Source organism: Festucalex cinctus, chromosome 13 (genome assembly GCF_051991245.1).
Source record: "Festucalex cinctus isolate MCC-2025b chromosome 13, RoL_Fcin_1.0, whole genome shotgun sequence".
NCBI classification, from domain to species: Eukaryota; Metazoa; Chordata; class Actinopteri; order Syngnathiformes; family Syngnathidae; genus Festucalex; species Festucalex cinctus.
The window spans coordinates 13,794,547-13,866,635 of NC_135423.1; the positions used below are offsets into that span (position 1 = coordinate 13,794,547).

General features: G+C 39.6%; 1 protein-coding gene and 1 long non-coding RNA gene across 6 annotated transcripts; both read right to left on the reverse strand.

The window, feature by feature from the left end:
• Positions 1–3,520: 3,520 nt before the first annotated feature.
• Positions 3,521–40,075, reverse strand: fli1 (Fli-1 proto-oncogene, ETS transcription factor). Of its 5 annotated transcripts, none has more exons than XM_077541784.1 (10): positions 39,889–40,075; positions 38,650–38,722; positions 24,664–24,875; positions 23,449–23,603; positions 22,343–22,546; positions 15,435–15,503; positions 7,206–7,265; positions 7,007–7,066; positions 5,051–5,098; positions 3,521–4,979 (listed from the first exon to the last, which is right to left on the reverse strand). In XM_077541784.1, the coding sequence occupies exons 2-10, from the start codon at positions 38,686–38,688 to the stop codon at positions 4,450–4,452; spliced, it is 1,377 nt and encodes a 458-aa protein (XP_077397910.1). In that variant the 5' UTR covers positions 38,689–38,722; positions 39,889–40,075; the 3' UTR covers positions 3,521–4,449. The 5 variants fall into 5 exon arrangements, with proteins under 5 accessions (XP_077397910.1, XP_077397911.1, XP_077397909.1 ...); XM_077541785.1 differs by lacking the exon at positions 39,889–40,075 and adding an exon at positions 39,703–39,851 and having other exon boundaries at positions 23,449–23,600; XM_077541783.1 differs by lacking the exon at positions 39,889–40,075 and adding an exon at positions 39,703–39,851.
• Positions 30,452–31,516, reverse strand: LOC144033852 (uncharacterized). The gene is made up of 2 exons (XR_013288106.1): positions 30,968–31,516; positions 30,452–30,769 (listed from the first exon to the last, which is right to left on the reverse strand). It is a non-coding gene; the product is annotated as an uncharacterized LOC144033852 (long non-coding RNA).
• Positions 40,076–72,089: the final 32,014 nt, after the last annotated feature.

Consider the following 72,089-nt stretch of genomic DNA (forward strand, 5'->3'; position numbering starts at 1 on the left):
GCAACTTCACGACTCTGGCAGGGACTCTGAAGTATCCAGTGAAGGGTATGGATTTTTTATTAGGTTTCAGGTGAATTAAAGAGAACAAACTCACACATGCACACACACACCCCCACACACAAAATATGTTGAATCGGTAAGACTGCCGAATGAACAATACTGAGCTCTCAAAAAAAAAAAAAACAACAACAAAAAACACGGGGATTGCTGGATGTATTTCAATTACAGAGGGATCACACTACTCGGCCTCCCCAGTAACGACTATTCTTGGATGCGGGAGAGGTCCGTCAGGAAGTTGAATCTCAGATTCAGTAGGAGCAGTGTGGTTTCCTGTCCCCGGCGTTCTTGCTAACGCTGCTGCCCCACAACCTGACACCAGATTGGATGGATGGATGGATGGATGGATGGATGGATGGATGGATGGATGGATGGATGGATGGATGGATGGATGGATGGATGGATGGATGGATGGATGGATATGTGTGAAGCAGCTATGTTCAACATTCAGATATTTTCACGTTCATCAAGTTAATTGAGAAATGGCTTCATGTGCAACTAAACTAATGGTTAGTGCCATTTGAGCCCCCTTGATAAATAGCATTAATGCTTTCCAGGGTGATTGTAAAATTGGGAAATTTTGAGCGCGAGATGAGGGTACACACGTAGTTACGATAGTGACGTCATGTCGTGTTGCATAAGCTCACAATTCAAAACACGCACACACGCATCCTCCCGACATTTATTTGGCATCTCTTCTCACAACAAAGTTGCGTAACAGTCATGGTGAATGGTAGTGTTTATTTACTGTTGTGTGTTTGTACCCGTACAGTGCAGTCAAATGGCTTTTACCAACATGAGGGTTCTTGTTCTAACATAATACAAAATGAATTAAAAATAAGGACAATCATATTTAGTTATTTATTTATTTTAAGTGCCAAAAGGAGACAGGTGACGAGGTTGATTGACCAATTTCAAATTTGTTCGATGAAATCTTGGATCAGATAGCTTTCAAAGTTAATGAGGTTCTTGATTTAGTTTGGAAAATGATCATCTAACTATCAAATTACCCTTCAACCTTTGTTACCTCAGCCAATTACAGCATATTATGCAAACTGAATAGTATTCTTTTTTTTTCTTCTTTTTTTTAAATAAAATGAATAACCAAATTGTCAACAAAGAAATCAACAAATCATTTGCAGTGGTCTTACTGTACATCAATACTTTTATATACTGGTATTTATATAATATAAACATATACAGTTTTATTTCAGGCTTGTTCTCATTTGGGTCAAGGGTGAATTGGAACTGACTTTGGCCAAGAAGTAGGGTACTCTATAAACTGGTCGCCTATCAATTGCGGGGCATACATAGACAAACATCCATTTTCATACTTTTTTGTAATGTGGGAGAAAGGCTAAAGCCAATGAAAAACTATAGAAAACCCACACAATCTTAGGAAGAACATGCAAATTTCACCAAGGCGACCCTTCGATGAAACCCAATTTCAATGGATGTTGGGTAAAATGGAAATAAAAAGAGAATACAACGGTTTGCCAACCCTTTTCAATCTATGTCTAACTGAATACACGACAACGACAAGTGATGAATGTTATTGTTACTGTTGTGACCTGATGAGTGTGTATCCAAGAAGTACAACTTCCATAATGTAGTCTCATAATTAGTGTGTGCATGAATTAAAATACCTTCAGATAAGACGTTCATTGTTGATCAAGATAACGGCTATCATACGTTGTTTTAGGTTTTTTTGTAAAACGTGCCTCACAATGAAATGCCAAGTACTAATTAAATATTCACCTTGGTTCATGTTACAACAAAAAAAAAAAGTTTCACAAAGTTGAGGCCAATTATTCTCAAAATGAAAAGTGGTTGAGTTGCCATGGAAACACACTGGAGCCATTGATTGGTAACAGGAGAGAACGTGAGAGGTAAAAACATTTATTTCTCACATTTTCCTATACAAAAGCCCTTTTTGAAAAGGTATGACTTCATTCATTGCAGGAATGACAGCAATAATAATAACAATAATAATAATAATAATAATATAATAACAATATAATAATAATAATAATAATAATAATAATAATAATGCCATGGTTAATTGTGAAATTATACACACGCATATATATATATATATATATATATATATATATATATATATATATATATATATATATATATATATATATATATATATATATATATATATATATAATACATAACTTATAAGAAGTAGTAGAGATCCCTTTTGATTGATTTTGTAAAATAAAATGAATGTTCAGGGTGCATTACAAATTGCAAGTTCCCCTTTTGAATTCAGCTGGAAGCTGGTGGATATTAATGCTATCTGCATTCATTTACATACACTGTCTTCATTTCCACAAATTTTAAGACTATTTGGCTTCAAAAGTGATTAAAGAACCATCCTAATCACATGTTGCATACAGAGTCAAAAAGGTCCCTGTTATTGGATTAAAGCAGTTGTGTTTTGGGAGAAGGCTAAAAATAGCTTGTGCACACAAAGGCACTTGGGATGTTACACAGTCTCATACAAAATAATAACAATAATAAGAAAAAAAAAAGCTAAAAATGTATTGCCCAAATGTACAAATATAAAAACGCTTAACTGCTGAAAAAACTACTGAGCAGAAATGGACTTCAAAGTTTTGCTTTTTTTTTTTTTTTTTTTGACCGAGGTCAACTCGTATTAATTCTCTTGTCTCTTTTTAATACTGTGTCACATATGAAAATAACTCTGCATAATTTATACAGTAAGTTGCTTTAATGCCTAGTTGACTGATGCATATAAAATAATAAAAAATAGGTCTGACAAACGCACAGCGTTTGCGAATCTGAGGAATTCCTTGTTTCATCTCGTCATATTTTAAATTGGTTTTGTTCTCCGATAAACTTAGTCCAAAGTCATTTACTTTCAAGTGTCCCCTCCCCTTACTGGTCATGGAATGCATTTGCTAATAACAGCTTGTGCACCTGCAGATGAAAATGTTCTGATATGATGCGATTACATGAGGAGGAAGTCTGTGTGCATGTTTATCTGGCCTTTAGATCAGTGAGAAACTAACATTCAAGCATACATGCTGCTCTCAAACTAGGATCCAGCCCTGGTAATATGCAACTTGACACTGTTGACTCACACAACAAATTGAGAAAGACACTTCTCAGTGTGACCTACATGATCCTGACTTGCCCCAAAAGGAGGTGAGACGCAGTGGCAGTCATGAAACAAATCAAAAATTGTCAGATTTGTCATCAGGGAATATTTGGAATCAAATTGTGACTGGGCAGAACAGCAGTTAAAGAATGATGCTAACACTGTTAAGGTTTAATGCTCATTTCATCACATTCGTAAACTGGATGCACTCATTTTATTGCAACACACTTATTCTATATTTACAATCTTGTTAGACTTTATAACCATGATTAAACAAAGAGAAAGGCTTAAAATGATTGACTTTTGTTACCAAATGAAAACACCTGACAATTTTCGATTCTGCATCCTCTTTTAAGACACAAACTGGACAACATTCACATTAATACTGACATGGTCGAGAGACAAAACATGGCTTCGAGGCAGTAAACTTTTAATAGCCGAGTGTGTCGGCCTGGGTTGACTTGTTGCAAAATTGCTTCAATTACGCCTTGACTCGGCTTCCTCGGCACAACAGATCTGTACACATGGCCTGTCATCAACTCCACACGCAATGCAGAAAGCATTTAAAGCACAACTGGCAGTTCAGCAGACATACAGCGCTTCCTTCTCCGCTATTGAACTCCTCTCTCGCCTTCCAGTTTGGAGGATAAATTAAATTGTGAATGGCATATTCCAGTTGCCAACTTTCATTCAGTGCCGAAAGGTCCGTGTCTTGTATGTGTGTGTGTGGGGTTCCTTCTTTTCCAGCAAATTCCAGAAGACTCTCTACACACACATAAAATGATACAGATGGACGAGCAGAGGCAGTGGGAAAAAAAAAAGATGAAGGCTTCGATGTGGTGGGAATAACAAACCCCGACAAGGTTGTAGATGGTGGAAAGAGCAGATGCTTTCAAGCATAATGGCTGTAATGTACTCAGGAGGATGTAGATTGAGACCCGTAAATAAAGGGCCATGTCTGGGCTGAGGAGGCAGACAAGATTGCTCTTCTGTCCTCAGACTTTGGCTTGGCAAAACGTTTTGGAGAAGAACTGGGTGCAGCTTTCAGGAAGATGTGGAAGATAAAGGCACTTGTCCAAAACATCAAGTCTTTTAAAGGTTAAGTAGTATTCCATTTTAGACCATAGCATCCAGTTGTTTAGAAATTCTTAACAAATATAAAATAATCTCTTTGGATTTCCTCATGCCTCTTCATTGGGATATAGCGTCATTGGGAGTGCAGGTCAGCAAAGGTAGAGATTTAGTTTAGATAGAGGTGTTTAATAGTAACTGCCCAGATGGGAAGGCACATGGGTGTTCGGGTGGCGTGGGACGTTGGGGTTGGGGTAGATGCCGGCAGTGGGCGAGCTCCAGTATGGAGCAGTTGGTCCGAAAAAGTTGGAGGAGGTAACCGGCATGGACGGAGGGTGAGGGGATACGAAGTTGACCTTCTGCTGGTGGCTGTGATAAGAAGGCACGTAGGCTAGGTCCGAGGGGTACTTGTACATGGACGACTCGGTGGGATGCGGCTGCAGCGCCTGGGCGATGCCGTGGAAGTCGAACTTGTAGGCGTAGCGCTTGCCGTGCACTTTGGTCATGATGTTTTTGTCGTAGTAGTAGCGCAGCGCTCGGCTCAGTTTGTCGTAGTTCATGTTGGGTTTGCTCTTGCGCTCGCCCCAGCGTCGCGCCACCTCGTCCGGGTCCGTCATCTTGAACTCGCCGTTGGTGCCCTCCCAGGTGATGCAGCCGGCGTTGGCGCTGTCCGACAGGAGCTCCAAAAGGAACTGCCAAAGTTGGATCTGGCCTGAACCTGATGGACAGAAGAACTTGAGCGAGAGATGCAGCAAAACATTTGACAGTTTTGTTAATTAACATACTTACCAGGATTGGCTAGGCGACTACTGGTGGGACCAAGTATTTGATAAGGATCTGTGAACAAAAGCAGTCATGTGATGATCATGAAAAGGATTCTGACCTGCACTAATTGGCATAGAACGGTGGTAAGTCGTGTAGTGAAAGACTTGACATGAAAGGAAAATAGACTATCAACAGATATTGGACTAAAAAGAAGAGTGGTAATATCCTTCCAAGGCGGATTCCACTGTGAGAATAGATTTGTCTCCCAACAATTCCATCTTGCCAAGCCTCTGTGAGGGGAGAGTTTATTAGTGCTCTAAAAAGGACAGGGTCAAAAATAACCCGAATTGGGTCAAAAATGGACTGACAAACAAACAAATTAAATTAATTCATTCACTCCAAGCCACTTTTCACTGCAGCAACCCCGTTCGCTCCCGGCTGTCTTACTGGATTTTGACTGATTTTGCAAGGCTCACAGAATATTGTGTTCTCTTGCTATAAAATCATGGAACCTACCAAATGAAAGATTAAAGTCTCGAGAGTACACTTGTATCAGTTTCCGTTTTTCAGCAATTAACATTAGAATATAGCTACGTTTCATCATTATTTACAAATCTGGTCAAAACACTGAGGAAAGGGGTTTGCTGCAACATGGCCCTGGTTGATCTCATACTTTGCTGCCACCTGCTGGCTGTTATTGTAATAACTGCAATTGCTTTAAGCAACGTATTCAGGTCTGAGGCTCCATCAAAACCTTCTGTACGCTCTAGCATAAAAAATAAAAGTATAAATACTTTTTTGGGACAATGGCAATAATTCAAATACAAGGTTTCAGTGTAAAAATGAGGAGTTGAACGGCTTCAGTGTTTTTTTGTAGTTGACGCTAAGGTGATGATAGTCGAATCAACTTTGAGTAATTGATGACTTAAATGCACTGTTTTTTTTCCCAGTCGTCAACGTCTCTGCACACCTCCAAACACAAGTTTGCTCGCTCACTCATTTCTCAGCACTTCCTTGCCTGCACAGGCCCCACCCCTGACTCATTTATCCAGACGCTTGCTTATGCAGTCACATTCAAGGCCTTGCAGACAGTCGGAAATCGCAACTGCAAGGTTGGTACTCACGGCAGAATCACAACAGTATATAATAATAGTACACAATAAAGAAGGAGGGGATACTTTGTCGCAAATGTGCAATTGTTCTACAAATACATGAACTGAAACTGACGCTTAAGACAAACTGTGAAAGACAATTACAGTGAACCCCACATAGATGCGGTTTGGCATTTTGTAATTTGGGTATTTGTGGATTTTTTTTTTTTACAACACATCCTTATGCTCAGGCCAAACTTGCCATCTGGTGACACCCAGAAAGGAAGCAATTCGACATAAGTTGTCCTTTGCCAGCATCTTGTGGATTCGCACATTATGGAGCGCTCACGTCAAAGTCTACTGGAATGCTAAAACACGCTCATCAGAGATGCTCCGAAGAAGGTCGGTGATACTCCGCAAGGAATTCAATTACATCACTGATGCTGTTGTAGTAAATACAGTACATGTGGTCTGCGAGTGACTGGCAACCAATCCAGGGTGTTGTGCACCTTTCACCCTTTTTTTCCAACCTTTTTATGTGACACAATAGGTGAAACTGTTTTGGTTAGCAACAAGAGTTCAAATGATCTCATCAATTATCTATTTTCATGTATATGAGTGAAAGCTAGTGGATAGTTACAGATACAACACAACCCATTCCTTTATTATTTATTTATTTATTTATTTTTGACACGGCAGGTCATCCCTGTTGAATATGAAGTCATAGTGAGCATTTCTTCCGGTACGGTATGTGATGTTTTTTTCTTGCACTTCTTCTACTGTATTTAGTTTTAGCCCACTTTAAACTCATTCTACCAATTTACAAGGTTTGATGCAGTGATGGCAAAAAAAAAAAAAAAAGAAGAAGAAGAAGGTAAACAGCTGATACCTGGTTGAGCTCTGGGCTGCTCAGCAGTCTTGGTCACATTCTGAGCAACCACGGGTGAGCCTACAGATGGAGAAAGAAAAATTGACTCACGGTAACCAGGTAACACTTTGACTTCATGTCTTGGAGATGGCGCCAGCAGCTATTAGCTAGACTGGCTAACCGACATGAAGCTGATTAGTGAAGTGCTTTTAGTCCTCACCTTTGGCACTGTGCATGTTGTTTGACCATCCCGTCCGCCGTACAGCATCATAGGAAGGATCTAATAAGAAAAAAAATGCAGACCAATGTCTAAAACATATCAATAATGAAAAGGTACTTTTCTATGCAATTTGCTTCCTTGCCTCCCTGTCTGTCTGCTGTCTGTGGTTTTTTTTCTGTATTTTTCAGCTTTTTGTTTGCACCTACGCCTTTGCAAAGGTGGCAGAGATGACATGCCAAAGAAGAAAATTTTAATGAACCATAGAACAGAAAAAAAGAACTTGGCCCTGAAAGCATTATTCATCAAAACAAATGTTTGCTTAAGGCTGCTTTTTTTTTTTTTTTTTTTTTTTAAATGAAGGTTGTTGGTGCACCCACAAAGTCTAGAAAGTTATTAGAATGATCAAGTCGAGTGCAGTTGTTAAACCTTTTACACAAGCGCCAACTTCTCTCGAAGTACCATCATCTTGACCAACATTAAAATACAGTAGCCCCAGGCAGCAGTTTCATTCCAAGAAGTGTTTTTTTTTTAATATTATCGTAAGTCACTGCTACATTATGGCGTTTGAACTACGCTTCTACTTAAAAGTTACATACAACTAAACTGCGCTAGATTAGAAACATAAGCCACTGTTACATTATTCACAGTTTGAACATTTATTTGAATGATTTTTAGTCATACCTGACCTGTACCACACATTGAGAATCAATGCTCTAGTCATATTGTAATCCCATTGTCAACATTCACAATGTATTATCCCCCCTTGTATGTGGTGACACTTTATCATCGCCGTGTACCAGATTATTTATCCAGCACCAACAGCACATTAATCAATTGTTGAGAACGCGGCTGAAGTGGCTCGACAGGATATCTGTCCAAAGCAGTTTTGTTGTGTTTGGCACACAGGGACGATTGTGGCACACTGTTGGACAACGATTACAGTTCACCAGGCACCTTGCGACACCCCTCGCCACAAATGAAAGGCGAATTAACGGCCAAAGTTCACAGTTCCACGTGCGGCGCGCTCACTTCCTGCCGTCATGAAATTTTGACAAATGGCCAACCCTGGCTCACTTTTGCGTGGATTCGCCTGTGTATCTGGAGGGCCTCCAGTAACTATCAGTCACTCTGACACAAACAGGTAAAACAGAGGATGTGACGATCCCCTGGCTGAGTCTCAAAGACACCCTGCTATACTCATAGTGCACCTGGCCAGCACCTTTGATGGCTTGTATTATTCTCACAGCTCAGGCAGTTGCCAGAACACACAGAATTCTAAGGTGTTTGGCAGCCATACTATTTTTTCCTTATTTTATTTCCAATTCAAATCAGTAGTTTCTCCCAGAAGGCAGAAGAGGTGTAAGAGTGATGACAGAGGTCACGACTGGGCTCCACACACTGTTTTCAAGGTTAAGAGGCAATCCCTTTTCCCATTAGTGGAAGCGGAATCTTTAAAACAAAACTCTGAAGATGACATGGCAAGTTTGGAACTTTTTATGTACATTAACATGGATATATATGCTGTTAATAGAGGCTGTTGTGGAATAAAATAGCTATTATACAAATGGAATGTATATATATATATATATATATATATATATATATATATATATATATATATATATATATATATATATATCCCATTTCGATCATTAAAAATTATATAACATGCACCAGAGAACGTCAGGAGCCTCATTTTCAGCAGCATCGCGCTCTTCTCAGGCACTGATCTATTGTGCCATATTGCCCTCTTGTGGACAAAAATATGTTGACAGCTCAACAAACAAACCACGCATCCTCTCCCATTGAAAATAATCAACTACTGTGCGGTAATAAAGAAATTGCAACTCTAACTTCTCTTTGAAATCAGCTCAACTCTGAAAAAAAGTTTCTTTCACAAGTTCAAAAACTTCTTTTAAATGGATGTTTAATGTCATATTGTTTCAAAGACTCATCTAAATGGGAAAATGTATGCTGCAGACTAATCTTTTCATCTCATCAATTATTTTCCACCTATTAAACATTTAAAACCCTAAAATATCGCCCCAAAGGGCCCATTCCAGGGGATGATGTTCAAAGTGGAGTAAAATGGCAATTGAGAATGCAGTTATAAGCATGAAGGCGATGGATATTAACTTGCAAAAAGTCATTAGAGTGATGAAAAGAGAGGGGGAAAAAGAGCGAAAGGGGACAAAGAACAAGCGCGCTGCCGTGGCTGAGGGGGCTGTCAGGTTCAATCTGGTGCAGGCTGAGGAGCAGCGAGTCCTGGGAGACTTGCGTTTCCTGCCTACCTCGCCTGCAGACAACCTCTCTTTGTTTTACTGGCCCTTTTTCTCCCCCCCCCAGCTCTTCACTCAAACCACCACCACTGACATCCCCCCAAAGCACCAACGCACGTCGACAGCACCTTGAAAGGAACACAGCAAGGCCTGCTCCATCTACTGTACATGCAGAGAAGATGGTGGCTAGAATTGAGAGAGGGGAAGAAATAAATCAGCAGTGGGATGCAAATATTGGAAAAGGGGGCAAAATGATTGGAATTTAGACGGAAAGCAATAGTAATGAACTTCTACTCTTTGTTCATAAACAGCCTTTAGAGCTTTACTGATATCAGTTTGAAGTTGTTGGCGTCACCAACACAACAGCACGACTAAAGAATGAAGGCGAGACGCCTCAAAATGTGTGACACCACAATCCACTTTTGTAACTCTTGTTTTTGTGGCGTTCACCACAGCCAGAGAGGTTGCGAGAGGGGAGCGAACGCACAGAAGGAGAAGCAGCAGATTTAAAACATACAAAAACCAGTCAAACGGTCTGGGGGGTAACGCAGAGCGAGCCAGCCACGCAGACGTCGACCCAAAAAGCGCAAGCCCAAATCGCCTCCCCCGCCCGCTCCCACCTCCCTCATTTTTCCAGGCTTTGCTCTGACTGTGACTCCAGCCAGTTTCCACTCTTGTCTGGGGTGTGGTGCACGCTCCTGGGACACGTTTGACTGCGCGACCGGTTAGTCAAAACAAGGCCCGAGTGCTAGACACAGAGAGGGCGAGAAAGGTGGAAAGACGTGATGAGAGATGGATGAGAGCCACTTTATGGAGAGAAGACTGGCACAACAAGCAAAGTCGCATCTTGGATGCTTTTCAAGTCATCTTTATGGCCTGTGAACAGCGAGACAGGCAATGAAAACACTCAACACAGATCACGTTTTTTTTCTGGCAAAGCCAACCATTAGACTTCATAAATACTAATACTAAGAGCCATTTTGACCATCTAACACGGGGAAAAAAACAGGTGAGCCACAAAATCATTTTGACATCTAAAGTGAAGATAACACTGCTGTTGTTGTTGTTGTTGTTGTTTTTATTACTTAGAATGACATTTGGAAAACAAACAACGCAATTTCAAATTAAATATTACTTATTTATTATCCAGACTTAGGGAGAGCAAGAGTTACTATTAGATTCTGACGGTATGATAACTGTGAACAAAAATATCACCGTAAAGGTATTATAAGGTATATATATATATATATATATATATATATATATATATATATATATATATATATATATATATATATATATATATATATATATATATATATATATATATATATATTTGGGTAAATATAAACAGCATTTTTTTTTGGAACACAATCCATTTTATTTTTAAACAATATATAGAAATATGAGAATAATATGAGAAACTTGTACCATGTTAAGTTTAAAAAAAAAAAAGTTAACATTTTGTACCTAATTATTCTTAGTAATTCACAGTGTCCCATCACTGGAGATCTATTTTTAGAAGATACCCCTCTACTTATGTTGACCTTGGGCTAAGTAGTACATGCTGGCACCTACTACACATGTACACTTTATTTATTTATTTATTTATTTATTTATTTATGTATTTATTTTTGTATACACCAACTTCTGCATGCCCGCTGTGACCCTTGTGGAGATGATGGATGGACTATTTTCATCATGTTTTTCAACAAACAAATTTGGATTGTTAAATAAGAGTACAATTCTTTTCATTGTAGAAATAAGTACTACAGTAGAATAAAACTAAAATTTAAAAAAAGAAAGAAAAAAAGAAGAAAAAAAAACTAAAATAAAGTGAACATGAGGGATTCAGTAGAGACATATACTGTCATCTAGTTTTCTAGGAATTGATAGAACAAATAAGTCTTATGTTGTGTATAATGTGTGAGACAAAAAAAAAAATAATGTTCCCGTTAATTTAAAACTTTTAAAGCATTCCATTTTGGAAGCTCAATTTCATTCTTTCTGGGTTATGGATGAAATGTTGAGCAGCTTTCGTGGGCCACTATTTGAGAAAGCTGCTCACCCACAAATAGCAACCACTGTCTTTCCTCATGTGCTGAAAACTGGACCATATGAATATGTTCCAAGTCATAAATCTCAACATTGCATACAGAAGCCAACACAGAATGACCCAAAAAGAAAAACAAAGTTTTACTGTTAGACTGAATCAACTAAAAATCACTATAGTGATTTACATTAAATTAAAATTAATATTATTTATATTAATATACAGTGCAGTGTATATGTGTACAGTATGTGTATAGTAATGCTAGAAAATATAAGACATACAAAAAGAAAACAAAATGTACACCCGATTAAATATTTTATAGTAACTTTCAAATAAGTGACCAGATGTCGAATGCCCCATTTTGGATAGTGACACTCAGTTGAGTAAAGCAATGTGACATGTTACAAGGAGACATGCAGCAAGCCACACGTGCACACGCATGCCAGTCCACAAGCAGACAGTTTTTTAAACACACACGCTGACGCACAGACAGACACTCACACCCTTTCATTGCTGCTACATTCCGTGTTTCATACGCTGCCTTTTATTCATAACATTGCGTTTTACACCGCAGTGTCTGGGCCAGATTAAGGGTTGTCTCCAGCGGGATGCTCGTGCTTACTCAACCCCAAAGAGTCTGCAAAGTATTTGGCTCCTCTCGAATGGCAATATGAACATGAACATCTGGCAGCGCTGATCTGCGAAACTGTCTGATAAAGGCTTATCCTGGAGCAAACTTTTTTTTTTTTTGCCTCACATTTTTACGATATATCGAAACCATACACTATGATTGAATTTGGTAGATAATTCTCACAAAAATATAAACAAAAAGAAAAACTGGGTGTTACGGGTGTGCTAAAAATCCCGCATTTTGCCCCCAAACATGACCTTTGACCTGATTCCAAATTAAATAGAAGGCTGTTCACAGATCGTTAAAAATTAAGGCATTTATCATCCTTCAAAATAAAACATTTTATCTTTAAATATAATGTGTGAACGTCTTTAAAATCCTACAGACAACAAATTTGCAATCGTTATCATCGGTCCTCGAGTACGTCCATTCTGAATTCTCCAATTCAATGTCAACATTAGTGTTGTGAACTATTTTGTGGTGAACTTCTTCTACTTGTACATTAGTCTGAGTATTAAAATGAGACACGTGTACACATGATGAAGATGTCACTGTCAATAAAAAAAAACCCGACTTACAGTTTGTTATTGTTTTTTAATGTGGAATATTTGCCACATTCATACGCTTGCATGACTGCTGAGGCCGTATTATAATCTAATGTATAATTTAAATTGATTTTATTATGTTGTATACAAAATATGGTTTATGAACAAATAAATAGAAAAAGCTTATAGAAAATTGCTGCGAATTTCATGCAATTTTAAGGAAAATGCTATATTGAGATATAGTTTATACGTCTTTGTTTAAAATTATCTGTCATTGTTTTTTTGGGGGGAAATATGTATCAAAATACTCATACTACAGGTATCAGTTTTAAAAAAAAGAAAAAAAAAGAAAAAAAGTGCTCTCGAACATTCATCAATTCTATTCTGTCAACAGTTTCACCCCCAGAACACACTATTATATCATTATAGATAATTAGTCCTTTATTTTCTTTATTAAACTGAAAGTGTTCAAGCTTATCGTCAATCAACAAATCTAAAATTGACCCAAATATAACAGGAGGGGTGTGTGTCCCATTTTTATGATCTTTTATGAAAGATAAGAAATGATCGACATTTGAAACCGTGCCACACACAAGAAAAAGTAATAACAACAAGCTAGAGCAGGTAGTTCTAGTTATTCACTAATTATATTATTCAGGGTCAGTAAGGTTGAGATTGCGGATATCACGTGATTACATCCTCTTTTTCTTAGCTGGGAGGAGTCTGGCTAAAGAATGGATCACATGTACGTTCACAGTCAGGCATCCCATAATAGAAGTCACCTCTTGTGAAAGGGAAATGCTCTTGAAGGGAGTGACCCGCTATCCGTGCCAGTGCAAATACCTGGTGCTGAGAAGCAGGAAGGCCGGGGTCGAGGGGTGACCCGGCAGAATCTTATCTTGCCTTCCCAACGGCGACTCGTACTGTACAGAACCCTCGCGACATCGGCCCGCTAGCGCTCGCCGCCTGGGCCAGATAACGAGTCCGAGGGCATTCTCGGACACTTATCAGACGCAGAGTTTCCTCTTTTCCTGCCTGGATGGGCCTCTCATCCTGCTTGTCGGGTTATCATTGTTATTGCAGTGCGCTCTCGCTCCTCTGGTGGTGACACCATATGGCCGACGTAAAGGATGTGTAGCTTTCTTTTTGCAATGGGAGATTGGGCCATGTTTGCGTTATGTCAGCACAGTAATGTTTGTAGAGTGAAAAGGTATCTGCAGGAAGTCACTCTGGGCGTTGTCCTGAAAGGCTTAGTTGGGCTTTTTGCTATGATTTTGTTGGAAATATCTCAGTCAAAAAATGAATAGCTGGTTGAACTTCAATTTGGATTCTTTTTGAAAACGACTCAAATTTATTTGGCAAATTGCCTGGATGGACGCATGATCGGGGGTAGAAGGTGGTCTCCAAATGCCGATCCTGAGATATTCTTGCCTTCCTTCTAAAATGTACTTTGCGTTAGCCAAGCTCCCGTATCTACTGTACATGACATGTATTTAAAGGGAGCCGCTTCAATTCATCGGGAGTTGGCTGCATTCCCACACGTTGCTGTTAATGTCTGCACAGTTAAGGTTTTATGACAGCAACAATTTTCAAAATCTGAAAAATTTGATGCTATATACTCAAAGTCTACACAACTTTTGTTTTTGTGACATAAAAAAATGAGACTATTTTATTTTAAACAAATTTAAATATGTTCCACCATTAATGTGACCCATGACCTGTACACCTCCAATGAATATTTTTTTCTAAACAAACATTTTTCAACAGTAACAACTTCATGTTTTTTTCTATCATGAATTTGATAGCATCATTATTTTTCATTTACAATTAACACCTTTGAAAAAGGCATTTTTGCCATGTGCTGTCGACAAAATGAAAATGAAATCATGTGCTCAACCAATCATGGCTTAATGTTTACAAGTTGTTTATTTGTACTTCCTTTCTCGAAAAAAAAACAAGTCGCTTGAGTTGTATAGATTATAGGCCACATTAACAGTAGAAAAAAAGTTTTTAAGCAGCTAGGAAACAGACTTTTTTTTTTTATATATTTATCTACTGTGCTTAATGTTTCCTGCCCTGCGATTGGCTGGCAACCAGTCCAGGGTGTCCCCCGCCTACTGCCCAGAGCCAGCTGAGATAGGCGCCAGCAGCCCCCGCGACCCTTGTGAGGAATAAGCGGTCAAGAAAATGGATGGATGGATGGATGGATGCTTAATGTTTCCAACAAGATACAAAACGTCCTTTGACTGCCCTCTTTTCAACCATCACATATGCACACTCATGCCCAATACAATCTGCTCTTAGTAGCCAATCATCCTCCTGGATCGTACACATTGTTGCCTCAGCACCTGCCACTGATGCATATCCACCTCATGCCTCTCGCCTCCTTTCCACAATCACCGCATTCACCGTCTGTCCTCGCCCTGCCTGCTGCGGATGGAACTCATCATCAGCACGCCACTTTTTAGCTCCTTGTTAATATGCTCCTATTCTCTCCAAGATGGCTTGTCTCATTTTGACACACAAAAGCTACACCTGCCGCCTGAGCTTGTTCAAAAGCGAGCGGGGAAAGTGCTTTGGACTCCCACTAGCAATTTGCTGACTTCTACTTCCCCTTTTCCCCCCTACTTTTCCTCTTCCATCTCTTTGTAGCTCACACCCCTATCCCATTTATGAATAGAAACATAGATTGCAAACAGAAACAATAATAAGTGCTCCTACCTTCTTTGGCAGCCAGACGTGGGGATGGGTCTGTGTGTGACGGTGTATTGTAGGATAATGACGAGCTACCTGCAAGGAGATCACAGATGAATGGCGTTAAAAGCTGACAAAGCCAGAAAATTGATTACAGTATAATGATAAATTTATATCGAGATGCCTTGAATGGGAAATCAACATTTTTCTTTCTAGTATAAGCATGACTTTCTGATTAATATTGCGTTTGTGGAACATGAACTAAACAGCAAAAAACACCAGATTTTAATTTTTGCCCGCCTAATTTCAGGGCTTGCCACTTGCTGTCGACTGAAAATGACAATACAGTTGCACGTCTCACCTGTTTTCTGAGTTTGGTCATGTGATGTTCGCAAGCTGAGCCGTGATTTGGTCGTTAGCTGAGACATGAGCAACTGTGATGTCATTTTCAGTGGACAGTAAGTGGCAAAATGGCCGCCCCTGTGATAGCTAAAAATGGGTGGGTTTTTCTGCTTAACTCATAATGCACATATGCAATATTAATCAGAATACCATGTTTAGACCAGTGTGGCTGTATGGAGTATGGAGGCATGAAACTGCCAATGTGGAGTAAACATTTTTGACTGGCAAATATGTATAAATGTATTTGCAGTATGTTTGAACATACTTGCAGCTAAATGCTAAAAACTTCAATTTTTTTCCCATTATTCCATGTAATATTGACCTGGGCAATATGGGGAAAAATGCTGAACCTTGCACTGCAAACATAATAAATCCCAAGAATTAAACATACACAACGGTTATGTTTCGAATGTATTGGTATTATGCAGGCCAAATGCTAAGTAAATACCATTATTTAAAAATAACACATTTTTAAAACTCTGTTCAACTAAACAAGTCAATACCCCGTAGCACTATGGGAAAAAAATGAAACAAAAATGTTTGCTTCATATTGGCAGTACCATGCTTCCATAATATAGAACATAAGATAAAAAAAAATAAAAAAATGTTTGCGTTGCATTCCCCTTTAAAGCAAGGATGGAGAGCCACTACAGGCAGCATTTTTTATTTCATCCGTCATGCAATTCTAAAAATAAATAAAACCTCAGAGGAACTGCTACAGAAACCCACAATAACTCATAACTAGTAATAACGAACATTTATTTGCGTGTTGCAACATGTTACAAAAATTTCATATAAAAAAAAAAAAATCCACAAATTTGCCCTAATCAAGCTTACTGACTGCTACTGTACTGGAGTTCAGCGTAAAAACAACCAGCAGGTGGCAGTAGAAAGTCCATTAGCACTCAGGATGCTCATAATATTTCGACTGAGGTCCCATTTTGGATATAATGAACTACTCAATGACATTTGTATAATGTAGGACTTGAAGCACCAAATAAACTCAATCGTCCAACATAGTCGATGCGCTTAAAATGTAGTAACAAGTCTCAAAGTCAGTCAGCGTTTTAATTGCAAAGTCTAGCCCTGAATAATAAAGGCTAGCTAGTCATTTCACCTTATGTAGCAGAACCCGGCCGGCGCTGCATTCCTGCACTTACACAGGCACCCTGGGCGGCACCAAAATGCTCTCTTAATTTTAGCTGCCCCAGGCATAAATCAGCGAGTGGAAAAACAGACCCAAAAAAAATGCGCAGAGAAAACACAAGAGCTGCTACTACGTGGAGCGTGTTACGATTTAGCACACAGACAGCTGCTGAGTTGGGAGGAAAGTTTTCTCTTTTTTTTTTTCTGAATTGGACAAAATGAATAACGGTGGAGAGAAGTTTGTGTATGATTTGATTCAGATCCTCTGTGCCTGTTAGTGTTGAGGGGGATGGAGTATCCAGCTAGGGCTCTGTTATTTTAGGGGGTAGCGCTAAAGGGGGCGAGGGGTGCTCCACAAATGTACGCTAGCCTCCCAACACCCCACCCCTCCTGGTTCTACCTATTCCACAGCACCCCCAAGGCTCTGGGTCTCGTTTAGAGACCTGGGGCCTCAGAACAGGGGAACCATTGTATGTGGCCGGGTCCCTGCACAGCAATCAAACGCAGCTCCTCATACAAAAATAATTCCTCATGCTGAGTGCAGGCACGCAAGAGGTGAGCGAGCCACCAAAGCAAGTGTGTTTGGAATAAGGCAGAACGCGTAGAAGGGAAAAGATTAACACAAAACGGGGGCGAGTGAGGGGAGAAGGAAAAGGCCTGTTTAACCCTTTTCCTACTGTGCGCCACATATGTGGGCTGACCCAGACAGGCAAACAGGCAGCATTGCTGAGAAAACCTCAAACCATCCCGCAGAGAAAGCCAGGATTGCTGTAACGTTGCAGAGGGAGAGCAAGGAGGGGTGAGAGCGGGCGAGAGAGGCAAATGACAGGGAATTTTGACTATGCTGCATATTTATTTGGAAGGCCTCTTCCTCCCTTCGAAAACAAACACGTCTTGCTAATCTGACAGCAAAGTGGCCTGCGAAAAAAAAAGAAGAAACTCTGTCTTTCTTGTTCCAGATTACATAATGTAACTGATGTTACAAAAATGAAGGTCCAATAGTAAGGCAGGGCCAAACACTAACAGAGTTTGGTTTCAAGCATCTCGATGGACCTCCGTCAACCAAGGTTGTTTATTCTGTGGAACCACAGGATATCATCACCTAAACATGCGGCATAGACTTTGTCAACAAACCAAGCTTCTAAGTAACTCACTTAAGAGTACTGAGCTATTTAAATGGAGACAAAAGGCTACTGTCAAAAGACATACAATGCTATCATGTTTTGATGGTTTGACTTCCCATTTGAGTCCGAAACAACGGAACTCAAATTAAACTTTTGTCATCATTTTAAAATTGCTACAGGTCATTGTAACAATCTCTCATACAATCGTAGCAATAAGTTAGTCATTGGTAATATGAAAATGTGAAAAAAAGAGCTACAAAAGGCCAAATAATCAACATAACAAAACGTACAAGTAGCCTCCAAGCCAAGCCCTCACTAAGAATCATTTGATGCGATTCGCAGACATCTCGCTTTAGCTAATTCCTGACAGCCAAACTTCTGTGCATTTTAAAGCCAAATCTGCACAATCTGCACAATGCTGAATAGGTAAGTTTGCCTCTAGCCAAAGCACAAGCATGGATGTACTGTAAATTGTAAGTTGAGAAATAATCATCTAGAGCTTGAGAACCACATAAACATTTCCCAAAAATAAATTCACCCCATTATCGTCTATTTTTATGTATTTATTTATCCATCCATCCATTCATTTTCTTAACCGCTTGCTCCTCACAGGTGCTGGAGCCTATCCCAGCTGGCTTTGGGCAGTAAGCGGGGTACGCCCTGAACTGGTTGCCAGCCAATCGCAGAGCACACAGAGACGAACAACCATCCACACTCACAAGCACACCTAGGGACATTTCTGAGCGCCCAATTAACCTGCCATGCATATCTTTGGATTGTGGGAGGAGAACGGAGTACCCGGAGAAGACCCACACGGGCACGGGGAGAACATGCAAACTCCACCCAGGAAAGCCGGAGCCTGGACTCGAACCCGAGTCCTCAGTACCGAGAGGTAGACGTGCTAACCACTCACCATGCCGCCTTTATTTATTTATTTATTTATTTATTAGCAAAATATACCAAAACGTTTTTGATCCTCACTGCATTGATCAGACGGTAAGGGTTGCTTGACCAAATAACAAGAAACAATAGTCCCCCATTGAGTCATCTGGGATTGAATTCAGCACTCCCTTGGCCCAGCATGGGATAAACATTATCGAAAAAAAGGATGGACGGACATAGGTTCTGAAAAAAAGGTAGTGAAGCATACTTATAAAACAGTCCACCATCATAATGTCTGTCCAACTGATTATCCAGTTGTCCGATATCAGCATTCCTATATGGTAGAAGCCATCTGCATCTCCACTTATTTGAAAGCGATATAAATTCTTGTAGCGCTGAATGTCTGAAGTCCCACGTTAAAGTGAGCAGCTGCATACTAGCTTTGTTTGGCTGCTAGCAGCATACGGCTAACAGTACAGGGCACAGAGCCAGGCCAGCCAGCCCCTGCACACCAATGATAACCTGCCAATAGAAGGAACTAATGCGCAAGAAGCTCAATAAAAATGTTGCGAGAGTAGAAAGAGAGAGAGGGAAACATTTTCCCTACTCAGCCTTTAAGGCCAGATGTTTATGGTCTGTATAAACTATTGAGGGTTAGAGAATGTCCCCCACTCAGCAACAGTGTGGTGCAGAAGCCCAGACTTATCGCTCGTTTTATTTTTTTCCTCCACTTTCCCATTTTGACTTGTCTACCACTGTAATCTATCCAGATACAAAAGAAACAGTGACAGTGGAGAAACAGAACTGTTGCTGTTTTCTAATGTTGCTCACTCATGACCAGCTTGGGCTGTTTCCATGCACTTTCCCAAAAAATCTTGAAGTGATACTCTCACACTGCCATTTTGTGTTTTGGTACTGCTATAACATCTACAGTCTTTCCTAACCTGGCTTTGTGTGTGCTCGGTTCCCTGCACATGTGGTATCAAACCGACCTACATGGGTGCGATAAAGCAAACAGTCCACGGTCTCTCCCCGACAGACTAATTTGAACAAATTCTCCAATTGCACCCCAAATTGAAAGCACATTGCGTTGCGGACAGCCATCATTTATAAAAATCGGGCTAAGTGACCAAAAATCAAGCCAAAATATTACACTGGCAACTACCCTTGTTACTACAAGCAGCTGGTTGGCCAGACACATGTTCCCATTGTGCTGGCAGAGGCACCGGTGTGGCTACCTGAATGATGTATCTGCACGGGGCACGGCGGCTCTGTTTGGCCGCAGGGTGGGGAAGTGTCTCCCAGTCCTGCGCCCAGTGTACATTCAGACCTTAATGACTGTGTGGAATGTTAATCAGAGGTTCAATAAACAGACTCACGCATGATGCACACAGATGTCTATGAAATGATTGCAGCGCCCATTTAGACGATTTACCGTCTGGAGGTGGGTGGAGGATAATGAATGAAGGTGAAGTCCACCAGATATCCCGTGACCGAAGATCACTAATACTTCCCGGACTTGGCGTCCCCTTCATCATTTTTGTGAGCACTTGAGATGCTCGGCCTGCCTCCAGTACTCATGAGTGGAGCCAGAAGTCTATTATCTGGACAGCTTTACTTTCGACTATGATTGTGCAGAAGGAGAAGAGCGAATGGATTTTGTTACCAAATCATTGTCCCTGCAGGGTCTGCCTCAACCCTCCAAACTCCTACTCTGTCTCTCTCAGACATTTGGTGCTACTAACGCACTTCGTCTTGCCCGTAGGCTTCCAGTGTCAATAATATGCTGTTGGCTTCCCAGACAGCTGCTCTGAAGCAGGTCAGCCCATGCACGGGAAGGGAGCATTCATTGCTTTTGTTTGTCGGGAATGGATCCAAAGCAATTTCAACGGGCAAGCGGCGAGGATTCCACAGCACACAAGGTCTAAATCAAAAGAGGGGGCAGAAACGGGCAAAGTCACGGTACAGCACGTAAGCTGTTGCTAAGTCATGGAGCCGGCGGCCATAATGAAAACTGCTGTGCCTAGTGGCGGTCAGACGGATCCACCCGCTGTAGCATTGCACAATGACGCTGTTATACTCATGACAAGCATCCCTCTCTGCCCTGACAACGTGCACGGGGAAAAACTGTTGACACCCACAAAGTACAGTTCCCATTACATCACGTTGAGGCCCGTCACAACGTTTTGGGAGTAATGTTAAATTTAGGGGAGACATCAATCACTCCACCCAGTGTGGTTTCTTGATATTCTGCAGCAGTGAAAGCAGCTCTCACTGTTGTTTAGCTTAGAATGCAAAGTATTCAATGATAGTTCCAACAGGTTTCTGTGATAATCACTGAGACCAAGCTGCTGCACTTAAAAATCTTAGCCCCACCAGATGTTACTTTTTTTTTTTTTTATTTCAAAGGCATTTGCATACTGCCTCAGCAAATTGCTTTGCGTTCCCACTTCCCAGCTGAAACATATGAAGCGGGATTCCATCGAGAGCCTCTTCAAAGGTAATAAGCTCGAATTTAGTTGCCTGGACACACTGGTCTAGCCTGCTTCCCGAGGCAATGCACCTGGACTCCTTTCCGAAGTCCATGTGGTTTGTACCACAACAAAGCGTAACAAGACATGCAGTTGATGGATATCTTGATAAGGCAGAACTGCTCAGGGTGACCAAAAGAGAAAACACAATGGACATGGTATAAAGGTAAGGAAAACAAAAGTAAAAATGCAAGCTCGTCAACAATCACCTAGCGTTGTAGTCAAGATCACACCAGCCGAGACCAAGATATTATTGAGACTTTAGAGTATGGAGACCGAGACAAGACCATGTGTTTTGGAGATTTAGACCGAGACAAGGCCAATAAGACTTTTGGTGATTGAGACAACAAGACCAAGATTGTATACGTCAAAGAAAAATCACAATTTACATTTACAACAAAAACAAATTCTGCAATCTACGTCCAATGAAACAAATCTGCATTCTGACAGTCGTACTGGCCTGTTATTGACCGCTCAATAAAATCCTGAGTTCCGGGCCCTGTCAGAGACGGAGAGAAAATGTCTAGACCCTTAAGAAGTGGTCTCAAGACCGGTCTCAAAGACCAAGTCTTGAGAACTACAACACTAGAATCATCAGTGATCAATACTGAACAACGCTGAATCTCTTCCTTTGTGTCTGTGGCTTCAGTTTCACGCATATAATTTATAGAATGTCACCCAAACAACTCCCTTCCAGATTTGCTGGAAAGTACCTTCCCTTTTCCAAAGATTTTCTACCACCACGTCCATCAGGGAAAGAACCCTTCTTCTACAGACTCTGGATAAATCAATCATCAAATCAAAAGCCTGTTCGCAATTACTTGACCATTTTTTTGGAAAGCACACTTACTTTCCCTGAGGTAATTGAGATGAGAGAGAAGAACTTCGGCATTGTACATGGTGGTGAGCCGGAGGAAGTCGTCCTTGCTCATCTTGCACAACTCTTTGCCGTCTGTGTTTTGAAACACGGATGTGTCAATCTCCAACAGGCCGTACTCCTTGATGGCCCACTCCAGCCACTGACGCACGTGGTCCTGGGACCACAATGAAGGATCTGCGGGAGGAAGGAACACAAGTAGTCATTTATTGCCTGTACATACTACTTGAACTTGCATCTGGACTAGAAGTGAGGGAGCTGAGCAGCTAACATCTCGTGGCATAAAGGAATAGGAAAAAATGAACAAGTTGAAACCCGAATGATTTATCAGTGGCGGACGTGGCTCAGTTATTAGATATAAATAATTCTTTGTCCTCCTAAAACCACAGGAGGAGTCATCAGAGCAGGATAATGTTTCAGGTAAAATCGACTTTCACGGGGGAGTCTTCATTTTCAAATCCCTTCCTGTCATTGTTCAACATTTCTTACATATAGTTACATCTGGAGAGACTTACTCAACAAAGCGTAATGTCTGTTGGATATACTGCTTCGGCAATCTGGATCCCAGACTGATAGCCGTCAAGGTGCAGCCTCCGTGTACTGTAGGTGGTTAAACTAGTATCTGTCTGCTTTAATTTAAAAGATCACCACGATGTCAGTTTGCTGCGAATGCTTTCGGAAAAATTGAACCCCTCCCCGTCTTTGTGGCTTGAATGAATAATTCTGGCAATGTGACATTTCATCGACGTTACAGTGCTGAAACTGCACTTGTAGCTACACGAATTGTGCCATTTCACATATTTAATGATTAACTTGGTGAAACCATAGCTGTTAAAGAAATATAGCTCTGGCAGACATCAGGAGATATTTCGACTTGCACACACTTGGCCACACTCTCGTGGGAGAGATGAAACGCTGGCACCCAGCTAAATGAAAATAGGCCTGTGTTGGCAAAGCTGTGTCAAAACAGAAGGACTAAAGAAGAAAATATTAAGAAAATAAGTCATTGCTCTCACTCGTATAAGAAATGGATACATTTACGCAGGTTCATACAGTAGTTGTTTGATTCGATGACTTACCAGCTGGTACAATGACTCTCCGTTCATTGGTGGTCATGTTGGGGGGAGGGGCGGTTTTCTCATCCATGTAGTTTCCATAGTTCATCTGAGACGTCTCGTTACCCCCCACCAGTTTATTACATTTGCCCACGCTGCAGTCCACTGGAGACTCCCTGCTGAGCACACACAAGTATATTGCAAAAAAATATTATGACGTCTTGCCAAATGGTTGTTGGCTAAAGCGAAAGGCAGCATGAGTTAAAACAAGGCTGTTCTCAAGGGAGTTTGTCAGGTTTCTAAATAGTAGTTATCTGGTGTTAATGTTCAATACAAATAGCAATTTAAGGATTTATTATGAAAAAATAGAGACGGTTAAATCTCACATTTTCAGTGTCCACCATGTGTTTGAGTCATCAGGATTTTGTTTGCTCCAGTTGCTGGTGGAAAATCTTGAAGCTTGTAAATATTGCACGACACTTTTTTTTTTTTTTTTTTTTTTTTTGCTATTCTGATGGATTAGTACTTTTGTAGGACAGGTTTAGTTAAATGCTGTAATCTTGCATGCTTTTGGGTACTTTGAAAAAACAACAACAGTAAATACAAAATGATGACTAAATTCTCAACATTTGACCATTGCATTTCTGCAATGTTTGTTGGATAAGTTCAATGTATCACTATGAGCATTGCCAATTTTAAAATCTGAATCATTTTTGTTGGGCAAGTATGTTTGAAGCCTTTAGTCCGTGTCACACTATTACTATTGCTGAACATCAGGTACGTTGTGAGAAATTGTCCAATTTCCCTTTTTTCCATTTATATTTACCAAAATTATGTATTTAATGCCCATCTAGTTATGCCGGTCACATATATTGACAGGCTGAGCAATTAAATGCTCATTCACAAGATGGAAAAAGAAGAACAATTAATATATGTATCTATTTGTTGCCATAAGAAAAGCGTAAGAGTAAGCTAATTGATCATCAGTCTTGTTTTCATTTTACTCTACTTTTTGAGATTTTTGGTTTGGTGCTGCACCCTGAGATTAAAGGTAAAATATGTATTTAGTCTCAATAAATGTCAGGAAAACATTTGGCACCACACCCTAAATAGATGCCACCTGGTGGTAACAGTACTTAGCTTTAGCATGACTAAAAACTCCACACAATGCAATACAAAAACAAAAACGTTCAAATCTTTAAAAAAATGATATTGAATGCACGTAGTTGGATTTCTTACCGCGATCCGTTCATATGCTCATATTCTCGCTTGACATTGACCCGCACTGGCTGGTTGATCCACTCCTGCTGTGGGGGTAATGGGTTGATTTTGTGAGTCTGGCCGTAGTCCTGCGCGCCAGATGCAGTCATGTCTGTCTTGGGGAGCGGGGCAGCGGCGGCGTACGGAGGCTCAAATAAGGACTGGTCTTCACTCACCACTGATAGCGCCTCCTGTAAAGAGAAGCAACAATCATGAGGCAGCTCAAGCAGGCCTTAAATCGTAATGCTAATTCGGCAGCATGTTTTTCAAGGGCTAATGATGAGTATTGTATGAAATGATTTAGGATTTGAAGCAATGGGAAAAGTTGGCAAAGCTCTGTCCATAAAAGTGGCTTTCATACTCACACCATGAATAACATGATGCATTTACAGTAAAAAGCTCAAATGTCCGGCCCGCTAGCTCACTTTGGTGTTTTAGTGATGATATTCACATCAGTCATGTCATTTTGACATGGTACCAAATTAAATAGTAGGAATTAGGGATGTTCAATACCACTTATACAGAGACCAATGCCAGTATACAGTACTCAACTCTTGAGTAGTCATCAATACCAATACCATGTATAGAAATCACTAGTTCTTTTAATAAATAAATCCCCTCTCCCCCCAAAAAATATACAGACAATAAAAAAAAGACATTTTTTCCCCCCCAATACAGTATTTTCCCTTAAAATTGCATCAAACTAATGGCAATTTTCTGTTCTTTTAATAACTAATTTCGTAAAATGGCCATGTATCAGTTGTTGTCGCAAATATGATATTTTGAACTATGACCTGGTATCGGCCCGATACCAATACCTAGTTTCAGTACTCACCCATAACTTGTTGGAATTATCTAAAAAATTAAAATACAGAACTCATTTCCAATGAGTGACTTTTAAAGACCATTTTCAGGCCACTTCACGACCTTTCATTCACGTAATAAATAGCAGTGAATGGTGTTGGCTGAATATTTTTCACTTTTTATTTTACAGCTTTGTTGTGACATTTATGTAATATTTTTAGTCATTCCTTACCCCACATGACTGTGGTGGCTCCACTCATTCCTTTTTCCATTAAGTAAAATTGAATTAGTAAGGTTATACAATGTTATTGTTGTGTCTCTGGTATTTTTTCTGACGTTGGAACTGAGGATATAAGGATTACGTGTCATATTTATCCCATTAATTTGTGAAGATCTCATTAAATTAAGGACCCACAAACAGGATACAGGAATGCATTTTACTATTTGATTCACAAGCGGTGTCAAAGGAACCTTCCACCCCCTCACATTTGTGATGGGATTGTCCGTCTTGTTGTTACCTGATGAACCAGGAAGTAGCCTTATAACGAACAGATGGACAAGCACTTTCACTTTTTGTGAAAGTAAGTGGCACGACTGAGTGGCTAGTTGTAAATGCTTTTGGATGTATATGCTCTAAATAGATGTGTATTGCGAATTTGGAATTTGTGGCAAGGGTAGTGCTGGGCTAAATTTGGAACGGTTAAGAATGCTCAACATTCAACTATCATTGTGCAAATGTATACACAAAAACAAGCTATAGTAAGGAAGTCAGTCAGCTTTAGAGGCTGGCTGGCAGATGTTCACCTCCAACATTTCCTGTCAACACATGAGAATGACATCAATCTTCTCAACACTCTCCGGGCCAAGAGTGCAAATAGAGTACCCCAAATGTTGAACTCCTCCTTTAAGAATGGGAGGACGTTGTCAGGTGATGACAGCGATAAGAATTGGTACAAAGAGAACATCGGAATCGACTTTTTAAACTACACAGAAACTTGTGATGTCAAATATTTGCTCTCTTGGGGACCTTTTTTTTTTTTGTCAACACTAATTACATGCAGTTATGGGCATATCAAAGTCTGGCATCCTAAGTAGTTTGGCTAAACAGCCCCCTGTAGCTACTGTTGCTTCCTGTTGACATTAGATGACTTCAATCATGCTCACAGCGCAGTTAGGGTGCAAACAAATGTCGATTTGCTTACATGAATACAGTTCTCTGCAACAATTTGAACGGCAAAAGATTGCTTCATCCATGGATATTTATTGTTTGTCTTCTGTCTGAAGACTCAACAGAAGCACAGGGGGGAGGGGTCACCGCAACACTGACCTAACTGCTGTGGCTCAGCAATGTAAGCAATGTAAGTTTATTAAAGAAAACAAAAGCAACTCTCGTTTCAGCAGGCTCCTCTTTAAATGCCTTGAAATTGTTGGATTTGTTCGACTCTTTTACACGCATAAAATGTCAACATTCCAGACGTGTCATAGGTGGAGTTAGTTAAAAATGCTCCGTGACAATCATTTTTGGTGAGCCATTGCCCTTCCAGCCGTCATCATTCCAAATCAGCCAAAAGTCCGGAGATAAATAAGTCTGAATATTAGACATTCTCATCATGTGTCTCTGCTTTTGACTGGGGATTGAAACACATCTGGATCTGATAGGATCTGATGGCACGATTTAGACAGAGACGTGTCTAATCCTCAAAGGACGGAATTTATATCATTCCAAAATGCCGCATATGTTTGCCGGGGTGGGGTGGGAGATGACAAGACTTATCAATATTTCCAACATCTTTGCTAGCCTAAAGATCCTCAAGCACAAAGATTGCCCACCATATTGAAGATGGCAAACACATTTACGAAATGTCTACTCAACTTGTGCTAAACAAACATCTCTGTCATTACTCTTAGTTCTGTACAAGAAGTCAGGAGAAAAGGCACATTTGAAAGGGGAATATGGTATCAAATGCCCACCCTCAGGTAAATTAAGTGATCGTATGAAGGCGCTCTAGAACGTTTAACCTCCCTCCCAGAATTAGATTTTCCAGGGATTTAATCTGTTGATCCGTCATATAGTCTGAACCTGGCAGTATTACTTGCTATCTAAGCAGCACACAGCAGCTAGTGTGCTGCCGATAAAGCGCCAAGAAGCGGGGGAACGTCTCGCTTCGGCCCGATAAGGCTGCACGCGACTTTTCTGACTGTTACGAGTTACATTCTGAGTGACATATCAGCCTGTCAAGTGGAAACCATGATTGGCAAGTGGCGTGTGCCCATCAAGATTTTAGGGAAGGGCGTTTAAAAATAGGAGCGGGCCCCTCTCTGCTGAGAAGAAATCTGCAGTGTTTTCTCTTTCCTATCAGTAAGGAACGCAAATGAACCCGTCAGGCTTTAGCTGGGTTTTGTCTTAAAATGCGTTCACATTCAATTTCATCTTCAAGTACAGATCCGTTGCAAGAATATGCCAGTCAAACACCATATGTACACCCAAAAATAAGTGACACATAGGAAAAGTGGTGCAGTCTATATAGACAATTCCTGACCTCAAAGGTATAATCAACACTAATGTAGCCCATAAGCTTACTTATTCAACTCAAAATGATCTTTTCCAGCACCAACAACATAAACTATGTCCATAAATGTACTCTTGCAAAATCTATGTGTATTGTTCAAGGGCTCTTCAGTTGTTTGAATGTGCTGTTTGAAATTTAAAGTATCTTTCCAAGCAGCATAATGTTGTACAAATGACAAAAAATATGTTGATGGCAGTCAACCTCTGATTTGAAGGGAATTTTGTTATTTCCAAATTAAGTTTTGGGCAACTTTAGAAATCCGAAATTTATGAGTTAAGAGGCTTTCAGTGAACGTTTCTGTAAGGACGCACTCACAATTTCAATTGTCGCTTTAGAAATATTGTACTGGACAGAAAAGGATAATTCGCTTATCCTTGTTTTATGTCAAAGCTCCATTATTGGTTCTATTGCAGCGGTACTTAAAACCTGGATTTGCTCGAATCCCGGGGGTTCGGTGTGTCGAGTCTCACGGATTCGGCGGAGGTCAAGACACGCCCCACTTGGCCATGCAGGTGATTACGCTTCATTGCGTGGCCTATTTGTGCTTCAGGGAATTTGGTGCGCTCAGTAGTCAAATTGTGGCTGTTGCGATGGTACGTCGCGTGAATTCTTCTTATTGCAGTCCCCTCAAACTAACCATGTCGAGCAAAAAAAAAAAAAAAAAGTGGTTGGGAGAATATGTACAATATGAATTCACATGTACTGTATAACGTCACGTTTGGTGTTCCACAGGGTTCGATTCTGGGGCCTCTGCTGTTTTCACTGCTGCCCCCAAGTTCCACCTTAAGAAAACAGTGGCGGTTGTTTTAAAGTGCTTTATGAATATAGAGTTGAGTGATGGGAGTCAGCGTCTAGCTGCATGATTTGCAATGTCATTTCGAGCAATTCTAGTCCAGCTATCAGACAAATCCAAAGGAATACTTCGAGAATACAAGAACACAACACTTTCTTAATTCAAGGTGAAGAGAGCCAGATCCGATGGAAAAGCTACAGGCTGTACTCTCCCTGTTCATTTTGTTCACCAGTAAACCCTGTACCTACATCTTGAATTTAAAAAATAAAAATAAAAAAAAAATCAATAAAGAAGGGCTCGTTCGGTGAATGCGTATAGGAAACTGGTGGGGTTGACTACCTACAACAAGGTCAAGAACCACTATTCTATGGTTATCATACAAGATGTGTCAAAGTTTGTGACAAAAGATACAGTTGATATCACAACTACAAGTTTTCCTCCTTGTGGGCCATATGATCAACATGTTTGCAAAAAGATTCTGTTGCATTTCTTTTGTTCAGTGTGCAAGAAAAGGCAAGCGTTATGGCAAGACATCTCACAATCCCCTGAGCATCTGACAGTTCCTGGCTGAGAACTTCCCTGTGCTGGAGCAACCTCCCTACACACCTGTCCTGTCTCTGTTTAATTATTACATCATTCTCAAGTTCAAGGGGTTCTTTAAGGGAACCTCTTTTAAAGACGTGGATGATATCAAGATGGGTGATGAAGAATTTTTATTGGAGTGCATGAAGGTATCTTTTTGTGACACTAGTTATGGTACTCTTCTGACATAACTCATGACAGTACGTGACTGTAATTTCAGGTCTTGCAATCTTTTGAAGTTGCCTTCTTCCCAAAAACTGGTCAATTTAGGACACACTTTTGAAACTTTTGTAATTATTAACAACTTAATGTTACTCTTGTCGGAATAGAGACATTCGTGTACTGGTGTCCTACATGTCAAGTTCCATGTTTGGTTCTATGACAATCACATTTTCCCTCATTGCCATCACCACCCATTGTAACTGTAAGAAAGATAAAAAAATATATAAAAAAACAGCCAAAATTAGGTTAAATACTTGAGGAACTAATAATCCTTTACCCCGCAGGTGTCAAACTCAAGGCCTGTGGGCAAGCTGTGACCCGCCACATCATTTCGACTTCATGTTTACAAACCTTGAGATATTGCAAGCATTTTTGTTACACTGTAAATTTTTTTACTGTGAATTTACAGTAAATTATTGGATAAGTTTTGCATTACTTTCACAGTAAGGATTACAGCAATTTATTGTGAATTTACTTACAACAATTTACTGTAATTTCACAACTGTGATATTACAATGCATTGCTGTAAAAGCACAACTATATACTGTAACTTCACAGCTTCAGTGGCAAAGCAACTACTGTGATTTTACAGTACATTGCTGGGGAATTACAATATTTTGCTGTACATCATTACAACAAGGCCCTGTACTTTTACAGTGGGTACTGTAAAAGTAATGCACAAGTTTACAGGAATTTACTGTGAAAGTAATGCAGATGAAGTTCCAATTTACTGTGAATTTACAATTATTTTACAACTGAAATAAACTATTTCTAAACAGACAACTCTGAGGTATACTCACTGTTAGCAAGCATATTTATTGTCAGTCAATATATCCTACACGGTCAATATATCTATATGTCCTTTGTTCAACATTCAATTTCAACTTTATAGTCAACTTCATAAATACAACCACGCTATAGAAATACAATAAAACACAATATGAATACAAATAACAGATAAAAACAGGTAACAGTGTGAACAAGAACATGGAAAAAAAAACATGACGCCCACTCAAAGTCGATGAGCCTTCTTAGCAGCGTGCTCACTTGAGGGTTCATCGCTTTACGTTTCTGGCTCTTTGAGCCTCTTTCTGGGTTGATGCCCAAGAAGCACCTGTTAAGAAGCAAAGATAGTTTCAGTTTTAAATAGAATTGCTTATTGCAGACAACATTTATCATCTCATTTATCCATCTCACCAAGCTAGCCTCAGGTACCTTCTATGTCAGAATTTTAGACCTCAAGACAGTCATTGAGTTGGAAGCCTATACTATAATGTGAATTACAAGATTAAATGTGATCTTTATACAATACCTCTGAATGAACTCCAGAGTTGACGATGCAGGAGCAGGATACTCCAAGTTGAACACGTAATAGCTGCTAAACAAAGCAGCTATTGCATGTAAAAACAGAGGGTTTGGGCCCATTACAATGAGTCCCTCGATGGACAGAAACCACCCAGAGGGCTTCATCATCTCACCTGAAATGAGCAGATACCACATCATGTGTTATGAGCACTTTGAGACATGCTTCAGATATAAAGTTGTAATTACCCTAGATGATTTTCAACTATCAGATGAAAAACAGAAATTACACAAAGGAAACCAACAATACAAATTTCAATTTGAATTCAGATTATGATCATGAGCATATTATAAAAAAAAAAAAGAATATTCTGTACATATTTACTCGTTTGTTTAAAATAAATAAATAAATAAATAAATAAATAGTCCTGATCTGGTCCTAATGCCAAATTAAAATAACACTATTAGACACAATTGGAAAAAAGGTTAACACAAATTATTATAACGTATGATGCTTTGTCAAACAGCTATGTCGGTGTGTTATTCCTAATTTTCAACCATCTGTGTAATTTTTAATTAATTAATTGTGTGGAACTGCTTTTTCTGACACATTTTGTGTGTAGTTTCCCCCCCCCAAAAAACGAGGAGATGGGCATGAGTAGTAGCTTTGAGGAGAAAGAATTTTTTACACAATTATTTCTACACAATGAAACACCACGCAGGTAAATAAGCTAGCTACCAGATAGCTGGAAATACAGATAGAAAATGCTGTGACAGAACGTTCGACAGTTTCGGGCTCTTGCGAACAAAATATGAACTGTCTCATGCAATAAACGTTCATTTGAAAGTAAATATCACTTCGAATAACGTGTGTACTACAAACAGACATTATGTATGCAGCTTACCTTCTCCACTCAACCAGAAGATAAATTAAGACTGGCTGCTTTTTTTCTTTCACTCCAGCTTCTTTTGTTCGCGCTCTTTTTTTTGTGGCATATTTCTTGAGTCCACTTCCTGTAGAGTGCCAAAGACGTCACGTGTCTTCAGGTGGAGCTCCTGGGTCCTAGAGCTAGTTTAAGTCATTGCCGAGTACCGTCAATCACGTCATGTGACTTACTGTAATATTACTGTTAAATACTGTGAAATACTTGCATTTGTTACTGTGTTGCTGTGATAGTACAGACCTTTGCTGTGATATAACAGGTTTCTTTTATTACGGGATTTTACTGTAAAATCACAGTTAAATGCTGTAAACTTAAAGGATGATGAAGTTTATACAGGTGTTTATTGTGATATTACAGGAGAAGTTAATTACAACAAATTACTGTAAAATATTACTGTTAATTATTGTGAAATGCTGGTAAATATTTACAGTGTACATATACTGACCTTTGATTTTAAAACTCGTTATTCATCAGTTTGTTGTTCATGCAATATGAAGTGAGTATATTAGTCCTAAGAGCCCACAGATGGAAACCGAAAGTATGAAGTGGCCCGCAACAAAAATTTGTTTGAAACACCTGCTTTATTTACACCCTCACATAGTTGAAATATTTCTACATGGCAGTGTTTTGTTTTGCTTTCGTAAAAACGTAGAGAACCCGTTAAGGACACACACAATGCTTCTCTTGAGTCAAACACCTGCCAATAGAGCCACCGCCTTGCTTTTGTTTACATCAGCCGTCTCAATGCATCACAACACATTCTCCACATGTAATCCTGCACACACAACACAGCATCGTCCACCATGCAGGAGGGCGGTGGAGCGCACAAGGAGGAAGGGGCTCCATTCCCGTCTTTTGTTCAAGTAGGAAAAGGAAACCTGTCAGGAAAAGATTGTGTAGAACAGGAAGCTCTCATGGCTCGAGAGCGTGTTCTTTCTTTAAGAGCGCACAAGTCGGGCCAGCCATTCACACCCACGCTTCAATTACGACTCCATTCTTCATTCTTAGCTTTTTTTTTTTTTTTTGCGAAAAACATCTCAATGGTCCTCCACCCACCATCCAAATGACAAAATAATCACACAACGCACGGCCTTTTTTTTTTTTTTTTTTTGGTGCCACCAGCGTGCGCCAACACACACATACACCACACCCAGCTGCCACAAAGCGGCTATACTTAACATCCCCAAACACACAACAGCACTTTTGAGAGAGATGAGCTTGATTTGGGTGCATTTTTGGGAGCTGACACTTGTTAGGAAGTGAGCCAAGAGAGGGACTTGCCATTCAAACATCTGGAAGCATCCGCAGCCATCTGGAATGTGACTGTCTAGAAGGGAAGAGGAGGAGGGGGGCAGTAGCCAATGTTAATTCAGCACAGCACCCCTGATGACTACCAATTGCACCAAATATTCTACTTTCCGACAAGGGTGCCTTAATATGTTTTACTTTTAGGCTGTATAAAAACAATATTTAGTCATGAGCTTTCAATTGTAGCGCCTTTACCTTTTATTTTAACAGCATGCAAGTAATTAAACTAACACATTTCAATAACTTTTTCCGTTATAATCAACTATAACTAAACACGCCACAAGGGTAGCCTACTTGTGTAACTGACAAAGAGGACACTTTGTGAAGTGTGGTTTGAAAGTGTTGCAAGTTGCACGTTGCCAAATAACAGCTTTCCTTAAACAACGTACATACTTCTCCAAAAAGAAAAGTCGCTACGCTCATAATAAACTGCGAGTACTTCGAGATCACCGAACCATCACATTACTGCCGCCAATGACAGGCTCAGTTTGGACGCGTCACCGGAGTCATCGTTGCGCAGTCTCCCGGCGTGTACAATCCACTCACTGCCTTGCCAGTCACACTTCTCAGAACACGCTTCGATAAAGTTTAAGAGAGGCATACAGGCGATATACTTTACCTACATGAAAAAAAAAAAAACTTTCGGACAAAAGTGTGTTGCAGGATAAAATAATGCCGCCTCCAGATGTGCGTAATTTGCGCGCTCGCTCTTCAGAAATCCAACGTGCGAGTCAAGCGTCGACGCACATTGTAAGCGCTTGGGAATTATGATTTAAAAAAAAAAAAAAAAAAAAAAAAGAAGACGAAGGGGGATGGTTTGATAGGAACCGCGAGAGGAAAATGTCCTCAGTAGAGGTCCCAACTAACGCACACACACAAAAAAAAAGGAGGCGCAACTTTGGGAGAAAAAAAGCGGTCCCCACAATCTCCTACAAGCCCACTCTCCACCCTTACCTTAATAGTTCCGTCCATTTTGCGCAACTTTCAGCGGACTCCGACAGTATCCCAAACATGACACGCTCCTAAATTAATTCCAGCACAGTCCCGGTATGTGCGGCGCAGGGAAAGACGCGTTTTTTCCCCCCCTTTCCTCCTAAATTTGGGAAGTGAAGTCACCGCCGCCGCTTGCTTGCTCGCTTGCTGCTGCTGTTGTTGCGAAGGAAGGTTGAGAGAAGGAAGCTGTGTGTCACCCAAAAGCCCTGCCTTCGAAAAAAAAAAAAAAAAAAAAAAAGCAGGATACTGTCCCGAGGAGATAAGCAGGCAAAACAATTGAATGTTCACTCCGTTGTTATGTTATGTTTTTTTCTTTTTTTTTCCTTAGCTGGGGAATATTTACAGGATGGTGGCCTGCTGTGGAACAATTTTGCGTGATTTTTTTTCTCATTCCAAAAATGACACAAATCGTCGGTGGTGGTGGGGGCGTGATACGATTGATATTAATAGAAAATGTCCAACCTCAGTATAGTTGGACATATAGCCTATTTACTTTGAACATAAAAATAATGTTAGCCCAGTGGATCTGTTTTTTAAAGAAAAATGTGAGCACGATAAAGAGGTGACTGGGCTTTAAATCACTCAAAGATGACAAATCAATATGCTTGTTGTAATATTTCTTTTCCTTACAAGCTACACGTCAAGGTGAAGACTTTCCAGGGAAGACGTAAATCACATCAGCATTAAAAAAAATAAATAATAATCTGCTTGACACATGTGTGGCACTACAGGAAATGTGCCTACAACCGTCATCATTTGTGTTTTGTTTTAAAATATCTTTTCAAATCAAGCCCCCCTACCCCCACCCCTTTCTATTCTAAACTGCCCTCTTTGTGATAAAGAATTAAAAACATAAATAAATGTCCTTTGTGGAATCCTAATTGTGAATTTTCCCCATGTTCTTTAAGATTAAAGCATTTCACAAATTGCACGTTTTAGTTTGTAATTCAAAAACTACTAGCCTGTTTTCGAAATGGGGACCATTCAGACTAAGACGTATAGTTTTTACTTTCCAGATCATGGTGAACCGGATCAAATGACCCAATGCCATAGAGGTTCTCACCCCTCATTCACTGCTCTCTTTGAAATGTTTCTGCAGTATACTTAAATTCACTGTCAACTTGTTGATGAATTTCTCTGCAGCCATGCAACTCAAAGTTGAGACTGCGCCACTGGCAGCAGGGCTGGCCTGTCTGCTCCCCTCTTGGGGGTCTGGCGGGGCTGAGGGCCCCACCCTTGGGACAGCCACATCTGGATCCTGCTAAGGGTCAAGGCTTCTCCTGCCTGGGGCCAGCTCAGACTTGTATAATTAAGGGAGACACCTTGTTTAACTCTTCACTGACCAGTTTGATATAAGTCCCTCTTTTAAAGTATCCATATGTAGTCTGACTTTATATAGGCATATATGAGATAGAAGTGAGTCCAAATTCAAGAGCAGTAAGGTGCAGTTTTGGCCTTTACAAAGAGATTAAAGGTCAGGTCAACAGATTTTTCTTAATGCAGGCTTGCAGTCAATTGCATCACATAGTTAGCTGTTTCTTATATTATTGGTTTGATTATTTACAGTAGCTTCACGAGAGTGGTAAAAATATTAGAAACACCTCTCAGTAAGATACAGCAAGCAAACTACAACCACATAAATACATCATTTGGTACAGAAGACCATTTTAGAGCATGCAATGTTTTTATTTTTTTATTTTTTCTGACTGGCCAATCAATAAAGAAAGTTAATGACATATTTGATGAAACAAACACTATCCAAGCATGTAATATAATAGCTATAAATTGAAAATCAGTTTTAAATAGGCTACAGTATGTTGTATTAGATGTCACCACTGATGGAACCAAGCAGACCAAGATCACATCTTACCAAAACCCGATTTCCTCTGGATGTCAACATGAAGCCTATTAGGGTGACAGGGGGTCCGGGCCCTGTCCCAAGACCATAATGAATACAGTGGTAACAAACATTTTGGAAGGCCAATAAACAGATGCAAGCTGGTTTACTCAGTCAACCACAGAACATCTGGCTTGACGCTGCAAGGAGTCAGCCAGCAGACGTTTCTTCCTCTGCACGCAGTGCTGCAGTCGGCCTTCCACTGTATGGGCCATGTATGTCAGAGTTGGGGAGGGGTCATATAGTCACATGGACCCTCTGCTGTATGGGAGTCTTGCTTTACAAGATCACGGTCCGCAACTTTGTTTTATTGCTCAGGACCACCGACACCATGTAAAGAAGTTCTCTTGCAATTAATAAAAAGATGCAAGTGGTGGTTTTTCAAGTTGAAGCAGTCTGCTGATAAATCAGAACTGAAATCATGATTTAAAAAGATGAGAGACCAAATGATCCCTGTTGTATGCCAAGCATGCACGATTAGGACTAGAATACAAATGCAAAACTGAGGATCATGTGGAGATTGAACCCAGGACCTCATACATGCAAAGCATATGCTCTACCACTGAGCTACATCCCCATACAAATGAAGACTTCATGCCACATCTAAAAAAAAAATAAAAAATAAAAAAAAAATACCGCTGTAATATTTGTTACATTAATTTACCCCCCCAAAGAAAAAAAAGAAAAAATAAGGAATTGGGTACTTAAAATATATAGCATATTTAATGTATGTATTTTTTATATATCTCATTAAACAAATAGTTAATGATAACATGTAAAAATAGTGAAATAATACATTACAAGGGATGGTGGAGTACCGAGGAAGATACCAGGTCTAATATCAAGGTATCGGTACTCGTGACAGTGGCTGATGCCATCGGTGGCCACCCTCTTTTGATGTTTTATGATGTTTTATGATGAGGAACTAGATATTAAAAATGAGAAAACTAGAAAATTGCCATTATTTCATCCAATTTTAAGGATAAATGCTATATGGATATTTAAGTCTTTGTTAAAAAAAATATCTATCATTGTTTATTTATTTATTTTTTCTCTTGGGGTGAATTTTTTTGTACCAAAAGTATTAGTGGTATCGGTACTTGGTATCGGTAGGCCTATTTGTGACTATACTCAAGAGTTGAGTAGGCACACTTATACAGTATTGGAATAAATGCTATTGAACATTTAAACTGTTTTGATGAAAACAATGACACAACAATTAAGAACACAAATGTTACATTATTGTTGTTCTGCATTTGTAGTTTAACATTACTCTTTTATCTTAGCAGCTTATTGTAAAAAATTATGAATGGAATTTAAAAAGCAAAATAAATAACTTATTTGTTCAGGTTTCATAATAAATAAAAGAAAACCAGCTTTGTATGTTAACATCATCACTATTGGATTTTGTTCTTAGAAAAATAAAAGCAACAAATACAAATTAAATACATTCAACAATTGTCTTTTTTAAGGAAATTAATCACATCCAGCAAAAATACATCAATTGCGTCTTTGTTTTTACATTTAACATCATCGCTTCCTTTATGCGTCATTCTGTGGCTCTTTAGGCCTACACTGCTATTCATTTGACTGCATGCGCGCTCTCATATCTTGTCCATCCAGCCTGCGAGCCATGCAGCGTCGAAATTCCAAAGGCCCCAAAAAGTGGCGTCGGCAGCACGTATGAGCACGAACTGTCTGGCCCCCCTCGCTCCAGGCCATAATTAATTTGAGATTTATTTTTATTGGAGAGTTCCAGTCTCGCCTGGCCTTAACCAAACAAAACCAAATGCTTGGACCGTGGAGTCTTTTGAAGGAGGAGGGGGAGAAGAGGGAGGGAGGGGGCCACGGATGTCTTATAGTTCTGCCGCATTCTGAGCAAAATCCGACTGTGAGTGTGCACGCAAAAAAATGCGAACTTGGCATTGAGTATCAGTCATGCAATGTGCTTATGCAGTTCGCATTTTTACAAATAAAACAGATTCGCCATGAGGAATCTAAGGTTTATTTAAAAAAAAAAAGTTTCCATCTTCTGTCATTCAAGAAGAAAAAAAGGGCTCATTCTGAAAACATATTTTCTCACCAAACATTCCTATCTTTTCATTTCTTTAAAAACAAACCAGGAATTGTTCAGAGTCCTCTTTAACCTTGGTAGCATGAAAAGAGGCCCTATTCAAATAAATTAGTTTGCTTGGGAAAAAAAATACTTTGTCTGTCGTTTTATTTGTTGAATGCGTTATTGTTGTCTTTAATTGACTGCAGTGCAATTTTGATGATGCAGACTTGTGCATATGCAATTGTTTTATAATTCTATATGATCCAAATCACAAACTATTTTTGCAGGGATCAACAACAGGTTTGCTTTATTAATTTATACTTCAAATAAATTCCAGCAATTAGTGAATGGCTATTTAAATGAGAAAACAAATAACATAATGTAGCAATTAATGTAAATTTATCAATGTTTATTATTCTCGAGCACGTGATTTCATAGGGGAAAGAACGAAAAAAAAAATTGCCCACCTGACAAAAGAGGCGGTGCTGTCTTACCTTGACGTAAGACGACGTGTCAGGAACAGTTTGGAACATGGCGAGGGTGCTGCAGTGTGTCCAACAGTGGGCCCTGATAATAAAGGAGGAAAAGAAAATTCATTTACGCGGTGCAAGTATTTCGTTCACTTTTTCTAATGTCACCAACAAGGATGAATTATTTGTGGTGGCTCGTGAGTGAGAAGGGAGGTTAGAGGACCCGGGGCCCCATCATGCATCCACCCCCCCACCCCCTCCGAGCCTGCAGCTTACCACATATTGAAACACTTTTCACTTTAATAAGTGCAGCTTACAAAGTCTGGGGGTGAAAGGGCACTTGGAGGACGGTGCTTTTTTTTTGTATCAGTTAGCAAGACATGCATCATAATGTATGGATGTTGTTGGAGACTATGATTGGGTCTCTTTAATCAAAAAGTAATTAATACAGTTATAAACGCAGTGGGGTAATTTGTACCATTAAAGACTATATAATGGAGCTCCCACAATAATAAAACAGGACTTATTTATGGTGCTTGTAGAGTGATCAGTTAATGGCACTGCACTTTCCCTCCTTTTACAGTCCAATTTCTCCAATCACGCTTGTGAACAGCTAAAAAAAAAAAAAAAAAAAAAAAAAAAAAAATTGTGAGCAATAAGCGGTTAGGAAAGTGAATGGATGGATGACAGATATGATGCATTGACCAAACATATATGAGGCTTTATTGTTATTATTATTATTATTATTATTATTATTATTATTATTATTATTATTATTATTATTATTATAGTTCCTTCAAGGTACAGCAAGATCATGTTTGCCAACTTCTGTTTTATATACATTTTTTAGGCCCACTCATAAAGAACCCCAACCCCCCTCCCAGGGCCCCACCCCAAAATGCATCCAATTTCTGCGCGGCAAAAAAAAAAAAAAAAAAAAAAAAAAAAATAGCCCAATGGAGCCGGGCATCTGCACCCAATTAGACAGGGCAGCTCTGGTGAAAAACGGCGTGAACCTTCCTCCGAGACAGCCCCGTGGGCCGGGACCCCTCTAGTGTTACATTTTAAGCATCTTACTTTTGCAGTTATCCATCATGAGTCCCAGCAAAGTCGCACTCCGTGTTGCTTCACACCTTCACAAAACGGCTCGGAGGTGCAAAATGATCGAGATTTATAGTACAAATAAACTGAAAGTTGCATGCCTGGTTTCAAAAAAGGTGTGCACCCTGCAGCATTCCCAACATAGAATTTGTCTATACTCACCTGTTGTTATTGCGTTTAATTGGCGTCGGCCGCTGCAGGAGGTGTCACGTCCGCTCCTCCTCCTCCCGCTGCTCCACCTCGTTTAGGCACTTTTGAAATAATTAAGTCCTGTCCACGCGAAGTTGTCCGTTTGTTTTTTCTTTGCGAGTTATTTTGCTCAGAGTGGAAGCAGCGCTTGTATGAATGGAAATGTTCCCGAGATGAGAAAGTAGAGAGCTGCGGCCAATGAGCAGCGAGAGAAAAACCTTCAACCTCCCCTTGTCTGCAGCGCGAGGCCACTCGAGCGTGAAATAAGAGGACACACACGCGCGCGCGCACGCACGCACACACTCAGGCTACATGAATGTGCTACGTTTGTTTAATAAATACATAAATAAATGAATAAATCATTTTGCTCAACTAAGATGCGGTATTGTTCACACTTTTTATGTTTTTGTTTGCCTTTTTTGATTGCATTGCCTTCAAACTGACAACTGTGTAAAAGCTAACCTGTAGTCTACAACTCAATTGAAGGCGAAAAAAAAATCAAACAAATAAGCCATGAAGTAAAAAAAATATAATGTGCACACCTATTACAGCATGCGGCTGTGTTCAGAATGAACTAATCACCTTCAAATTCATGTTATATGGGAGTCAGTGCACATCTGCCGCCATTGAAAGTGGGTCTTTATAATCCTAAATAAAGCTCAGGTGTTTTAGGAGGCTGTTCCTGACTTTTTGTTTGTTTTGTTTGTTTGTTTGTTGTTGTTGTTGTTGTTGTTTTTTATTCAACCTATTCTGAGGATAACCTTAGCCAGCCCATTTGTAATGCTCTGTATATTCACGGTAACTATCAGAAGATTTTATATTGCCAAGTGGACTATTTAATGAATGACACAAAAATGCAGAAGAAGGTGTAATCTATCTAAAATGGTTGCTTACTTTTATGCTCTTAGCCACCCCCAAATGTCTCCTACCAAGTTCTTAATTGGATAAAACTACTAAGTGTGCCAAGAGTGTCATATAAGGAAGGTTAGCAAGTAGAAAGGTCATTATAATGGCTTACTTCAAGGTGTCAAAAATTGTTCCTGATTTTTTTTTTTACTTAGTTTATCAAGCACATCAAAATTAGTCAATCCAACAATTGCAAATTGTTTACATCTGATTGTTTTCATTGTTGAAAAACTGCTACCAGAACAGATTTGTATAAGGTAAATACGTTAGGATTTTACTAGATTTTGGTGTTATCTTCATTCACCATAGCGTTATGAAGAAAAATATGACTTAATTGTAAATAGTTAATTTGCATCTTTGAATATCTAAGAAAAGATCTACAGTAAAAAAAAAATTCTTAGTAGCACATGTAATTTTTATTAATATATGCCGCGGGCCACTTAAAAATAGATGGGGGTTCACAAATGGCCCCCGGCCAATAGTTTTGAATACCCCTGGGCCCTAAATCAAGTCACCGATCTAATTATGTGTGAGGAAAAAAAGCCAAATCTAAGACTTTCTAGCAGAAGCCTGATGATTTTGTGCTTAATACGGACTGCAATCAGACTAAAAGCTGATTGGTTGACTGCAAATGAACAATCGAGCATCCGTATGGAGTTTCTTGTATCTATTTGTCCCCTTGTTGACATTTCCTACAGGATTCCAACAACATTGACCCAAGTTTATCAGCAGCCCTCTTCTTGCTCCTTTCCTGCTTATACGACCCTCCTCATACCCCCAAATTTAGTAACCCCCAACCACTCAACTCACTAACTTCATTTCCTTCGCACTGGCCGTATCTTCCAAGCAACGAGTCCCACCAAAGGGGTGTTGGTGGCAATCCACGCGAGGACGCTCACCCATGCGTGGCCTTTTTATTGGCCCGTCAAGGTCGCCATTTCACGCCGGGCAATCGCCGGGAAACAGGCGTCTCACTTGCGACTTTTTGTTGTACTGAGGCTGTGTGTTCATGTGTGATTTTATCAGAGCGCCTAAAACTGCACAGGATGTCTTTGAAATTCAATAAGTCGTTCTCGCTCGCTCGACTCGATCTAGCTGGGGGGTGGGGGGGGGGGGGGTCCGTATATGCTGAAGCAAAAACCAACACTTGATTCAATTGACTGCATGTATTTTTCCCCAGAAGAGAGGGGTCATCTGGTATAAAGGTTTGCTTTCATCACTTGCTGTTTGTCGTAGCAGTGATTAGGAACAACAGCGTCAATAATGTTGTTCCCAGTGTCAAACAATGGGCGGAAATCCCAACATCCGTTTTAGTGAAAAATGGCATTCATGATCCTGCTGTGTTGCCTTCCTCAGGATATTGTATCACAGGTTTTCTAACACGTTTGAACGGAAACCGACAAATTCCTTCAAAATGGCGAAAATGCTGTATGATGTCGTATGTTATAAATACTCTTAATTTAATGACAGTTTGTTCAAATTTGAATATTTTATCATATTGGATTTTCTTAACAATGCTTGCCATGCTTCTTACAGCAAGAATCGCAAAGTGTGGCTCAAAAGATCAGTTCTGCTGCTTGACAGGCTTATGTTACAAAATTGTGACTGATTTTGAGCCAAAATGTGACTACAAATTACTATGATGTGTTGGCATCACATGATCACAGTATATAGATAAAAGTTAAACGGTCAGGATTGAACAGCACTAATCCCAAGTCCTATTTTTTTAAATGTTTTAGTCAATACAGTGCGGTTTGATGCTATCAATGAATGCAGGACTCTCAAATCTGTCGGGGAAAAAAAGGCGAGCTGCGCTTTGTCGACGTCATATGATCGATCAATGCGCTTTGAACAGCTTGATTCGCGTGATCGTAATACTTTTGGTGTCATTATAGAAATCTTTTCAAGAAGTGACCATGAACCTTAGTTCATTTCTGCAGGTCATTTCACCCTCAAGTGACCTGGTTTCACCTCAAGTCTAAATGATGATTAATGGTCAGCCATAAGGAGGTTGTTCAAATGACCTGCTGTGATTAGTTGAAACTTGGCCGTTCAGCCTGATTGTGGCAACCCTGCTTCTTGTACAGAGGTGGAAAAGGAGAATATGTGCAAATTCCTTGCATGTCTGGTTCCTCCATTAAGGCTTGCACTGTCTAGGCTGCTCCATTTTTTATTTTTTTTTGCACATTGACGTGGCTGCGAGGTGTTTTTGCATCCCGGTTAAATGTTGCTAAACAAGCTTGCATCGTGCATTCCGCTGACATTCTTTCCCCCTCGCATGCTAACACTTCAGAACCGCTCCCCCTGGGACTCCATCCAAAACGTATTTTGAGATGATTTAGGCAACCTACACAGACATCTTGAGATTACATCGCTTGCGGTAAATGAAGCCCCTCACCCTGAACTGTAATGAATTATTTATTTAGTTTAAGGGGCTACCATAGATGTTCCAGAGATGGAGATCCAGGCCGTCCCAGCCCTCTTTTTGTTCCTCGGGGAGGGAGCAAATGGCAGCGTGGCACCAGAGAAGGCCGGGACCTCCTCCCTTATTTCAGATCTTTTCATGGAACAACAATGATTTTCTTAGCTTAACATTCTTATCAGTTCAACTTTAAAAAGACTTCAAAATGGTAGATGCCTTGTGGAATTTGAAGGGAAGTCCTTTCCACTTCGTTAGCCACTCTGCACCTAACAGGATCTCCACAGAAGAGAAAAATCTGCCTTTAAAAGATAATGTTGCTCTGTTTTATGGATTTATATTTATTATTGTGGCACCTTTTATCCATTTGTAGACTGTAACAAAATTCAGAAGTTATCTGATGGTATGCTCAACTGAATTGTTTATAACAGTAATAGAACTCAACATGGGCTAAAAATAATAAATACAATACAATAAAAAAAAAGTATCTCCTTAAATTTATGTACCTTCTTCTTGTCAAAAGGATGAAAAAAGTGAAATCATTTATTTTTGTGGTACAATATATAAGAAACTATCTTTTTTTTTTTTTTTTTTATGACAGTACAAGATCTGAACATACTAACGGCTCATTGAACAATGACACAGTACAGCGAACCCCTGTTTGTCACGGGAGATAACCTTCAGGAATGGAATGGATCTTTATTGTCATTGCACGTGCAGAGAAGTACAGAGCAACAAAATTGCGGACCCGCCAAACATCAGCGAGAGAAACATTCAAACATGTTTATATAGTTTTACTTCACCCAGACACTTTAAACATATTAAACATATTCATTAAAACACATTTTTTAAATGTATTCCTTGGCTCCTCCTCTGCCTTCCTTGCTTGTACTTTTCTCCAGATAAAGTGATTGATTCAAGATGTTTTGTTTGTCACTACCAGTTGAAGTTAGCTGTAAAACATGGGGGTGGGGAGGGGGAATCAAAAGCATTAAACATTCAAAAATGAAACATTCAACACCAAAATGTTCAACCAAACGATTACATTTTGTCTAATGATATCAGCTAGCACGCCTGTGAGGAACAAGCGGTTAAAGAAAATGGATGGAGGGATGGAAATCAGCTAGCTTAATGCTAAGGTGATGGGCTAATAAAAATTAGCATTCATGTTAAGGTATCATAAAAACAGAACATAAATCAATCACCACAGTATTGTTACTGCACATATATAGTTTTACTTCAGCCACACACTTTAAACATATTAAATAAACATATTAAAGCACACTTTTTATTGTATTCCTTAGCTCCTCTTCTGACTTCCTTGCTTGCACTTAGATAAAGTGATTGCTTCCAAATGTTTTATTTGTCACTACCAGTTGAAGTTAAATGTAAAACATACAAAAAAAGATCAAAAGCATTAAACATTCAAAAATGAAACATTCAACACCAAAATGTTGAACCAAACAATTACATTTTTGTCTAATGAGATTAGCTATCTTAATGCTAACTGATAATCTGATGGGCTAATAAAAATTAGCATTAATGTTAAGGTGTCATAAAAACAGAACATCAATCAATCATCACAACTCCAAAAAACAAACAAACAAACAAACAAACAAAAAAACAACCAACCAAACAAACAAACAAACATTAAAGCAATCATTTCAGATTATTGTTTTTGTTGTCAAAAGAACAATAAAACGGGTCAGGTTGTTATGTGTTGACTTTGTCTATATCCTTTAATATCAACTTGAACCAAATATTGCATCTTTGTCTTAATTTGGATAATCTACAACATTTTTGTTGTCAAAGGGACACATTTAATAGTTTGCCCACTCTGTAGAGCAACTTTTATCCTTTTATACATTTCAGTGCATGTCAAAAATCCAGATGGTGTCACGGTTTTCCATGACCATTCTTTTCTAGTTGTATTTGTAAGAATATCATGCTCAGTCTGGGAGTACCTAATGAAGTGTTCAGTGAGTGTAGTCCCTAACATTGTGCCAATAAAACAAAATTCAGACTGAACTTTGCTTTGAAACTGCCTCACACATAGCTCAAATGTTGGTTCAATGTGTGTGAAACTGCCCGTGTGTGTGTTATAATTAGCAAGGGGGAAGTATTAAATTAAAGCAAGTCAGACATTTTATGGGCCGAGCATTTACGAAGGTAATAGCATCCCTATAAATGAACGACCTCTCAATGCCTCCTGATGTTCTGCCACTCATCGGCTCGTACGTCCACGATGTGACCTCACCCGGCGGTATGCTCTGCCGCAGGCTTGAGGCCGAGCTCAGATGAGAGGATGTTTGGAGAGTGACATGCGGTGGCGAGACACCACGTGTGTTGTCATTACATGTAGGATGCTCTTGTATGCTCTTTGGGGTATATTCACTAAGAATGCGCTGCGTCCGGTAATAGCACGAAATATTGCATCACAACTGCACCCGTAGTCTACGCCCAGTTATCAACCTATTCACTAAGGATATTGCTCTAATCATATACCCGCGCAAACACGCCCACAAAACTGACGGCTTGGAGCAAATTGCACCTGATTTACCACACATGGCAATGGATTAGCGCCAACAACATGGTTGATATAGTAACACTTGCGAGAAAGATGACATTATCAGAAAGCGAGGTTGGATTGAGAGTAAGCGTTTATAGCGCCATTAAGCTGTCCAGAGCAGAGAGGACGACAACGACGTCATTCATTCATAAAGTACAAATTATTGGTACAATCGTTTTTTAAAAATATATTTTCAGAGGTTGGCGTGGGCATACAGTATGCATCCGGCATGTAAAAATGATCGTAAAATGCATCCCCGCCATTGCCGATCAGCCCGGGTTACGTTATGTGTCCTAAACCAACATAGAAAAAAATGCCCCCCCCCCCCCTCTCCTAAACCAACATAGAAAAATGTCCCCCCATCCCCCCCCCCCCCCTCTCTCTCTCTCTCTCTCTCCTCTTTGCCGTGCATGTTGTGCCACACAAAGGTCAAGCACTGCTGTCATGATCTCGGGATCGAGGTTACGGCAGGTTTATACATCCTTTCCATAAACGTTATTTGCGTCACGCAAACTCCGTGTGGCTATTAGCACTGGCGTTAGTGAATTAGACGCTGTATATCAATGAGTCTCATTTGCATTGGGGTGGGCATTGCGTCAACTGTATGCAAATTACCTAATTTACATACATGCAAATAACACCGGCGCACCGTGGCGCAATAAGGTTGGCAGAGCACTTAGTGACAGATTTCCCCATCTGCGCATGTTTGGTGCATTAGGCGCTCCCGAATTGCTCCATTTTTACCGGTTAGCGCCATGCAACGCGCTGTATGTCGGTAGAAGTACAGATACATGTGTAAATACAGACAGCGGTACTGATTCAACACCTCTGCTTAAGTGACATACTTTTAAATGTGTTTAAGGATAAAAATAAAAATCCAGTGTCAGCATGTAGGCTATACTTAATATTAATTTTGCTAAATTGAAAATGTTTTCAAATACCAAATATTTTCTCTCTTTTATTAATGTACATAGCTGGTCTTACTAGAAAGGAACAAAATGGAGTATACTACTACATGTTGTGGTATATGGACCATTTTTGAATGACAGAAATACATTTTTTTTTTTTGAAGATGTTGAAAATGTTCTTATTCTGACGAAATAAGGAGTACAAACATTTGGCCTACAGTTATCTGTTTTGAATTGCCTGCAGCATAAGCAAAAAGTTAGAAAAATACATTCTGACGTAAAATACAAATACCTGAAGAGTTAACTTAAGTATAGTAATCTCCACCACTGGAAATAGCATTTGTCATGTGTACGATTTGGATTTTCCAGGCCACTTGAGTCAGCTATAAGTGTGAGATCTTGCTATAAGCCAGCAAACAAGGTGCTCATATTAGGCCAATTCAGAATCACTACATTGATTCATGGACAACACGAAATAAAGCCTAAAAGTGATTGCTCCTGTGCTGTTTCGTAATTCTCACTCATTACCCTGAATTATAAACCGAGTGACTGCTCGTCATTCAGCGGCGTTTTAAAGAAAAACACAGACTGAAATGAATATGCTGTCACCTCTCATTTGGATCTGGCCGACCCGCCTCAATAAGAAACGTGTTGTTCCCTGGAAGGATGCAAGCCTGAGCGGGGCTCTCAAGTTTTGGGTTTTTAACCCCCGTCCCCACATTCTCAAAGCATTTACTTTGAGGCCCGCGTCTCTCCTTCCACCTCCGCAACCCCCTCCCATCCCAGACATGTCTGACAGGCTGAACTCGACGCGGGCTGCTCGGCAGACTACAAAAATCATTCATCTGTGCCTTGAGACGGTTGAATCTGGATCTAATAAAGGAGCTTGCCTATTGATCCTATTCATGAGAAGATGTAGTACCAACTCTGGCCACTGGAGGGCTCTGTGGTTCAAGACAGAAGAAAGCTCATTGAAGACTTCCGTGCCTTATTCATCAAATGTGGGTGAGCTGGAGCCTTTCCCAGCTGGCTTAGGGCCATAGACGAGGTACACCCTGAGCTGCTCGTCAGCTTATCACAGGGCACATGTAGACAAATGAACATTCACACTTGAGTCTTCAGTTCACCTAACATGCATGTTTATGGGAGAAAGAAGGAGTAATTGGAGAACACAAACTCCAAATAGGAAGTCATGGAGCCAAGAGTTGAATGCTGACTCTCAACACCATGCTACTAATGCACAAACATTATTGTTGTGATGTATATGCCTTTTTCAGGAAGTATTTTAAAATGCTCATAATGAAAGCCTAACACAAGCTTGACTTTGCTGAATTTGAACGTAATATGCCACAAATAAAGTACAGCCTATAGAGTCAAATATTGAATATTTCAGCAAAATGTTGTGGAAAAATTATAAAGTTAAAATGTTGACAGGTGTAACCATCATCTTCTCATCTACTAAGATGGACCACTTACTTCACTAGAGCTAAGTAAATTCAGCCAGTATTTAAAGTTTTAACTCTGCAAGAGTTTTCCCCAAAATAAAAATGCAAAGTAAGCAGGTGTAAAGACTTTTTGTTGATTTACATTACCTATTTACTAAAAAAATAAAATTCAACTAAAAAATGGCATATGTGTCAAAGCTTTGAAAAGTAGCAACATAATCAATTAATTAGTGTCAAGAAAGTTTTGTTTTAGAGATGCTTTTTTTTTTTTTTTTGCTATTCGCAGCACCATTTAGGCCTACGATTGTTTGATGCTGGTACTAATCATTTCTATTTTCATGATGCCATATTGGAAAAAATTGAAACATGGATGACCAGCTATCCCGGGCCTAGAGTTTCCACTGCATATTAAACAGGAAGTGCCATCTTGTGTACTCATACTATTAACACATTACAGCATCAGTACATCAAGAGGCCGCAAACAAACAAAGGTGTGAGTCACTTTTACACCACTGTTTATTTGCGAGGGAGGGCACGATCTGCCCCAAGGTGAAGGAAACCGCAGCATTCCAAAGTGACTTTTTCAGGGGGCAGAGCGACGCTGTCATCACGCTTGTATAGGGAATAAAATGTTAACACATGGTGAGGGGGGCTATTGGAAATGCACAAGTAGGTGGTAACTTATGTGATTGCATTCCATATGTCACATTGTGGTTTTTGTTACTTTTTGTTGTTGTTAGTGTCAAACGTCTGCATCAACTCACATTAGCTGTTCCTCTGAAAATCATTTTTTTCGACTTGTTTGTATTTCTTAAAACCACAGATAGAGGGCACAGTTGAGCCATGTGACAAGCTGCAGCGCTCAGTTCAGGCTTGTTCAATTTTTTTTTAACAACCTTTATACCAGAGCAGCGCTTGAATATATTACTATTTTAATAAGATAACCTAGTTAGCATTTCACAACAACACGTTTTCCATAAAAACATTGTCACATCTCCAGTGTGTTTTATTTTTATTTTTTAAAATAATTCTGAATTAATCTGCATAATGTGAGCTCAATTTAATGGAGGTCAAATGAATGTAGGCACTGTATATGCCATTTCAAATACAATTTATTTGAGAAATAGAGCAGCTTGCTTCAAATCAAAATGGGTCCAAGACATTGGATCTATTTTTCTTTTAATCAAAAATTAGGATGCATAAGTTAATTTTATGACAACTTATTTTTAATGTTTTTTTTCTTTCTTTTTTTTTTGTACATTAGCATCCTGTGAATGTCTGAAATTTCAAATTTCTTTTGAGCTGATGGGGTAACCTGCGTTTTGTTTTGTTTTTTTCTTAACTCATGCAGACATGATTTTTCTGTAAGGACCTTTATGCAAGCTTGACTTTTCTGTAAGGATTTTTAAATATATTATTACAGACCCAAACCACATGGATCCAGACAGACAGAAGGCAAAGGGTATTAGGGAGAGTCCAACCAAGACAGGTCAAAGAAAGTGGGCTTCCGAGTAGGAAATGAAATAATATGGGGTCAAAACCAGAAACAGACTGTTTCCTAAAAAAAGAAAAGAAAAAAGAAAAAAACAACCTCTGCATAGTACAGAACGGACATCTTTAAACCAAGTGTGCTCTAAAAATAGCTTTCGGCACAGAATGAGGTGTGGGAGTGCAAGAGGGGCTGAGTGAGGTGTGGATGAGTGGAGGCGGCCGGCGGTTGGAAACAGGAACATGACGCTGGGAGCTAAACAAAGACACACCTACTTGCTAGACAGCCGTAATATGAAAAATGTGTGTGTGTGTGTGTGTGTGTGTGTCTGTAGTAGAGTGCAAGTGTAGGAGAACTTGAGCTATCCCAGTCCTTCTACTTCACAAACACAGCCTCGCAGTTCACAATCAAGTTAAACAGAGATGTGCAGATAAAGCTTCTACTTTCTGGAATGTAGAGTTTTTTAAAATTCTCGAATCACATTTGAGTAGAGCAAAGTAAAGCGATTGGGGGCCATGAACCAGAAAAATAAGATGCAGTTCTTGGGAGGTGGGATAAGTTTTGGTTGACAATCAATCAGCATTCCAGTAGTAAATGTAATCAGACATGGTTCTAAGAAACTTCACAATGATCTTGTGTTCAACAAGTAGGGTACTCGTATTTGCAGAAGCACTTGGACAGTGACAGTCATTTTTTCTTCTTTTTTTTTAAATTTTATGACATTGCATGTGCACACTACCTCAACTGATTTGGACTGAAACAATCATATTAGTGTTAAATGTCGATTTGCAGCTGTAATTTAGCAGGGTTTACAAAAAGATGGCATCTGAGCAATTCTTGACATCCATTTTTAGGCTCGCAGATGAGACGGACGCAGTCCCAGTTGACTTTGAATGAGAACCAGGTTACACCCTGAACTGGTCGTGAGTCAATCACTACGTTTAGATGCAGTCAGTCGGCTTCTGAAATGTACAGGATAACCCGTTTATATGTCTGAGCGGACAGAATTGCTCCCGCATACATATTCCTTTTGAAACCGTGGCGCATGGACGTCATCACGTAAATAGTCGTCATTTCCGCTTTCAAATTTTTGCGGTGAATAAAAGACATTACATTCATGTCACACACCATGTTAAACAAAGTAGTTGATGTGGTTCTGCATCACCATATTTCGCCATTTTTATTTACCTCTGCTTCTATTTCCTGAGGGTTGCCCTCAATATGCACGGGTTTTTATACATGCATAAATATGTGTATGCATACATACTGTAGCATTTTTGCCATAGAGAGGGAAAATAACGTGAAAATGCTGCGTGGAAATTAAGTTAGGCTAAGTTTAGTGAGTGGCAAGGTAAGATGGCCGCCGCACATACAAGTTCCGAAAAACTCAAGTTTGTCCCTTCAAAACTGATTTGTTTATATGGGTCTTATTTAGGTTTTTAAAAACTTGAACCCCTTTCAAAAATTGAATATTGCCAATACTGTATTTGGGTTTTGAAAGTGTTATGACAATTTTGTGTCTCCATTAACATATAACAGAAGTCTGGTAATGATGATGATAAAAAACAAACTCAGGTTTGTTTGATAATGAATGTGATTTCCTGGAAGAAATTTAAGATTTTAAAATTGTCCAATCAAAGGCCAAGACTAAAATATTGTTAAAACACAAGAGTCAACAAACTATAGCCTTCTTTCCCAAAAAAAGATAATTTTTCCATGGCAATCATAGTAAATAGAAATCCTAATAAACAAGTACGGGTAGAGTTAAAATGCAATTGAAATTTCAAATAAATTGAGTTGGTGAGGATCTGAGACTACAGTAACAGGAACCAGGAAGTAGCCTGCCCACTATTTCTTTGCTATATTCTCTGAACTATGTGGATTTTTGAAACTAACAATGTCCATATTGTTATTGATACAACCAGTGCATACTTGCTGCATCCTACGAGTCAGGACACAAAAATAGGTTACTAGTGACAACCGTCCGCTGACAAGCGGCTCCTTTCCTCCTCTCATCACCCTGATAAGCCATCCTCTGGAGCCACAAGCTCATCACAGGCTGCCTCCAGTGAACGAAGTCGACAGGCCCGCTACTTGGGCTGATGTCGTTATCAGTAGTTAACAGCACGGGGATGTAGTGGTGCGAACACTGTGCAACAGGTCCGCAAGGAACTGGTGACATTGTTCTTTTTAATACAAACATAAGGGAGAGTATTCTTTTATCAGTCAGATCAGATGATGAATTGCTTTTGACACCTTATCTAGTGCGTTCTTTCAGCAAGTCCCTCCCTCTGGCCTCCCTCACTCCTCCTCCTAATGAGGGTGTGCGTCGCCAACACAGAGCCTCCACAGCTAATTACATGACAAGCATCCCCTTCTGGGACGCTAATGAAGAGGAATAGCGAGCCGTAAGACGCCACTGAAGGGGTGGTGATGGCGGTTGAGTTGGCCACTGGGTGGGGTGTTTGTGCATGAGTTTGGTGGTGGGGGGGTGCGAGTCCTGGCGCCAGGCCAGTTGCTTATCAATTTCTTCTTCTCTCCCTCCCTCTCAAGTAGGATTTTTTTTTCCCCTTTTACCTGGCAACAAGCTACGGCAACATATTAGCCTGATTTTCATAAACTACACTATAAAGTACAACTTGTGTCCTATTCTACTGCGTTCTAACTACTCATTTTTCGTTAGTAAAGCAGAGGAGGGGCACTCTAGTCAGACAATTTTGAATTGCTACTGCCACCTGTGGCCGAAAAATAAAACTGTACACACCCTTCTTCACGTACAATCGTACATCACATCCATAAACAGATGGTGGGATATTAAAATCTCAATCCAGTCTGAAAACTATTGGAATAAGGCTTGCAAGAGTACCCATTATGAGGTGTTAATCGACTAATTAGAACATGTTTCAGTCATAAATGGTCAAATAAAAAGGCTATTGTAAATTTATTTTTGGGCTAATTGTTACAATGAGTAGCTTTAAGTCCACATCACATGCCAGTTTGGATTTTTTAAATCAGCATTTATAAGATTTGTTCTGTTTGTTATTATTTTTGTGTCACGCCTGCACTCATATACTGCAATGTATTGTTCAGAGGCCAACTCATGAAGTATCATGGAGGAAGATCCGAGATGATTACAGTTGGATTCAAATGGTTGGATAAAATCGGGGAAAAGAGAATGGTAGCATGCTACTCAAACACACCAAACACTAGGGCACAACTTCATCCTTAACTATAAAACCCACAAAACCAGGTATGCTACTTTGATTTCATAGCTAACAGCTGGTCCAACATTAGCAAAGCTTCATGTCGGTTATGGCTTTAATTGAACACAGTAAGTGACAGTACGGAGACTACGGGGACAATACGGCGAATTGTGATTATGTTAGAACACCTAATAAATCAAGTGCACAGTGAAGTGGCTGCTGTGCAAATATATTTTTTGACAATGTGCAACTTGACTTGACTTGACTATATATGACTATATATGACTATATATGACTATATATATATATATATATATATATATATATATATATATATATATATATATATATATATATATATATATATATATATATATATATATATATATATATATATATATATATATATATATATATATATATATATATATGTGTGTGTGTACAGGGCGTTCCAAAATGTTTTCACCCCATTTCGTAGGCCAATAATTTTGACAATTTTCATTGGAATGACCTAAAATTTTCACAGCTTGTGTAGAAGTGTTTCTAATTTTTGTGTGTAACATTTGGCAATTCTATTTTTTCAGGTTAAGAAATGCCGTTCACTTCAAAAGAAAAGGCATTTTGTTAGAGTATGCTCGGACTCAGTCACCGAAGACAGTGCCGTGTGTCTTCTTCACAAATTTTCTTTTCTTTGTAAATTTAACCAATAAAACTTGTGACCTTCAACGTAAAGTGTATTTAGTTTCATTAAGATCCATCAAGTATTTTCATAGATATGGGCATGTATCCAATAATTGCACAATTGAAATCCTGCTCTGTATTAAATATAAAATACATATTAAATATACTTATCTGCTGAATATGCTTTGACTCCACACAGTGCATTAGTTCTCATTCACAAACCCTTTTCTCTTCTTGTGGGAAAAGTCTTAATGATGTATTGTCGGAAGGCATCTGAGCTGGACAACAGTTTCAACCAACTCCCATGTAAACCCATCTGCATCAATATGAGATGCACTCGAGCTTCCATGTCAGTATGACTATGTGGTGGGAATATCCAGATTGGACTTGGGGGTCAAACAAACAGTGTTTTGCAAAATGAGTCAAGACTGTGACTCCAAATGTATCACGTTTCAAGTGTCTCATTGGTCAAAATGATTAAGCTGTACAATGGTCACTGTGACCATTAGCAATTGCAATGCTTGAACTAAAAATAAATGGTTTGGTACACCATTCTGACCATATCATAAACGTACGCATTGCATTCTGTGCATAGTAATCAAATCTGGGCCTCCATAATGAATGGCCTGGTGACGACTTTCGTCGACGGGGATGTACATGTATCACATGTTATCCAAAAAGAAAACATTACGTTATCGACTGGCCAGGCAGGGCCCCCCTTTCCACTTATGTTGACAGAGGTTTGTGGGCTGAGAAATATTTTGCTCCAATTTTTCCTTGGCATTTGTGAGGTCTCTTTATACTGTATTTTCGTCAATTGCACACATTAAAGATGTGTTTTTGCACCGTTGTGGACATGAACATAGCCGGCTGGCTCCTCTCATTCACTTTACTTTCAGCGCGGAATAGGCGTGCGGTCTTCTTCAAACCAAAAGAAAAGTGAGCATGTGACTTGGGTGACCATTGAGTGGAAGGTTGAGTGGAACAGTGCACGGTTGTCCACAGCATCCATCCCCTGTGAACGGCTTGAGAAAGAAAAACCATCTGGAGACTCTAGAATCGAATATTAAGGATGTTTGTCTGATTTACTCAGCCTATTTAGAAGTGTTTGGACAACTTGGCTGGGGGATTGGCGCTTTAATTAAAGATAATATCAAGAACTAATATTGCCCCTAAGACCTTGGCCTCCTCACAGTACAACAGTCATGCTCCTCTCTGGGTGAGGCCATGCCCTCTTAAATGAATCTAGTTACCATACATTTTCCCTTGCTTTCTCTCTGCTGATGCCAAGAGCAACGCAGTCTTTTTTCAGGCCCAAACCTACCAGGGGGATGGTCCATTGATACTGACATAAGACAATATATCCTCACTTTTTTTTTAATTTATTTTATTTTTTTTATTAGTAGTGGGCTTTCATCTAAAAATATCACGGGCAAGGAATAAATCAGAGTTTTCAACAGCAGAAAGATTAGGTCCGTACTTCTTTTACAGGACTCCACAGCTTGGGAACACTGAATCCCAAAATAGATGCTCGGCTCATAAAGGCCTCCTTTCTTTGTAGTCAGCATACAGCAACAACATCTGCAGGGCAGTTTCTATGGGGGGGAACACATTTGGGCAGGCTATCAAAGACAGTGGCGATCCCCTATGAGAAGTTGTAGGCGGAGGACTCACTCTCGCTCCCTCTTTCTCCTCTCTCTAACCATCTCTCTACTTCTAAAAATCTGCTGCAATCACGACAATTCTAATAAAAACCCATTAATATCACCTGTCAGTGCTATCTTTGGAAGGTCCAAAATGGGTAAATGAGAAAAGAAAAAGAACTGACCATCTGGATCTACTTATGGCACACCACTGAAGGAGGACTAAGATTTGGGGTGATATAAGTTGATTCAAATCACAAGCAATGAACTGTCTGGAACAACGAAAACATCTTATTTTTTTTTATTTCTCCTGAGGTACATTATGCATTGCCATTTCAAACTAACGCAATCTGATTTTCTCACATTCTTTGATGATAAATATTTTAACTACAAATGGTTACTGTATTAATTCGTTTCAAAGTCCAAACTGGAAGAATCATGAAACGTTCATTTATTGTAGAGTTTTAAGCAATGTTGGACATGGGTGATACAATGACAATAACAACAAACACATCTACCAAACACCTGCTTCATAAACTCCAGAAAAACATCCAAATCGAGATTAAACCAGCAATTCCAGCAGTATCTCGACTGTCAAAGGTCAGTTTGCCAGTGAGAGGTTTTTCTTTTATCAATGATGACCCCATACCAACAATCATGGAGGACAGAATCAAAAGCCCTTGCTGATGGCATAGTGCAGACCTCAAAGACTGAGAAGGATACCATGAATGGCCTCAAGCAGATTAACAGCAGAGCTCTCCTTTAAAAATTGAAACGTTGGTGCTTCCAGTTTGGACTGCTGCCCTGTCTTGTGTGGGCAATCTCCACCGATAAGGTCGCCCTATCCCAATGGCAATTGGCTGGAGAGATGGTGAACGTTCACGCAAGGGCATAGAGAACTCTCTCTGACTGCACATCTGGCTTGTAGAGGATCCATTCTGTCTCCATCATGCCACCTCAGAAACCCTCAGACACATCATGATGGTTTTTAAGACCAGTCTTGCTCAAGGAAGATACACCTGGGTCATTATATTGTATTCAATTATCCCTTCAAGTCATAAAATTCAGCTTTGCTGACAGTTATCGTATCCAGGTCCAAAAAGTGAAAATCCTGCCACAGTTTTGCTTGAGCCACAGGTGCTTCTCCTCAACCGGCAGGTGGCTAAAAGCAAACTGTGGAAGGGTTTAGATGTTCCGGACCTGGATTTGACACCTCCATTCACTGAGCACTTTTCCACACCCACTGGAATTGCAATTTGAATCACCACTGATTTGTGCACAGCACTAACCTACTATGTAAACAAACTTTAGGTGTTTTCAAACAATGTCCCACTGCAACTGACATACAGATTGTGGATGCTACAGACAATGGGCACTTGGCGTTTTGTTGCCCATCCATCCATTTCGAACACCGCTTAACCTGTTCAGAATCACATTATCCTATCCCAGCTTACTTCAGGAGAAATGTGTAGTACATCCTGAAATGGTCGCCGGTCTGTCACACAACCAACCATTTACATTCACATTCAACATGAGCAGGAACTGAATCCACACTGCCTGCAGACGAGTGTACCTCTACACCACCAGTGAGTATTTTGTAGGGCTGGGAATCTTTGACTGTCTCACGATTCGATTCGATTACGATTTTTGGGTCTACAATTTGCTTCAGAATCGATTTTCGATTCTCGATTCAAACGATTTTCGATTCAAAATTATTTGATTGACAAATGATTTCTGCTTCAATTTACAGATATGGACAAGATTGTCATGATCTACTCCAGTCTGCTTTGCAAGACAAAATGACAAATAGAGACATTAAAGTTTTTTTTTTTTTTTTTTTTTTAAAACATTTATTCATTTTGTATTAAGTGCACTTTTCCACAAAAACAGCATGTGGGCTACAACTGCCTTTCCCCTTCTTCTTCATTTCTAATTTAAATAAAATTGATTTTTGGATATTAATATCGATTCGGTTCGATTAATAAATGAGAATCTCAATTCTTTTATGAATCCATTTTTTGGCACACCCCTAGTATTTTGTTGTCGCACATCTTTCGCAACCAGTCCTCTTTCCATATTAGTAGGTCTTAAACCCGGCACTTTCCATTCCCTTAAGCATGGCATAAACTCTCATAAGATGAATGCATCTCATTCAGTGTTGCATTACATGACATGAAACGGGTAGATCATTGATTTACTGAATGTTCCCACTGTCCGATTTGACGGTTGATAGCCACGCTTTCAGTTTCTGTTCATAGGAAAACTCTACCAAGGCATAGACAAGAGGACGAGGAAAACAATGGCAGCATAATCTGGTGGTAGAAGAAGGCATGGAGCAATGTGTTGACACTGTCTTCGAGTGCACTTTAAACTCCTGAGCCATTTCATTGAAACAGCATTGCTGGAGATCCGGCCAAAATTCATCCTCACTTTTATTTAGTTTTGTCTCAGCACAGGAGTGTGTTTCACTCTCCACATGGCAATAAGTCATCTCCTCGCCTTTTGCCCTCGACGTGTTGCCCATGTGTGTCCCCCGAGGGCCCCGCATGACTGCTGAGGCCCATCAAAACGAAGAGCGGTCTTGAGAAAAGGCAGCCTGAACCCCTTCTAGTACTTCTTCATGCCCCTCACCTTGGACTTGACTCCCCCCCACCCCCTCTACTTAAGCCCCACACTTCCAAACACACAAATCTTTACCCCTGTATCTGAAGATTTACTGTTAAGAGTAGTGGCTGTCAGGAGGTTTGAAGCGTGCACTTTCTAATTCAAACAAATACTGAACCGGGGGTCACAGAATTATCATGGAGTCACAAGGTGTTTCAGATGGTTCACAAGTGTTCAGCGGGAGAGCGACAGAGGTGTAATCTGGTCCATATCTGAGCCCTCTAAAGCTTGTAAAAAAAATAAAATAAAAAAATAAAAAAATAATAAAGTGAAAAATAAGCAAATGGAGATAAACCTCCACTGTTATCTGGTGCCACTATCAAAGCTAAGCAGGTGGCTTGAAGATGTGCTGAAGCAAGTTTCTCATTTCACAGAAGACTGCTCAACATTCATGTGCTGCTGGGGTCAGCAGGTTGCACGTGTAGGACGATATGACAACTATTGTATGTTATGTACTGTATACTGTATATTGAACATGCACGGGCTTGCGAATAATCATGACAGTCACACTACAGTTTTTAGTGTTTTTTTTTTTTTTTTACAGTATTGTCAAGCTTTAACTGCATCCTACAATTTTCCCAGTAAGAGTATGTAAACATCAACATAAAAAACAAAAACCAAACAGTATTATGTGCCAGATATATACAGTACCTAACTGACATTTTGCCGTCTTTCCATTGTACACTGAAAGAATAAAAATAAAAAAAGTGATATTTGCTTGCAAGTTTTTCCATTCAGAAATTTTAAGGAAATTTTATGAGGAAAGAAGTAAATTTTACTTGTATTTAAAAAACATTAAAAAATATTTAAAAAATATAAAAAAACCAAAACAAAACAAAAAATACATGGATTAGGGAACATAGCCACAACTTAAAGGTATCGTTGCAAATATCAGCCAGTTTCTTGTTGCGATTTATGATCAGGAACCAGAATGGATAATTTAGAAGAATATAAAATACCCATTAATTTCATGCAATTTTAAGGAAAAATACTATGTTTGGATTTGTTGGCCTGTCTCTAATATTATCTATGATTTTTTTTTTTTTATTTATTTATTTATTTTGGTGGGGGGTAATTTTGTGTATCAAAAGTACCAGTGGTATCGGTACTTGGTATTGGTGACTACTCAAGAGTTGAGTACTCTATTGTCTCCAACAAGTCCTCCTTGGTCTGAAAAAAGTTGTATTGAACATTGCTATACTTTTAGGTCAGTCAGCAGATACAGTAGTATACTTTGTTAATTTGTATTTATTTATTTAGTCACACTAGTCACGTGACAATACATGGTAAGGACAAGTGTCTAATTTAACAGTCACGACAATATGCTCACGCTGGTCACGATACTGTCTATTGCAAAACAAAAAAACAAACAAACAAACAAACAAACAAAATACAGAAAGAAAACGAAAAGAAACCAGAGTAGTTTTTCCACCATGCTGACCGCAAGACGCTTGCAAGTTTCCACCTGTGCGCACGACAGCAGCTGCTGCGTGTGAGGTGTATGAATCCACGCCAAAAGGGAAAAGAGGATTTGGAGAGGATCACCGCTATGATCGAGGGAGGGACTACATGTGTGTATAATATTCCTGCTTCTTTCCCGCCGGGACTCGCTCCGAGCAGGTAGAGCATCTCTCAAGTCTGCAGCGTCCAAACTCCTCTCAACACGGTCGGTAAGCTATTATTTTTAAATCCATATTTTAGTATTGTTTACTGCATGGAGAAGGGAAAAACGTGGTTGATATGGTTTTGGGACTTGATTCATCTCACCGAAAGTGTCCGGTTCAAAGTTTCTCGGCAGTTTTTTTTTTTTTTTCTTGCACTACGTTTTTTTTCCCTTCTGAGAGGAGCGACTGGTCACGTCATCGTAAAGTAGCCTACAATTACAACATTCTTCAGAATTTACTGCTTTCCCTCAATACCTTAATGAATGAAGGAAAGTTATGTCAAAAATGTTTTTATAACTTTAATTAATAACCGATTGCCGCACCTCATGTGTCATGCAAATAAATGCCAGAATGACTGAGATGTGAGAAGTGATTTGAGCATCCGACTGAACATCTGTAAGTGTTGAGAGCTCTCATCATTCCTACCAATGTCTGTCAACGCACACGTGCGTGGAGATGCACCTTTACTGTACTTTGTTTTTTGTTTTTTTTATGTGAGGGTTATGTGCTTTGTCGTGTACCAAATGCGTGCCTTCTTTTCCAGTTTTGTCCATTTGATGGTTTAAAGTAGTAAGTATAGTGTCACAAATGAACGCAAACATGTGGGAGGGGAGGAAGCCCAAATGAGAGGAGGTTCTAATCTCACAAAGTGAGTTCAGTGATGGGAATTTGATGATTTTGCAAATGGGACACTTTGAGCGCAAGTGTAGGTTGTACAACACAACACTTAAAGATTTGTTGTTGTTTTTTTTTACACTGAGAGGGAGTTAAAACAACTCTGATGACAGTTGAAATTAAACACTATAGTCAACACTGGTTAACTGGTTGACTAAATTAGTGTTAATTTTACGCTAAATTAGTGTCTAACCATTTCATCATTCGTTGACAGATGTTAAAGGGGTGATTGAGTTAATCTATAACACTAGGTAATCAACTTTGTGAAACAACACCATTTAACTCTGAAAATATTAAAATTACACTTCAGGAGTTAAAATCAAAAATCCCAAACCATGAAATTTTAACACTCTAGTTTTTTGCTCTGTAACACAATTAGTAGAGTTTGAGTCTCTGGCTCTTCATCACCATAATATGGATTCAAATTGATTCTGTAATTGTAAACTGCTGTTAAGTACCATAGGCAATCCATTTATTGTTGGCAATACAGGATTAATTTATTTATTTATGTATTTATTTATGTAGTTATTTATGTATTTATTTATGTATTTATTTATGTATTTATTTATTTATTTGTGGCAGCACAGTGGAATCATTTAATACACCTGTTCAGTCAGGAGTTCAAGGTTCAAATCTCCATTTAAACATCTCTGTGGATAACATGTTATCCATACAAATATAAATAAATAAATAAATAAATAGATAAATAATAATGGGCGGCACGGTTGATGACTGGTTAGCACGTCCGCCTCCCAGTTCTGAGGACTCCGGTTCGAGTCCAGGCTCCGGTCTTCCTGGGTGGAGTTTGCATGTTCTCCCCGTTGCCCGCATGGGTCTTCTCCGGGTACTCCGGTCTTCTCCCACATTCCAAAGACATGCATGGCAGGTTCCGAATTGTCCCTTGGTGTGATTGTGAGTGTGGATGGTCGTTCGTCTCTGTGTGCCCTGCGATTGGCTGGCAACCAGTCCAGGGTATCCCCCGCCTACTGCCCAAAGCCAGCTGAGATAGGCGCCAGCAGCCCCCGCGACCCTTGTGAGGAATAAGCAGTCAAGAAAATGGATGGATGGATAATACTAATTTTGAAAGTTGATAGGTGGATCAAGCAACTAACACTAAAATAGTTGACCACAGACACAAAGGTGGTCTAGTTGTTTGCACGTTTGACTCCCTGTTCTAAGTATGTTCTTCCCATGCTTGTGAGGGCTTTCTTCAAGTACTTCCTCAAATGTGCTAAAACATGCATGTTACATCAACCAAATGAAGACTTTGGGCTCTATTTTCGTGGCAAGCGCAAGTCTAGTGCAAAGTCTAACTGAGTACCATGGGGTGTTTTTTCTTTTGTTATTTTGCTACACTAGCGCAGATAGAAGAGGGCATTTGCGCGCTTATGCACCATTGTGGGATGGAACTCAGCCTTACATACAATGATGAGCTTTTCCAATGTAGACTTGAAAAGTAGACTACACTGAATAGGCCTTTGAGTGGGAACCAATCCAATGTTATGTGACCCACTACACGACCATTAGGATTTGGATTTTTTCTTAACAAGGGAAAACAGCTGATTGTACAAATCCCTTGTCTGTTCCTACCTCCCACTCTTATCGCCCACTGTTGCACATACACACACGCACCAAGTGTAAACAGTGTATGATTGATGACTGGCCTCACACTGCTTCATCCGTTGCCGTGTTGATCCCTTCAACAGGCCCAGCTTCTGCTGTCCACAGTGTCCGCGATGAGTTACTACGTGGATCCAGTTTCTTCCTATCCAGCCCTTCACCCCTGTGACCGTCTAGCTGCGATGGTAAGACCCCAGCCCCTTTCTCCACTCTCATAAATTACCTCAGACTACCTACCACATGGCCAGATGGGAGTGTGAGGAGATAATTTTCCAGAATGTGAGCTGATGTGTGTGTTTTCAACTCTGGATTCTTTTTTTTCCTTGTATGGCGGCATTCAGTATCTCTGCACGTTATACTTCATGATTTTGTCAAAAAAAATAAATAAATCTTCATTGCCCTCACACATTCTTCTGCGTTACACAATCACCTGCGCCAACATGGACTTCTCTTTCGTCGCTCGTGTGGAGCCTCCGACCTTGGACTAACTAGTCCAATTGGAGTCGGAGCCTCTCTGCCACTGCTGCGCTAAGCCACCGTCTCTTTCGTCTTTCCAAATAATACAGAGTCAGAAGTAGCAGGGAACATTGGGATTCCTGGCAGGTGAGCGTTTGAAGGGTGCAGGCCAAGGAGCAGCAACACAAATGCCTCCATTTGTATGCAGAGCTTCAGCACATTAGGATAAGAGACGGAGGTTATATGCTAATGGGAACCCCACACTGGCCTGATAGAAAACATAGAAGGTTACGGCACCGCAGGTCCTAATTGGCTCAGGTGGCGGGGCTCGCCTTTGGAATTGAGGCGCTTGCATATGAGGGCAGACTCGGTCAGAAGGTGAATGCAGCACCGACTTGTTTGAATGGATGAGAATCATAAACAGACAGCAGAAGACGCCACGTTTGTTTTGTTAGCGTCTCTCAGTAGCCCGACAAACATTCAGTACAAATTATTTGTTTTGATCTTATGCTAATTCAGAACTCTGTGGACCAGGGGTGGCCAAATCTTCATGCACGACGGTTATATTGGATTTTTATCACGGACTGGTAATTTGTAGTGGAGGCAAAAAAAGAAAAGAAAAAACAAGAAAAGTGTGTATGTATGTAAACTACTTTACTTAAATAATAAAATTATTCTATCTCATTTTAAAATGGTATTATTTATGAATAATTTAATCATTATTTCTTAAACAGTTAACTAATAAAATAAACACATGACATACTGTAATATACTTGTATTTTCATATAGTACATTTGTAATGTATAGGGAAGCTTGATACCACTTTTTTTTCGGACAGATACCAGTATGAGTACTCAACTATTTAGTAGTTACAGATACCAATACAATACCAAGTACTGATACCACGAGTACTTTTATAAATGAAATGTCCTTAAAAAAAAATTACATAATTTTAAAGAAAGACCTTTACGACCCAATATACTATAACACAATTTTCTATTCTTCTAATTTCTAGTTCATTATCGTAAAACAGAAACAAGAGGGATATGCTCGGGGTATCAGCCGCCATTGCGAGTACCTATACTTTGAAATAAGATCTGCTATCGGCCTGATACAAATACCAGTCATTAGTACTCGCCCATCCCTAGTAATGTATTATTTCACAACGTTTTAAAAATGTTATTTGTAATATATGACTTAATCTTTTTTCAATGAGATACATTAAATAAAGAATATACGTATATTAAACTAACTGCTTTTTTTTGTGGGGAGGCCAGCTAAATGTAACAACTATTAAAGCACTATGAATACTGTAAATGTTCGGGGGCCGAATTCAAGAATGCAGTGGGCTGTGTGTTACCTGCGGCAGTACTTTTACTTGACTTTTTACTTTATGTGGCATGCTAATTCAAAAGTGTCATCATACCATAACCCCCTTACCCCTTTCATTTTCCAACATACACACTGATCTCTGCATTTCAAGTTATTGTGTTATCTCAACTCCTCACTCAAGTCCATCCATCATCACGCAGGCCTTCATGCATTCTAACTTTCGCCGTTCGCTGACTGCACTGATAGGAGACAGTCGCATCCCACTTGGACATAAAAGGTCTCGTAAATTGCCCCACCATCCTCCACTCTGGTAGCCATCCATAAAGCTGGCCAGCTACTGATAAATTCTGCAGTGCTTGTACAGGGGACGCGTATCAGATTGCCAGTCACTCCGCCAGCCAGTCCAAGTTGTATGCGGGATAATACGCAACAATGATGCATTGCTTGGGGGATGTACAGTATATCCTTTCTTTTGTTTTGTTTTTTTATTTTAAATGATCTGATTTCTAAAAACTAGCATGATAATTTAAAGTAGGCTACTTATACTGTACGTTCATATATAAGAAGTGTATAAATGCTTCCAATCCTTCCCAAGGTTTTTATTTATTTATTTATTTATTTATTTTTATTTACTTATTTATTTATTTTACTGTCAAATGACAAAATGCTTTGACCACAGGAACTTTTCCCTTTAGAGGGCCATTGTGTGTTTAGACTATGGGCAATATTGCACACATTTAGTTCCCAGTCTAATTTATTAGCGCCAAGACAAGACCCCGCTAGCCAATATTTTCAAGAGGTTCAGTGAGATTTGAGCTCAACTCAGCAGTATCAGATTGTAACCTCTTATTTCCAGAAACTAACTGTCATATAGGAGGAAACACAGCTTTGTATTTGTATGTGGCCTAATGTTGAGGCACAGAAAATACAGTTGCGCTGCATTAATTGTTAGGAGAATAAACAAATAATAAATACTTAATCAGATTTAAATCTAAAGATGATGTGAATGAGGTTTGAATATACCCAACATAATCAAACTGCATCATTTGAGGCAAGATCTCTCACATTTTCCAACTGAGTAACATGGTCTCAGGTTTTGAGATCCCGATTCTCACCCCAACAGCTTTACATTCTGATCCGGAAGGCTCCAATCAGAGTTGAAAATCGCAGTTTGATGAATCCAGAAGAACTACAACATCTGCAAAAGGCTGAGCAAGTAGTGATGAGAAAATGAAGCTTCATGAAACACTTGCAATGTTTTTTTTTTTTTTTTTTTTTTTTTTTTTTTACCTCCTCTAGATGCTGCTGCTGGTTCAATTAAATATAAAGGCTGGCGCAACGTAAACACATACGTTTTTAACACATAAGTGGCATCTAGAGGAGTAAAACGATATCACAAATGGTTCATGAATCTTCATTTCTTCATCACTACTGAGGCCACCAAGCCGGACAGAGTCAACACCTCCTCTGTGCCTAGAAATTCTGCACATCAAGGTTATGAACAAAATCCGTGACAAAGGGTGGAGTTGGCGGAGTTCTGCCCTTACTGGAAACAAATCTGACTTATTGTCGGAAATGTACGGTAGATATAATTTTACATAATAATATAAATTGATACAAAGAAGGAGGATTTTATTTATTTTTTTTTAAATCTAACAATATTTTCTCCACTGTGGTTTTCAATATGCGATTGGCTGGCAGCCAATCGAAGGTGTACCCCGCCTACTGCCCAAAGCCAGCTGAGATAGGCTCCAGCACCCCCCGCGACCCTTGTGAGGAATAACTGGTCAAGAAAATGGATGGATGGATGGATGGATGGATGGATGGATGGATAGATGGATGGATGGATGGATGGATGGATGGATGGATGGATGGTTTTCAGTGGTGTTTCGAATAGGTTGGCCAGCTTGTGTGACCAACTCCATATTTGTATAGCAAATTCAGATTTTACTGTACATTAAAAAGCATTAGATACAACTCTCAGCTCTTGGAGCTTGTTTGTGTAAAGTATAATTTATTATTATTATTATTTTTAAGTTTTCATGGATTTTTGTGGGAAAATAACTTTTCCCCTGTTCTCATTTCGCTCTAACAGAAGCTCCAACAATATCTATTGAGGCTTTTTGTTTGTTGACCAATGTGGGTTTAGATAGGCTAAAAATGGTCAAGTGGCAATCTTTTGCTATCTTTCATATCCACAAAGAATTTCATATCCCTCCTACTCCGTTGTCAAATCTTGACTTCCCCTCTGTGCAGCCTCTTATGCTTCTGTGATAAGCTTAAAAAACAATGACGATAAACTGCCATGTCGCAAAACACAATAAATTACTGTCTTGTTTGACCCCAGAGGCAGAATGGAGGTGTTGCTGTGGGGCCCGAGTTGAATTTCCCTGCCGTGGTCCAACCTCTGCAGCAATATTACCCCTCACAGCCCTTCTACCCTCAAGATGTGCCCCTGCAGGAGGTCCCCAATGGGCACGACATGTGTCCCACAGGTAAGAAGCAAGCCCGTACACAACTGAGTCTATAAGACAACATTTTTGTACTCATTTTAATAACAGACCTGTGGGCTATTCATGTTGTCCTTGGGGATAACTTGTGCCCACTGGCACATTTTTTTAAATTGTACATTATTATTTTTTTCAACACAATGCCCATTAATCAACAGAGCAAAATTGGCATCCGTGTTTGCACATTGCCTCTTGATCCATATTGTGCCCTGCTTAAAAGTTCCCTCATCCTTACCGTGACAGCCGGTATTAGCAGTTATTGAAACCTTGAGTTTATAAAACCACAGTAACGGTTAAATCAATACCTCGCCCACTGTGTCAGTCTAAACTGATCATCTTTATCTATGTCAAGGCATAATGAAAAACCAAACACCACATCCCAATATGTGAATGACAGATTAGATTGCTCTGGTAATTACCACTACAACAACATACAGCATTTTTAAAGACTGTTTTGGAATTAGAGCAGCGTTTGATGTTTTGGCAAAAACCAAAACTGAAATGAAACCCAGTAGCATCTGGTTCAAGTTAGGGGAACATTGTGGCTTCCATAACACTCAGCAAATGCGATGTTGCTGGATATCAAAGTCAAAGAACAGCAATCTCGACCGTCTCGTCAAATAAATTACAATCATCGTTTAATGCGATGCATGTGGTTTCACACTGAATACAAGCGATGTTTATTGTCACGAAGCCATCTGAAAATACATTCGAAAAAAATCAAGATTAAAAGCACTTGCTGCAGGCTTTTCAAATGGAGATTTCTTGCTTCATCAAGACTTCGCATCATCGTCACATGAGAGGGTAAATGCTATCTAAAAATGTCACTATTTAGACATTGAAGGTCTTTGTTAAATATATTTTGTTTTCCTGATAAAGATATTATCATGAATAATCTGTGCTTAGTTACCTCCATCAACAGCTTGTTTGGTTTGTGTGTTAGCAATGTTGATTGAAAAGATGATTCTCTATGATGATTCTGATTCTCTACAAAACATTGACCTTTGTTGAGGCAGCAACTATGTATCATTCAAAATCAAATTAGGTTTGAAAATATTTTCAGAAAAAAAAAAAGTCTTCGTTTTAACAAAAAAACTCAAATTTCTCATACAATACAATTACAACTTTACAATTTCTCATAATATTAAATCCAAATTCTTAGTAGTAATAATCTTTTGTAATAAAATTATGACTTTGAGTAAAATTACTACATTTTTCTCATATACTTTTTGTCTTAGAAAATTACTTTTTTCTTATTTTATTATACGTAACTTTGTTCTGTGAATGTGAAAAATAAGTCAGCAATTCGCAAGCAAATGGCTTTATTCTTGACAATGACCTTTGTTCTTTTTAAATTCTGAGCTAATATTTGGATGAGGTATTGTTAAAAAAAAAATCATTATGTCATATTGAGCCGCTTTACAATACACGTATTTATATGGGGGCATCAAAATCAATATTGCAGATTCATTCATAAAGTTTCTCGGCATATCTCTGAAAGCTGCTCCTTGTGGTGCACAGATATTTCGACCAGGCACGGCACTGGTTGTGAAACGGAAGAGCTGCTAACATTAGATGAAAACAATTCTACTATCCAGAATAATAAAAATATAATTTGGGTGTACATATGACTGTTTTCATAAAATTGAAGGCCATGTATACATGTGTATCGTGATGCATATCATATTTTGTCCCCTGTATCATGTATGGTTGGCACTGGACAGCCCTATAGGCCTATGTATAATTATAAGTTTTATTTAGAAATTAGTCTCATAATTACAACTATATTCTTATAATTCTGTTGTCTTAGTATTATTATTTTTTTTCTAATTTGTGAGACTTGACTGAGTGTTCTTGTTATTAATTTTCAGTCAATCATGGCCTTTGTTCATGATTCATGTAAACAATTCCAATAAGAGATTTGATTTCCAACTACAAGAGAAAGACAAAACTCACATCTGTTGCGCGTTATTTTGTAGTGTGGCATTCACACGATAGCTCATTGTGAATAAATAAAATTTTGTCTTACAGTATCTGAGATCCTGACCCATATTTAAACTTTGTTATAATGACTTTTTTTTTCTTTTTTTTTAATCAGTGACACGTGCACACACTTTTTGCTCTGCATGTGTTGCTGGTGATACTGCGCCGCAGGGCAATGCCATTACTAGAAAACCCACAGCAATCATCCCTTTCTGTTTTCAGTGTTTTTCCATATCTTTTTCTTCTTTTGTCATGAGCATTTTATTTTAAACTGGAACATTCTTTCCAGTGCATTTGACTCTGGCCTCTTCTCATCCTCAAGCGTGATTGATGCTGGCAGCCTGGGACGCACGCCACAGCGTCAGCGTAGGCCCGCTGGGGTGCTTTCTCCTGTCACCTCCCTTGGCTCCATGCAGAAGGGGAAGACGGAGCAGGGAGGGAAATTTACAGGGGCTGGCCAAAGGGTGGCCATCTTTTTTTCCCAAGCCTCTGCTTTGGTCTCTTGAGAGGTGCAAGTGCGTGCGTGCGTGTTTGTGTGTGCGTATGAAAGGGAGTCGGGATTTGATGGGATTTGCTGGTGTTTGTTGCCAGAGACACACTCCTTTGCAGCCTTCACTTCATTGCTCCCAGCGCGAAAGTGTTGACATAAACATTGCTAAGTGGAAAAAAATGACCCAGTCATGACCTTTTTTACTTTTTTTTTTTTTTTTTGGTTTCACATCCCACTTCTTAATCCTCCAACATGCCCACAGCATTTTGAAGCGCTTTCAAGCCACCTGGAGATATTGTTAAGGGTCTTCTAGCGCTTGTCTAGATTTAGCTTTTTTGGACCACCAGTTCACCCAAGTTACTATTAGGGATGCAACGATATGCAAACGTCAGAATACGACATTATCACGATATGAACCTCACGATAATTATCACAATATTGTGGGGAGGATGGCGATATTAAAAAAAAAAAAAAGCGTTACGATATTGTAAAATTAATGAGCTAATAAAAAACACACAATATTGTGGTTTTGTACATAACAGTAATGCACATTAACAACATACAATCTCTAATAACACTTAATATTGAGGCACTTACTTGCTAATGCAAGCACACATTGAGTTCCTCCATGTGTTGACTCGGTTCACAAGCACATTACGTTCCCCTTCATCGAATGACGATTAATGTGGATTTTAAACATAGAAGGGCCAAAACATGCCATACGAAAATTAAACTGCATTAAAAAAACTAACCACCAGAGGGTGCTAGAACTGCACAAATGGAAATCAACTTGACATTTTTAACATATGTGCTGCTTTTAAAGGGACAGTTGGATTTTTTGACATGAATCTCAATTTCATCCTCACCTCCAGTGTGTGCGATCAGCACTGACTTACCGCTGACAGCGTTCTGTGACATGAGTTCTGGTTCGGTGTTGGACGTGAGGAAAATAGTCCAGCAAGTGTGCTGGGGTCACCGAAATAAAGCGTTTTTCTTCTAAAAAACAATTTGTGTTCAAAAGAGTGATATATTTGTACACTAAACTCTATCACTGCGCGTCGACCTGTAGACAGCTAATCGACGCGATGCAGACAGCTGATCTGCGAGCCTTCCGCCTTTGAAAAGACAAACAACTTGTAGATTAGTGCGCGTCTATCAGCTGTATGCGGGGCGCAGTGATACGAACGGACAGAAAAATAGTGCCCAACGGTAATGGCGTCTGACTTTTTTCAGAAAGGAGTATTGTGATGCAAAATGTATCACTCTTTTGAACACAAATTGTTTTTAGAAGAAAAACACTTTATTTCCGACACCCCAGCCAGCTTGCTGAACTATTTTCCTCTCGTCCAACACCGGACCAGAACTCATGTCACAGAACGCTGTCAGGGGTAAGTCAGTGATGATCGCACACACTGGAGGTGAGGATGAAATAAATGCTTTTGTTGTACTTGGATCAGTGGTTTTCATTAGTGTTTAGATTTGACTTGAGGATTGTAATTTATGTGGTATATTTCTCCCCTGTGTATAAATTTACAGCCTGCAAGCTGCATCTCGCTGGTGTTGGTGATTGAATTATAGTTGGAGAGATTTTTCTTCACACTGTACCTTATTTTACTGTATCTGCATACAGTTGCTGAGGGCTCAGGTTGCGACCAATCATGGCTCACCCGTTTTCTGATTTTCCAAGCTGAGTCGTGAGTGGTCGATACTTGAGCCCTGAGAAACTGTGATGTCATTTCCAGTCGACAACAAGTGCCAAAATGGCGAGATGGTGAGATGGATAAAACCATGTGGATTTTGCTGCTTATAATTCATATTCCACAAACAATATTAATCTGAATACCATGTTTGGACTAGTGTGCCTGCACAGAACATATTGCAAAGAAAATGTTTGTGTTGACTTCCCTTTTCACAAAGGGAACAAATGAATGGAAATAAGAAAATGAAAGAAGCAAAAATTCCTCATATGGGTGATTTTTTCTCTCTTCTTTTTCCCCCCGTGAGGGCTAAATAGGGAGCTGTGAAAGTGACATGTTGATTGTATGAGAAAGAGTCCAGAGCAGATGTTGGATGCAAGGGGACCATCGCATGTTTGGCTCAGAGCCCGATGTCACACACTGTGCTTCTTGACAGCCTACAGCCATGCCATGGTCATGTTTACACTGACCCAGCACCATAATACACTCACACTATCTGACACTCGCGCTGCTGTAAACCTTCCTTGTAAAAACTCTCACTGTGCATGTGTGTGTTTGAGGGGCTCTCTATTCCAATACGTACAGCTCTGACCCTGATTCACTCTCACGACCATCCTGCATTGGATGCACTATACTCGCAGATTCATTCATCAAATTCCCACCATGCACTCTGTCGAGTATTGTATTACAGCATCCTCCCATTCAGTAAAGCACGCACACACTCACATTAACTCTTTAGCACCTCTGAGTTCAGTGTACATTGAAACATGTCCTTCTATTTAGTCCACACAGCTGTGATCTGGCACTCAGGGACCATTGGCCTGTGTTTTATTTGATGTGATTTGACAGCTGGACACATGGAAGGGCGGGCAGGGGTGTGGGAGTTGGTGGTTTGGGAAAGAGGGGCTGAGGGGAGGAGGGTCACATGGTGGAAAGTAAGAAGTGAGTGGGCGGGATGGAGGTTGTGCAGAGAAGACAGATAAGAGGAAGGAAAGTCACAGGAGCGGGATCGACGTTCATGCTGGGAGAAGAGGAGTCGAGGGGGGGCTTGGGTGCTTTGAGGGGCACGTCCACACGGGTGCAGGCCCATTTTTTATTTCTCCAAGTAAACAAGGGGCCCGCGGGGGTCTTGGGGGGGTTATGGGAAAGGAGGAAACAGTGATGCTAATCAGGCCGTCGCACACTTCCCCTCTCCAACAATAAAACAAAACAAGAACGCAAACACGGAAAAGCGACAGACAACGGCGAAGGAATGTGCTGCATAGATGCTGCGCTCCCATTATCACTGGTCAGGGGTCACAGGTGTTCAGTCAGAAAACACACGTAACATGTTGCGGGTTTGCTGTACTTTACACATTAAAGGACCTCAAGTGGAGCAATGGTTTGTCGCTGAGGAGGTACTTTACAGCTTGGTAACATACCGAACATACTGTACAATGTTTCTCATTGTCTAATTATTATTCGTATAGATTCATGAGCTTGAAGGACACAAGCAGACTCCACTGAGTTTACTTTGTGTGAAATAAGTGTATGTACTATACAGTCCATGCATGTTCAACATGTGCAGAACATGTTTTAGAATTTCTATTTATTGCAGTAGAATTGTTTTCAGCATTGCTAAACATTTTATGATTGGTATATCTTAGCTGAACCCTTTGCTGGCTGAGTAAATTGGCAGCTTGAGGATAAAGTCAGATTTTATGAGGAAAAAAAATCAAGACAATGTAATTGTAATATTGTGAAATTTATGAGAAAAAATGTAAATCGAATATGATTGTAATATTGTGAAAAATCATAACAAAAATATTGTATGAGAATAA

What these genes read in the sequence shown, in the direction of transcription:
- fli1 (XM_077541784.1), bottom strand. Translation starts at nt 38,688, where the DNA reads ATGTTCCAAACTGTTCCTGACACGTCGTCTTACGTCAAG. An exon ending in CAACATGCACAGTGCCAAAG is followed by an intron (nt 7,067 to 7,205) that starts GTGAGGACTAAA and finishes CTCCATCTGTAG; the next exon opens with GCTCACCCGTGGTTGCTCAG. An exon ending in TAGTCGCCTAGCCAATCCTG is followed by an intron (nt 4,980 to 5,050) that starts GTAAGTATGTTA and finishes TCTGTCCATCAG; the next exon opens with GTTCAGGCCAGATCCAACTT.